At 27.9% G+C, this 72089-nt stretch overlaps 3 protein-coding genes across 4 annotated transcripts in view; all 3 read right to left on the reverse strand.

Moving 5' to 3' along the window:
- LOC113385457 (cyclin-J-like) overlaps positions 1 to 3681 on the reverse strand; it is a 3804-nt gene extending 123 nt beyond the window's left edge. The window contains exons 1-6 of one of the 2 annotated variants that reach the window (XM_026623309.1): positions 3484 to 3621; positions 3343 to 3418; positions 2322 to 2790; positions 1871 to 2030; positions 1092 to 1228; positions 1 to 25 (exon numbers count right to left, since the gene is read on the reverse strand). The exon at positions 1 to 25 is cut by the window's left edge and continues 123 nt beyond it. In XM_026623309.1, coding sequence (XP_026479094.1) covers positions 1 to 25; positions 1092 to 1228; positions 1871 to 2030; positions 2322 to 2790; positions 3343 to 3418; positions 3484 to 3491 — 875 coding nt within the window. In that variant the 5' untranslated portion in view covers positions 3492 to 3621. Of the gene's footprint in view, positions 26 to 1091; positions 1229 to 1870; positions 2031 to 2321; positions 2791 to 3310; positions 3419 to 3483 lie in introns of both variants that reach the window. The other variant, XM_026623308.1, reaches the window with a different exon arrangement.
- Positions 3682 to 24917: 21236 nt separating this feature from the next.
- LOC113385658 (protein PXR1-like) lies at positions 24918 to 25496 on the reverse strand. Its single transcript, XM_026623505.1, has 2 exons — positions 25474 to 25496; positions 24918 to 25344 (listed from the first exon to the last, which is right to left on the reverse strand). The coding sequence occupies exons 1-2, from the start codon at positions 25494 to 25496 to the stop codon at positions 24918 to 24920; spliced, it is 450 nt and encodes a 149-aa protein (XP_026479290.1).
- A 555-nt stretch (positions 25497 to 26051) lies between these two features.
- Positions 26052 to 52333, reverse strand: LOC113385659 (uncharacterized protein CG45076). Its single transcript, XM_026623506.1, has 10 exons — positions 52128 to 52333; positions 40851 to 40883; positions 38501 to 38617; positions 36313 to 36522; positions 34850 to 34954; positions 34158 to 34270; positions 33188 to 33276; positions 31189 to 31350; positions 27148 to 27352; positions 26052 to 26904 (listed from the first exon to the last, which is right to left on the reverse strand). Exons 1-10 carry the CDS (start codon positions 52200 to 52202, stop codon positions 26052 to 26054), a joined length of 1962 nt encoding a protein of 653 aa, XP_026479291.1. The 5' UTR covers positions 52203 to 52333.
- Between the last annotated feature and the right edge of the window lie 19756 nt (positions 52334 to 72089).

Here is a 72089-nt window from a genome sequence, read left to right on the forward strand (position 1 = left end):
ATATTTCGTGGTACAGCATCTGCCACTAAAAAATAAATAATTTCAGACACTATGACTAAGAACTAAAGGGAGAGACTATAATTTCCACATAGATATAATTATAAAAAATATTCTTCATAATAGGAAAACAAAATTAAATAAGCGCCTACAACATTATCTATGATGAAAATGCATACCAGTTCAAAATCCCAAAAGTTTCATAGTGCCTAAAAGTATGTCAATGATTAAACTAGAAAAAGCTCTATTTCATAAACATTCAAGCTTCTTAATTTGTTTAAATATTTCATATTTTATGATAATATATAATGCATTCAAATAATTATAATGATGAGAATTATTTTTAAATTTCAGATATGAACTTCAATTTGAACATGGAATCTGATTTTTTTAGTGCTGTTCACTCTGAAAACACGTACTTTGATCCCAATCCAACTTATCTACAGATTCCAGAAACGGAGAATGTTTTGTCTCTTTGATGTCAAATATTTTTGTGATATTTATATTACAATAGTTTTAAGCATCTATATCTAGTCATACTTTTTAATTAAATTTAATGTAATTAAGTAATCTGGTCATTTTTTAAATCTAGTTATATATTTATAGTACATTTCATGTGTGGTTGTATTCAATTTATGTTGATAATTTATTTATTTATGCCCAATATTGTATCAAAAATAATGTATTGATATATACAAAACTAAAAAAATATAGGATATCTAAACTCAAACTCTTCTAACATCTTTTTTGAAATCATTAAGTTGTAGTGGTATTCTACAAATAAAATATGCACTAATTCTATTAACATATTTTTCAATTTAAAACAATTGACAAAATTTTTTTGTATGTAGATATGTATATGTATATATATATATATATATATATATATATATATATATATATACATATACATATGCTAATTAAATTACAGCGATATTAGTTTTACACTAAATTATATTACAATCCTGCAGCATGTGCTGATTTGATAAATAAATATGCATTATCTAATGGCAGTTAATAAATTTTGTTGATAAAATGATACCAACAATATTGTACTAATGCTCTTGTTCAAAAAACCTATTTTTGTACATCACCTGGATTTATAATCGCAGCTCTTTCAGAACTTGATATCTTCATTCTTTTTGGTGTATACTCTGGATAGTTCACTAATTCATACACAGATTCTGGAGATGAACTGAGTTTTCGTTTCTTTTGATTAGCGTCTCTTAATCTGCATTTAAAAATCACATATTAATGCACAGTATATATTTTTTATCAGACTAATTTAAATCTATTTTTAAAGAAATTGATGCTACTGAATGCAGCATTTTGAAAATATGCTAATTTGTACTACTAACTAACTATTAAGAGGTTAATTGAGCTAAGCAGCTACATACAGAACATTGAGGTGTTTTATTTCATATAACATATATTTCAACCACAATTATATTGGTTGCCAATATCCCTATTTTAAATGAAATTATGCATCAACTAAGTAGTTGATAAATAAAAATCAATCTATTTATTAGTCTATAATTGGAGTTATTATGATCTACATCTACACTAGTCTAATATTTCAAAATTATCTTATTATAAAAAAAATATAAAAACACCTAGAATATTTGCTAAACTAAAAAGTAAAGTAATGAATTAAAAATAAATTCATTTGTTAATTGGTAAATTACCCATTTTTAATAAATAGGATAAGTAAATACATATTAAAATAAGTATTTGAATATATAATATTTTTTTATCTATTATAAATAATTTATGTAATATGTTTATATCCAGTAATCTTTAAAAGATCTGAATAAATTAATACTTAAATTGAAAATTTATCTAACTATAATAAGAAGATATATATTAAACTTACTGAATAATCTTTTCTGCACACGGCTGAACTTCATCTTCCATATATGCAGTCATATTTCTGATATCTGTTGTCCATACTGGAGAAATATTTAATACTCTTCTTGTTGCATAAATTATTGCAGAACCAATCAGCGAAGGTACTGAATGTACTATGCCTATATCTAAAACGATACGAGTATTAGAATTAAAAATTTATGATATGATCATTAAAAAATACTGGTATTTAGAATATGCAATATTGAAATACTTTAAAAGCTCATAATTTAGAATTATAATTAGAGAACTAAACTATACATTGTATCTCCTAATTTATAAGAAGCCACAAGTTTATTAACTTCAAGCAATAGTTTGTTCTAATACAATTCACTTGTGAGCAATTATTCTTATAAATTAGGAAAATCTAGTATGTACTATAAATGTTAATTAATAATTAAAGCACATAAATTAATTACCTTTCAAGCATAAATCCATAATTTCGAATACTGTTTCATGAGCCACAAATTTGAATTGTTTAAAATCATCATACTTATCAGAGTTCTTTTTAGCTAACTCAAAATCCGACTCACTAACAACAAGAAATATAAAATATTCCATGAAATGAGAATAAGTAATCATGGATATGTTGAATGAAAAGAATTCCATAATCATTACTTCAACAGAAATATAATCTTTTAATGGGTATTGATTGCTAATCATTGTGTTGAGTTCAGACATCTTGGGTACTTTATGTTCACTATCTTCCAATTTGGCACCAAGTAATAGACATACTAGAGCAACTAATTTCAATCGTTCCACTGCAATGTTATGGTTGTCCATGAAAATGTCTAGTATAAATACTGCCAAATGAACGCATGTGGTGTTCAGGCCTTTCTGTTCGGCCACCTCGCAGATCAAACTTACTAAAACATTTCTGAGATAAAGCTGAAAAAGAAAGAGTATAAATATTAGACAGAAGTATATCTAATAATGAGCAATATTAAATTAATCTATTTTTCTAAAATTGATACTAATGAAAGAGTGATATTTGAATCATATCATAAGAATCTTTCTTAATATGGTTCCATTGTTTTGAAGAAAAGTAATATTTAATAAAGAAAACCGATGGTCATCGATTTATGGTTAGATTTATCTGTAACAAAATAAATATTAAAAAGCAAACCGAATAAACAGTTATTTAAAACAAATATTTCTGTATACTTATACCATGATAAATAGAGAGATAAAAATAATAATCTTGTGTAACAAAAAGTGGGAATGTGTATACGATAAAAAGTATACAATGTATATAATATAATTTTCGAAATTATATTATGACAAATAGGTGAGAAGAATTGTCATACATATATATGTTTGACAAACTATATAATTTGTTTTAAATATTTCAACCTCTATGATTCCTATAAACATTTTTTTATTTCAATGAATTTCTATCAAATATAACCTGAGGAGACTGTGAATTAAACGTAGGCCTACATTTTTCCTTGTCATATAAATGTTCTGCAATATCAGAAGCATAATCTGTAAACCACCAATGTTGATAAATTGACATCTGCAAAAAAACACACATGATATTCATACAGCCACAAATTCCTTGTAAAAAAAGTGTCTACTTACAGAACCATACTGTGAAAATAACTCGGTTCCAGTGTAACTGATTATTTCATCACAATTTTCCTTGTAGATTCTAATAGTTTCTTCTTCGCCCATTTTAGTAAGAATACTAGAATTTGTAATTTTATAACCAAATCTTACTGGAAGTCACATTGATGGATACTGAGCCATTGCTAAGTACAAACTTCCCTTTGGATTGTGACAAATAGTAAATAATGTACGCGCGAGATGTAAACACTGAATTAAACTTCAGTTATGTTTATAATGATAAAATACATTATTTTAACTAAAGTTCAGTTTTGTTTACTAGAATTTATAATTCAATACTTGAAGCACTTTAAGTTAATGGCATTTTTTTATTAGAATCATGATTCAGAACTTGAAACAATCTAATTAAGCCTTAGACAATTTTTTTTAATAACAAATATTTTGTATGCAATAAAATTTTGATATATTAACATAATGATACATTTCTAATGACATTTGCAAAACTGACTAACTTTCTTAATAAACCGAATTAGACCAAATTTTAACAATTGCTTTATTCAAGTTTTTTTTCCATTTTGCGTCATTAAAAAATTCTTCTGGGGCTAACGTCAGGGCGTTCCGTTTTTGACCTCAAGATTGATTAACGCTATTTAATATATATCCTCGGATTGATTGAAGGATTTGTTAACAATTTGTATATTAATTCATCATTTATAAGTATATACATTAAATTAATTAAGTATTAATATTACGAAGAAACATCTTCGTCGACTTTTACCAAAAATTAACTTCGTAGCTGTAATCTCCAACTGATAGCTTTAGAATAAGCTTTGACTTGAGAAGGCATGAATAATCTTTTGCACAATTTTTGAATTCCCGAAATGGCTTTCAAATTTGTTGTAATAATGTTGGAGTAATAATATATCATTAACTAAAACGGTTATTTTACTTACAATTGTGTATAAGACTAATTTGCACGAATTCAAATAATTAAAATAAATTATGAAAACAAACTCCTTTTATATAAAACAATAATTATCCCAACTTGGACATACGGAAATGAGCTATGGGCGTGCTCATGCAACTAAAATATAAAAAAATACAAATAGCGCAATTGAAAATTTTAAGATGAATTGTGAACGCACCCTGGTATATTACAAATTACACTCTACATAAAGACCTAAAAATAAAAACTATTAATGAAATGATAAAAGAAAGGAACAAAAAAATACCACGAAAAATTACCTGGTCACCCAAACAAATATTAAAAGAGTTAAGCGAGGAATCTCATAAAAAAAATTAAAAAAAAGAGATTGTCTCATAGGAGATTGGTGTGGAGATTTGGTGTAAATCACCAAGCATATTGTCTTAAAAAAATTATATTATTTTGATTGGCAATAAATCTATGCAAATAAAAATTGTTTATAAATCATACTTATAATAATCAATAATATTTATTATTAAAACAAACTGTCCGTCTGTTGAAATATAGGCATGTTTAAATTTTGTCATAACTAGGGATTATGGCTTTAAAGAAAAATTATAATTAAAATAATAAATTAATGAATTTATATACTTAGAATTAATATTATAATTATTTTTATTTTACTAAAATATGCAATTTATATTTTTTAAATTCATTTAATAATATTGATAATTAAAGTAAATGATGGGTATGGTATTGCCCTAGGGCAGGTCCATGAACTGAAAATCAGGTAAGAATAGTGTGAGAGATTTTCCATTACTTTTAATTGGAAATATATTTTTAATCTGTATGTTTAGGTAAAAATTGACATCGCTGCTGCCCGATGTCAGATTGCTGGAACGTAAAACGGGGACTTGAACTTACGACCCCGTCGAAATAAGCAAAAAATGTGAAAAGTATGAAAAGAATATAATTCCAAATATTCCATTTTTTATGAAGAGATTGAAAAATGTGAAAATCATCAAAAATATGACAAATTTGAAAAAATTAATATCGTTGAAAATTTGTAAAAAAAATGATTTAAAATTTGTCCAATTTCAAAGAACTGATTTCTGTTATAAAAAAATTTAATATGGCAAAATTTTGTAGAAAAATATACATTTACATATCTCATACATATTTTTGGTCATATGTGTTCAACATTGCCAGTACAGAATACTATACCAAGTTAAATACATAAGTTTATTTTTTAAATTTTTCATTTAAAACTTAAAATATCATCGTCCAGTCATTTAAGCTTAAATTAGGTAAGAATTTTGGAATTCGAGACACCCAGCTGTAAGTCTGTATATACTTGTATATTGACACCTAAAAGTTGTCTCAAAACCTACGTATGGTAGAGTGTACACAAGATATGTAGGTTTTTGGTGTCAATATACAAGTATTTACAAACACACAGCTGGGTCTCTCGAATTCTGAGGTGAACTTTTACTATAATGGCTGGACTACCATGCTCAAAATGTTTTATTAAAATGATTCTTATTAGACCTTTAGCAAATTTTATGTATATTTTAAAAATATTTAGAGAATCTCCATATAATAGTACGCAAAACTCAATTTATTTTATGTGCATATGTAAAATATTAATTTTTCTTCTGAAAATAGACGTTTTTACTAATTTGTCTAATGTAACTCAAAAACAGCTGAACCTGTCTTCATCAAAACCAAGAAGCATAAACATTAAAAACAGAAATCTTATGTTTCCAATAAAGTAAGTCAGTTCAACCAATTCTCTAAAATATATACACACTCTTGCAATTTTTGAATTTGCTCCGAAATTAAACTAAAAAAAGAGCATAATTTAATTATTACGCACATTGTGAATAGTTAATTATGAATTTAGATATTTTATGAAAATACCATCCAATAAAAAACCTTTACTAATAATTAAAAAGGCACATTATTATGAATTTTTTACTATAGAAATGAATTTTTCAAAATGATTTTGTCAGAATATTTTTTTACCTGCACAAAATAGAAGCACATATTAGAACGGCAACTTCAATAAAAACGATTATAAAATAAATAATTAAACCCACAAATATGCAATCCATTTTGCAATTAATATGAAATTTTCAGTTTATATTTCAAGCTCTCCTATTACGTCATAGCATATTTTTCTGCAAACTGCACCAATATTATTTTGAATTATTTGAATACACTCTTGTTCCCGTTGAATATCTCTTTCTGTCTCATCCGAAGCCGAAAGTACTACTTTTTCAAAATTTTTCAAATCGAATTCGACATGGGATTCGACACCATCAATTAAAATATTTTTAGAGTTATAAGGTTGCGCCAATACCATGTAAATATTTTCGGTGGTTTTGTTTTTTTTATTTTTCACTGTATTACTTGCAGGATATTTATTATTTTGCAACATTTTTCTTCGCCTTTCTTCTGCCAGTGCTTTTATGTCTTCATTGATATAACCTGGACGCCAATCTCCTGGAAGCTGAAAATTTATTATTAGACTCTATTATATACAAAGGCAAACATTCATATTTTCCATCAAGGTAAAACATTAATTACATACTTACAAAATAAGATTAGTTATTACTAACAAGGTTTGAAATTTACCGTATACATTATAATTAACATTTTCTAATTTTTTGAAAATTGTATTTGCTATTAAATTTCTACTAAAATAATTACCAAATGATTAATAGCTTGATTTCCAAATACATTTTTATTTTAAGGTTGTTTAATAGTTCATACTTTTCCGACAAATAAAAATTCTAGAACTATTCACAAGAGAATTACTGAATTGATCGAATTACAATCATCTGGTTTTTGACGACCTACTCGTCTTTTATTGTTTTTACAGTTTCACACAAAAAGCAGATAAACTGTTCATTTTTGTTTTTTGTATACTTTTTTAGTCACTCTAATCAAATTATTATTTCTTATACCATATTTATCTCATACCATATTTATCGTATAAGCATAATTATAAATAATTTTCCAACCTTTTTGACGCCTGGCAAAGGTCTATGGGACCAAAGCCAACCCATATTAGGCGGTACTTTTTTGCCAGCGACATTTACGCCACAGTCCTGATGCCTGTCGCGTGCAGGAGGGTTGCGCTCCCCTGCAGAGTAAACGTAGGCGCTCTCTTCCGGGACAGGAATATTCACTTTCGGCCGTCGCAAAGGCATTTCTCGACCGGCACCAAATGGAACGCGAATGGGTCTAATGGTTTATTTTTTTTTTATTATTATTAATTGTGATTATAACTAAATAATCCAAAAAGCTTATAGTGAACGCTTCTAATAAGTGGCCTTTTAGAAGGCAACCCATGGCTAATCTCTATATTATAAATTTATTAATATTAGAATTTCTCTAATGCTGATGACTTATTTGATGCAGCACCTAAAAAGAACTATTTTCACATGGAAACATTCTATTTTTTCAACTAAAAATCGATGTCACTACTGCTTGATATTAAAATATTCTCTTAATAACATATCGAAACTGACGCACCACAGCTATAACCAAATTCCACGAGAAAGCCAATCTCATTTTTAAATAAATAATAATATAATAATAATCATTTTCTTGTTTAAATATACAGCTACTTGACAACGGCTTAAAAAACTTATTCTTGATTCAATCGTGATTCAATGAATCTGATATTCAAACTTTGATTAATTTATTAGTATGTAATATCGTAAATTAATAAACCAAACACAAAATTAAAAGTCTACTGCATTATTGCAAATTGTTGCTTTCCATAATAATAATTTATATTAGAAAAATTTTGCATACTGCTAAATTTTCTACTTTGATAATTTGTTAGGCATATGATATTTTGTGATAGCTATTTTTGCACCTATCAGTTGTTTACACCGAAAATACAAGTCCATGGTTTAATGATGGTTTTCAAATCCGTAATTGTTACTAGCAAATACAAAGGTAGGTATACAAAATCATGAAATAATAATCTTAAATCTTAATAATAAGCAGTATCTTTTCTAGTTACATAAATGGTTTACTTACCCTCGTAATATTTTTGGTTGCACCTTAGGCCCATCTTGTAAAATACAGGCACCACCACCATCATCTGGAACACCATGTGGATAACATGTGCCTGGATATGGTACTTTTTTGGACGTTATTGTGGAAGAAGGACAAACCTATTGTAGGTAATTTATTAGTAAAAATTCTATATATGAATTTATTTTGAAGATGAATTACCTTAAGACAATCATAGATTGTTTTCTGTTTCCTCTCCCTTTCTTTTGCTCGCTTTACAGATGGTGGATTCTTCTTTTTCCATACTTTTAAACTATGGCAAGTCCGCCCAGACGCTGAAAATCCACCGCAATCTTGACAAATTCTTCCTGTATTGAGATAGAAAAAGATTTATTATATTTTTTATTGTGCATCGTAAGTAATTTGATTTATAAATATACTTTATTCTAATTTAACAGATAAACAATATTAATCCAATATTGGTACTGCCTTTGAACGGTCGATAATTATCATCTTTCTCAAGGCATGATTGACAATATTTCTTTAAATTCATCTATTATTGAAGCGTCAACTAAGCCTGTTCATGATGATGCATTCTATATTGCATAATTAATTCGAAATTAATTTATAATGATACCTAAAATGGACAGTTAAAAGGTATCAATATAACCTGGTACTCTTGAATTGCTTAAAAAGTAAATGAGGACTATAAATTGAACTGCCACCTAACAACGTCTATTTACAAAATTCAAATGATTCAGAAAATTCAAATAATTCAAAAAAAATCTAAACCATTACTTCGAAATATATAATTTGTTATTTACCAAATTTGTTTATTTAAGTGCATTTGGGGCCTTTCAAGTATTACGTAAGCACTATAGGGGGGCGGGGGGTTGTTGATTTGCTTATTTTGGGTTGACATGGGGGGCAGGGGAGTCTGGATGATGATTACGTCATAGGCAGTATTTTTATTTTTTTACATTAATTGCAAAATGTTTTCGTAAGCATGGGGGTAGGGGGTAAGAGCTTTGCTTACTTTTGCTGACAAGGGGGATGGGGGGGGTAAATAATTGAAATAAATCTGCTTACGTAATACTTGAGCGATCCATTTGGTATAACGGATATTTCTGTTCGATCTCACCTGGTATGGGGCAACAGACTCCAGGTGGTCTTGTTTCAGGAATGCAAGGTCCACAGGTCGGCCTGGCCATGGGTTGACGTGCAAGACATGTCTTGTTCGTGCACGGCAATTTCACAGTAAATTCTTTCTTTTTAGATTTTCTACAAAACTTTGCTCGTGCTGAACCTGGGCCAAAGATTTCAGAGCAGGAATGCAAACCTGGAATAAAAATTAAATTAATCCAAGATACATGGCACCTAAACGTATCGAAAGATCGATTCTCTAAACAAATATTATGTGAATGAAATTTTAAAACTAGTGGAATGCATGACATCGTGCCTTAAGGTAAATTGCTGGAACTTCCCGTACCGTAATTAGAAATCTTGGTACGGAACCCCAAAAAAATTACAGAAAATGTGTACGCATTATTAAAATCTCTATAAAATATCTGATAATTTGATGTACATATGCCCAATAAACATTTTTGACCGCAAAATGACATTTTTTTAACTTATTTTTATTGAGAGTCCATAACCGTTGGACCTGCCTTCCCAAAAATTTAATCAGTTTTTCATCTTGTCAATTCAAGTAAAATCTTTATTGAACTGAGTTACGCTTTTGGCACTTTTTGCCCCGTATCTTCGGAACGGCAACACCTGCCTTCGCCAAAAACTAATCAGCACGTCTCCTTATCAATACGAATCAAATGTTTTTTGGATTATTCAAATCGGTTGATCGGTGTTCCAGAAATCGTCGACACACACACACGCACACACATACATCCATTTTTTCTAAGGTATGCCAAAATGTTCAAAAACCTTTGAAACGTAAAGATAAATAAAAATATTAATAAAACAACAATTATATCTGGTTCTATCAAGAACATGCTAATAGTGCACTAAAATGGTACTGTAAAACCTTCTAGCACTTTGATCCAACTCCAAGACGCAACTAAGATTATAATTTTATTATTATTGATACGAATTATTATATCTAAATAAATTTTGTCATTGGCAACAGTTTTTGATAAATATAAAATTTTGAACTGAACAGAAAACTCAAGTCCCAGTACAAAGAAATCACCTACCAACCCACAATTCGCTCCTTAAGGGACGCTGGCATTCTTATTTAACTTTCTGTAAGGTATGATTCATAATATATGAATTCTTCATAACGATTAATATTTTGAAACAAAAACATTTAAATTTATAATGAAATAAGTAATATAAATAATAATACCTGCATCATAGCGATCTCTGGGTGGATTAGGACAAGACTTGGTATCACAAACATTTACATTGAACCCTTCCACTACATTATGAGGAGTTTGATAGGCAAAAGTGTCAGCCTCATATTTCATCAGTCTCATTAAAATTTTTGATAGCGTGTCTTTCATATCTTTCTTTGAGTCAAAAATTGTAACTTTTTTCGTTGGTTTTTCGATAAAGACTTCTTTTTTAATTGTGGGGAACTTTGTAGCGACGGTTGTATGAGTATTCACTGAAGATTCATCATCTGTTCTAATAATAATAGAGGTTTCTTCTTCTCTTTGTGATAATACTATTAGATAAAAAATTTTTTTTACACTTTGCATAAAATTTAAATAATTCAATAATGTAAATATTTCTTATATTATTCAGTTGATTGAAGAATAGCATATTAAAATTAGATAAGTATGAAGTACTAAACTGTATTAAAAATATATAATGATGATTACCATTTTCATCTTCCGTTTGCGGTTCACTGATTATAGGACTCCTATCAGATTCGCTTGATTGTTGTTTGAACTTGTTCATTTTTTTAAGCCTATTCCAAATATTGGTTCCCATACAAGTCAATCGCAATCCCAAATCTATATACCCAACTTTTAACAATGTTTTGGTATTCGTCAGATTGTATGTTTTCCTAACATTCTCATAACCAGATGTATTTAAAGAAGGACTATGATGTCTGACCAATGCCTTTTCTTCGGGGATACTGACTTCCCATGGTACAGTGGTCGTGATATAAGCCACTCGTTCTGGTTTGACATCATCATTGGAAGAAGATAAACTAGGATCGTCTTCATCTTGATCGCCTTCTATAATTTCTATAGTAACAGGATCATCAGGAAATTGGCGCGTTGAACAGGGATTAATAGTCATTGGGAGAAGAATACATCGACCGGTATCGATGATAAGAGATCCATCATCTGAGCTTGGTAGTACTCCCTGAAATTGAAAGAAAAATGTATTAAAAGGCGAAACTTTTAAACTCAAAGTAAATTTTTGATTGTCATCATACATAAATCAAAGAATTTTTATGCGTGTTTTTTGCATACCGATTCTGTTGTTGATAGTGATTTAATAGATACCATATTCGTGAAACAATTACACACATATTTTTCTTTAATTTAAATTATTTAAATTAACATACCTTTTGATCAAGAGAAAATATAACATTTTCACCAATCCTGCATTTGACGGATACATCAACATATCTCTCATGCTGCAACCAGATTTTAAACAAATAAATGTCAACTAAGAAAAAGAATTCCATATTAAAATATGAACGACATTTAGTATATTTTTTGGATTTTTGAAATAATTTTTACTTAAATGGAACTAAAAATTTTGAAACTTAGTTTTCATTTTACTATTTAAGTGTCAATTAACTTGTTGAAACATGTTTAAATTTTGTTTTTTTTGACGTAAAATTAACATGAAGTGATGAACATATAAAAGTATATACAGAGTATCCCGGAACTCAACGTGAAGCCGAAATGGGGTGACAAGATTGATTGTAACCATCATGAAAAAAAAACAGAACTTAACTCATTACATACATTTGTATTAGGTAACACTGCACTGCACTAATAGTCTAATATTATAAGCTTTTAAGTACAGCCAAGAGCTTGAGTCAACCAATGATAATTTTTCAGTCATTGTATTTAATATTTATATTATTTTTGTTTATTCGAATTTATGATCTGTAACCTTGTGAAAAAGTTCTAGAACCATCGCCAAAAATAATAACCCTGAAAAAGATTAAAACTATTCAACTGATATGTATAGAAAAACAGTAAAAGTGGGGTATTACTTTAGGTTTTTAACTTCCCGTAAATTATAGTATATAATCGCAAAAAAATCAAAAATGAAAATTTTTATATATTTTTATGTTTCAAGAGTTACTGAATATATTGGCACACCTTAGAAAAGAATGGATGTATGTGTGTGTTTGTGGATACAAATTTTCAGGAACACCGATCAACCGATTTGAATAATTCAAAAAACATTCAATTGGTATTGCTAAAGAGACGTGCTAATTAGTTTTTAGCAGGTCTAGCCGTTCCGAAACTACGGGGCAAAAATGCCATAAACGGTAACTCAGTTTTTAAGAGAATGGAGCGTCCGATTTTAATAATTCAAAAAACATTTTACTTGTATTTTAAAGATAAAGAATTGATTAAATTTTTGGAAAGGCAGGTCCAGCGATTATGGACTCTCAATAAAAATGAGTTACAAAAAAAATGCCATTTGGCGGTCAAAAATGTTTATTGGATATATGTACATTAAATTATCATATATTATAGAGATTTTAATAATGCGTATCGTACACATTTTGTTTATTTTTTTTTTGGGTTCCGTACTAAGATTTTTAATTACGGTACGAAAAGTTTCAGAAATTTGCCTTAAGGCACGATGGCATGGACCCCACTAGTTATTTTTTTACTCGATTTTTCCCTTTTTCTCCAGTAAAATAATTATTACATTTGTATTAGGTAACACTGCACTGCACTGATAATCTAATATTAACTAATGAAAGTATAATAATTTTAAATGCATTTTATGTATATATATAAAAATAAGTCGGGTTTTCCTTCCTGACAAAATAACTCCATAACGCACGAACTGATTTCGACAATTTTGCATTCGTTGGAAAGATCTCGGGCTCCGCAAGGTTTATAGCTAAGAAAATAGTGGTGCATGGCATTGCAAATTAGTAGTGCCTTAATGCAAATTGCTGGAACTTCACGTGCCGTAATTAAAAATTCGAGTAAAGACATTAGTGAGAATTATCAGAATTATGCTTGGTTAAGTCAACGAGCAATTTTTGTCGCAAAGAATAATGATGATGTGCACGCACTGAATTTCACCATTCAATCAAAAATTGCTGGCGACTTGGTGACATACAAATCCATTGATTCCATAACAAATCCCGATGATATAGTAAATTATCCAACGGAGTATTTGAACTCTCTAGAGTTACCAGGATTTCCATCACATAACTTGCAACTCAGAGTTGGTACAGTTATTATGACATTGCGTAATTTGAATCCACAGCAACTTTGCAACGGAACTCGACTTTCGGTAAAAACACTTATGCCGAATTTGATTGAGGCAACCATTATTAACGGAAAGTACGCAGGTGAAAATGGATATATTCCTCGAATACCAATGATTCCGATTGGTCTTCTGTTTGACTTCCATCGATTGCAATTTCCAGTTCGCTTTGCGTTCGCAATGACAATTAACATGTCGCAAGGCCAATCGCTTAGTGTTTAAATAAAACTAGCTGTAAGTGGAATTCTGTCTTAAGGCAATTAAGGCATCGTGCCTTAAGGCAAATTGCTGGAACTTCCCGTACCAAAAATTATAATTTTTTTAAAAACGATTAACATTTTTGAAAAAAAAATTACTTTGAAAAAATAAGATTTTTGGGAAACTATAAATTGGACAAAAAATAACTTTTTTTTGAAAAAAAAAATTTTTTAAAAAAAAAATTTTTTTTAATTTTTTTTTTTTGAAAAAAAAAAAATTATTTATTTTGACATATTGTGGAAGATCTGAACTTTTTTTCAAAGCAATCGTACTGCTTTAACTGCATAGGCACAAAATATAAAGCGCGTAAGCGCCGCGTCGCTGTCTAACGCATAAGCATTGGTACGGAACCCATAGGAATGTTGACAAAATGTATACTTATTGTTAAAATCTCTATAAAATATCTGATAATTTGATGTGCATATTAGTTCAGTCATTTAGTAGTTTTACCTTAACAGTTTTCCGAGAGTTTTGAAAATTGGTGATTTTATAGATTTTGATGTGATCTTTACGAATTTCAACTTTGCCACCTCGAATTTTTGCCGCTGCCGCCGCTATATTGGAAAAATTGCGTCAAAAATCAGTTTTTCAACGATATCTCCTTTCTGACTCATGTTACATTAAAATATCTATATACAAAATTAAACTAGACAAAATTTTCTATAATTTATTCAATAACGTTTTTTTCTGTACCGTCAATAGTTTTAGCGTACGTGCGCCGCAAAGTTTCTGCTGCTCGCGCCACCATCGGATATTTAGCCGCTCTTTGCGCTTGAACGCATTCTCTCTAATAAATATATAATTTCAATAATGAATTAAGCTTTTCTGCTCAGGTCTGGCCTAGAAATAACATAAATTAATCATTTTTGTTTTTCATTTTTATTTTTGCTGATGATTGAACATTTTAAATCATACAATTTAATGCATTTTTTTCTTTTTTTTTTGGCAATATTTATATAAATTTGGGATTATTAAACTATGAAAATATTGAATGAACTCAAATTGGAACTGTATATAGGAATAATCTTTGGCGATAATCGTTCTAATAACTCGATTGCAACGGATAGATTACTGCGTATTGTATATAAGATTATATTATCTTCTAATAACAACACACAACGCCAATTATCTGTATTTCTACATCTAAATATGTATAATATGTTTAGAATAGGGTTTATACAAAAACCGACATTTCAGAAAACTGGTTTTCGAATTTTAATTTTACTAAAAAAAACGTTTTTAACCGGTTTTCGAATTTTATATAGAAAATAAATTTTTGCTCGAACATTCTGTAATTTATCCACAAATTTAATGTAATTTAGAGCAGTATTTGACTGAATTTATTTATTGTTCAATTTTATAGATAGTAAACAAATTCATTTTAATTTTAATTAGTAGAACTAAAAAATTATAGTTTATCTTGATTAAATAAATTTGAAAATAATTATTCGTATTTATCATTTTCACATATAAGAATGAAATTATTTTTATGGTAGTGAAAAGAAAGTTTTCAAATAAATAAAAATAATACATTTCTAAATAAAAAAAATCATTAAATTAAAAAAATATATATATATATATAGTAGATACATTTTGATACATACTTTTTAATATCAATTTTAGTTTTAAAAATGATTAAGCTAAACTCGGATATTGTCTGTTCCGAGTAATTTTAATTAACTAATTTTAAACATTCTAATTGTTTTTTTGTTTAATAAAATACGATTCCAAAAAACTGAGAACATTTATCGAATTTCTACATAGACGTGTCCTTTGTTTACGAATCAAAATTTCCTGGAATAGAAAATACTCTCATACTTGCGACCAAATTAATTGTTTTTAATGTCTGATATGATAATTCCAAATTTTTTGTTCTTTAATTTGTAGCTTCTAAGGTTTAAAACTCTTATTTTTTAAGTTTGAGTAGAGGAAGTTACTTCTTCAAGAAGAAGTCACACTGATTTAAATTAATATATACACTGGTATAAAAATCTAAATTAATATATACTATTTCTGGGAATCATTGCAGACTGATAAGATATCAAATGCTATAGAAATGATATGATTTCAAGAATCAAAATGCTTTTATCTATCTTTTATATTTGGCTATATTTGTCATTTCCATTTATACAGTGAAAACCGACTTTTTTCACTAAAAAACCGATTTTGAAAACCGACAAACCGTAGTTCAGAATCAATAGAAGTATTTTTTTCTAGACGTCAGTATATTTTTATCGTTCCGTATGCTAGTTTACTTGCATTTTTTGTAAATCAAGTGCTCAAAGAAAGAACAATAAAGGTAAACTTTTAGAAGGACTGAGGTCAATAGTCAAATCAATCAATCAAATCAATAGTCAAAACTATTCTTACAAACAATTTCATATTTGCATTAAATTACACATTTAATGGTTTAAAATGTTCAATCATCAGCAAAAATAAAAATGAAAAACAAAAATGATTAATTTATGTTATTTCTAGGCCAGACCTGAGCAGAAAAGCTTAATTCATTATTGAAATTATATATTTATTAGAGAGAATGCGTTCAAGCGCAAAGAGCGGCTAAATATCCGATGGTGGCGCGAGCAGCAGAAACTTTGCGGCGCACGTACGCTAAAACTATTGACGGTACAGAAAAAAACGTTATTGAATAAATTATAGAAAATTTTGTCTAGTTTAATTTTGTATATAGATATTTTAATGTAACATGAGTCAGAAAGGAGATATCGTTGAAAAACTGATTTTTGACGCAATTTTTCCAATATAGCGGCGGCAGCGGCAAAAATTCGAGGTGGCAAAGTTGAAATTCGTAAAGATCACATCAAAATCTATAAAATCACCAATTTTCAAAACTCTCGGAAAACTTTCTAGGCAACAGCATTTTTTTGTACCAAATGACTGGGCTATATGTCTAATGATCATTTTTGACCGCCAAATGGCTCATTTTTTAACTTTTTCCTCCATATCTCCGAAACCGCTAGACCTACCTTCATGAAAATTTCATCGATTTTTCATCTTGTCAATACAAGTGAAATGTTTTTTGAATTATTCAAATCGGGCGATCCGTTCTCTTAAAAACTGAGTTACCGTTTTCGGCACTTTTTGCCCCGTATCTTCGGAACGGCTAGACCTGCCTTCGCCAAAAACTAATCAGCACGTCTCCTTATCAATACGAATCGAATGTTTTTTGAATTATTCAAATCGGTTGATCCGTGTTCCTGAAATCGTCGACGAAAATTTGTATCCGCACATACATACACACACGTACATACATACACACACACATACACACACACATACACACACACATACACACACACACACACACACACACACACACACACACACACATACATCCATTTTTTCTAAGGTATGCCAAAATGTTCAGAAACCTTTGAAACGTAAAGATATATAAAAATTTTCATTTTCGATTTTTTTGCGATTACTATAACTTACCCTACGGGAAGTTAAAAATAATTTCGGATAAATTTAGAAAATAATTGTTTTTCACATGGGCAGTTATACTTTGCCTGTTTACGAGTTGGGAAACCATCCGCTTTGTTTGTGTTAACGTCAGACCAAAAAACAAAAAATGTGGTTTACCAAAGAGCACTTCAATGAAACGGATAATTTGCGGATTCACTTTCATTTACTTAGAGAAGTTCAATTAAAAAACACTTCATTTTTGTAATCGAAATAAATTCATTACTGTTGTGTAATAAAATCAAATTTTTCCTTTTCAAATATAAAACAAACAAAATATTTCTTCATCTTTCTCACGAAACCATCTGGTGGCGAAACGGAGTTCGTCGGGTTTGCTAGTATATATATATATTTATATATATATATATATATATATATATATATATATATATATTTGTGTGTAACACCAGTTCTAATAATTTCTTATTAAAATTTTGTTAAATTGCATAAGAAGCAATTAAAAAATGTCGTCAAAAAAATTAAACTCTAATACTATCAGCTCTACGTACATATTCTTAAACAATACCCAATTCACGGATTGTTAACTTTACAAATTCGAAGACGAGTGAGTTACCTAATTACCATCAATTTTCCTCGATTTTTCAACAATGAATATTATGCACCGCGTTTTTGATGACACTTTTACTTTTAAAATAATAACGTAAAACATCACTTTTGTTTTTATATAATTCCATTCAGAAGATGCCGTCTTGCGTACAAACATTGCAAACACGAGCATTGTAGTATTTTCTTGATTGTTTTGGTATTTAGAAAATTTTATTATGTCGTTTACCATTGTGCCGAATCACGCATCTGTGACAATAAAAAATGTGAGGTATATATATACGGATTAAAATATGATTTGTCAATCAGTCCTGATCTAAAAGTCAAAAAGGTAAAATATCAGAAATGTTCAAAGCAGTTTGTGTTTTAAGTGTCCTGGTTGCGGTGCAGGTGGTGACATGCACAGCAGTTCCAAAAAAATATGATGGGTGAGATAATAATAAATAAATATACTTGTTATAAATGATAATGTTATGAAAATCGCATTAGAATAATTAATATAATAAATAAATTATAATTAAATAAATTGTAATAAATTATAATTTATTATTTTCTATTTTTTCGTGACATTTTACTACCAATAACTTAATACTAGTTCTGAGAATGGTCTTTGTTTATAATATAAATTTTTGGCTATATAACATTATAAAAATGTGATTTAAAAGTTTTTCATTTGCAGAACCAAGTTTTAATGAAATAACTTTTTCAATACATACATAGAGTAGGACGGTGCACAATGGTCCAATTTGGCTTTGAGAAATTAAATTGTAAAAACCAAACTAATTATATCACAACAAATATCACATATCAAACAAACAACTATCAGTCTATGTTCTGTAAAACTGCCATCATTGTAGCATTATGTTTTTTGCATTTTTCAAGAACAGCCAGTTGGCAAACACATTCAATATCTTATTTTTAATTTTAATATGATTTTATGGAATAATTGCTACAATATTCAACCAATGCAAAAAATAAATTTTTATATATAGGGTCCGCCAAATAACTTTTTTTTTTGAAAATTATATAAAAAAAACTACTGATTTTTTTTAATTTGAAATAATAGTTTTGGTTTGTAAGAAAAATGCAAATGGCAGCCTAACTTTTAAATGGTTGCTAAAAAATCAAAATGGATGCCAAAAAATCAAAATGGATGCTAAAGATTCAAAATGGCTACAAAAGTTAGATGGTGGACCCTTTATAACCTTGATCTGGTATTTAGTTATTATAAAAATATTCAACAGCATAATAAGAATAACTATTATGATATGTTAATTGATTTCTTGTAAAATGTTGAGGTAAAGTTTAGTAGGTCCTTCTTACCCACACCCATGTAAGCTATTAAAGAGGACAATAAAAACTATTATTATGGTTTCTAACAAAAGAAGATTATTTATGAAAGTCCTCTTGAATTGTGAGTTTTATCCAATTTGGAATAAATATATTATTATTACTATTTTTGTTTAGGGAGTATCGGGATAGATGGCAAGGGTCATCCAGTAATCCGGCTGTAAGGAGAACTGCCCCCTCGGATATGCAGGTCACACCGACCCCAACTACAGAAATTTCACGGTCGGACCCACCCAAAGATGATAAAGATAGAGAACAAAGACTCGGATTCACAGGTTTTGGAACCACTGGAGTTCAGGTACTTCACTAATAATAATAAAAGAAAAATGTATTAAACTATAAGAAAAATGCAAAAGTCGAAAGGTGACATTTACTATTTCAAGAAAAAATAAAGTTTCTAATGTTGCTTTTTAAAGACAAAACTTGACATACTAGAAATAATTCTAAATACTGTTTTCTAGGGCTATCCTGGTTCCGCAGCAGGTATATATACACCCCTAAAATTGGATTTAGGAGGACTATTAGTTGGAACTTTGGTCAGTATTGGAGCAATTTTCATCTTGCCTAAAATCGTCAATATCGTTAGCGGCGGTTATGGATACGCTAGAAGTAAGTTAAAATTTAATAATCAACAAAAATAGTATTTTAACCAAGAAAGCAAATTTGAAACTTATTTAATATTCATTGATAGCGGACGATCTATTTGCCTAAGTAACTCAAAATTTATTAATATATTATAATAAAAAAAAATTCTTCATAAACTAGATTACATTATTCATTCAGACCAAGCTTCTGTCAACCAGTCGGTTAATTTATTTCCAGTGTGTTATTAAACTTATCAATAATGATTTATGGTTATTGTTTTATTCTAAAGGTGTAGAAGGTGAAGATGGTACTGGAGTGACTCAGATGTTGGCAAGATTAGATGATACTTTAAGCAAATTCAATATAGATTCTTCATCGTGTATGCAAAGGGCGGTTTGTTCGTACGTGAAAACTTCTGAAGGAAAAATATCTGAAGGAGCTGCTGACCAATTTGACCAACTGGTTCATGCTTTATCAGGGTAATATTCATATTAAATTTGTTAATATACTTCAAACATCATTGTCATAAAAACCTATATGTAAACTTCATTTACCTAATAACATGCGCAAAACTTAATAAAATATCTAACTAATCTAATAATCTTAATTGCGATTGCTGTAACTTGCTCTACGGGAAGTTAAAAAACAAATAAAAAATTCGTAATATCAACAACATAGTTCAAAAAATATTAATTATAATTATTTTTTTTCTTAAGAAATAGCATAGTTGAATACGCCCTGGAAGGAACAGCCATCAAAGAGGCAATAATCGCAGGACGTAAGCAGCTTAAAGAAAAAACTTGCGAAGAATTATATCCTGGTTGCAAATTAGACAAACAGAAAGGAATACAAATGATTTCAAAATTACTGCAAGCATAGAAAATTATTTAAAATAAATTAACACTTCTAGCCATGATTTAATGCTTTGGGAAAAATGTAACAAAAACCTTAAAAGATCTGCTCAATGAGTAGTTTGTGTATAAATAACATATGTATATTTATTGTAATAATATGGAAATATATTGCATAGTTAATTTTTATAAATGAATGTGCTGATAATGTTTTTAATTTATTAGATTTTGTTTTAACAGTTTTGTCATCACAGGCAGAACGTTTTCTAAATCATTCAAACCGAATGCTTAGAGTTCTCCCAAAAACAGGCATTTAGCTCCATATCTCCGAAACGGCTGTACCTGCCTTTGCGAAAAACTAATCAGCACATCTCCCTATCAATATAGGAATCGAATGTTCTTTTGAATCATTCCAACAGGTTGATTCGTGCGCCCAAAAACGTATTCATACATACATACGTATGTATATATACACACACACACATTAATTTTTTCTAAGCTATGCCAAAATGTTCAGAAACCTTCAAAACATGAAGAATGCAAAAATTTTCAACTTCGGTTTTGGAAAGTTTACAATCAAACCCTACAGAAAGTGAATAACCATAGACTTTTAATTAGGAAAAATACGCAAGTTTCCAAAGCAAATGCTTCATTTTTTTATATTTGTTAATTGTTTTATAAAGAAACACATACAACAATTAATTTATTACAATATTGTATGCTAGATAGATAATTTTATCTTATATAAAACAATTAAGAAATAATGCAGGGGTTGCAAAAAGATATCTTGAATTCTCTTCGCTTTAAGTTCAAACAGATTATTTAAAAATTTAATAGTTTTTTTGATGAGATCACTTTGCACAATTAAAAAAGGTCTAAATAAAAATATAACGAAAAAGTGTGAGTGTCATAGGTTATTGAAATACATGGTTGTGGAGAACTTATACCAGAAAACAACAAAAATTTGCATACAAACCACATCACCAAAATTTTATCATACAAATAAGGTATAAATTAATTTTAAACCAGAAAAATTTAAACAAATCGCTTTTTCGGCTTATAAAAAATAATTCTTAAATTAATTCTTTCTAAACAATTATTTAATGAATGATATTATATTTCAATTTTAATTTCAAACTACTAACAAATTCAAATAAAATTCATATCACCTTAAATCTTTTGATATCGGCATTTTCCACAATTGAAATAAAAGGTCTCAAATAATTAACATAAAAATAAATTATAACAAAAAAAAAGAATGTATAAAACAATGTCGAGCATTTCATGGGTCATTTATAAGACATATATATGAAAGATGTGAAGAACATGTTTCAAAAAACAATGAAATTTTAAAATTTTACATACAAATCACATCTCTAAAATCAGATCTTCAAGGCTAAAATTTGTAGCTAATGATGCTCCAGAATATTTTAAATAAATCACTACTTTGAATTTCAAAAAGCAAAACTTAAACTAACAATAATCTTTTAATGAAGGTTAAATACATAAATTAATATTTAAATATAATTGTTAAATAGTAAATAATATTTACTTTTTTACTTATTTATTCTCATAATTTAGGACTTGTTGCTTCAGACTAATTATTTTTATAATTTTTATATAATTTTTGAATCCAAACAATAACATTTGTTACAATTGATTTTACACACTAGTTACATTCACTTCATTAAAATGTCATTTTTAAAACAATTTAATATAATTGAAGTGAACATTGAATAATATATTATTGAAGTGAACACTGAATAATAATATATTATGAACACAGGGTATTCTAATATTATCTAGGAATATATTATTCAATGTTCACTTCAAATTGTCAGGCATTGTAAAAAAACAATTCAAGAAAATGTCATTTTTATAAAGTGAATCTAACTAGTATGTAAAACCAATTGTAACAAATGTTAATGTTTGGATTCAAAAATTATACAAAAATTATAAAAATAATTACAAACCGAAGCAGCAAGTCCTAAATTATGAAAATAAATAAGTAAAAAAGTAAATAGTATTTACTATTTATCAATTATATTTTAATTATATTGCATTTATATGTAACATTTTATAAAGTTTACCACAAAATAGCCATGATGAACATCTCATCTGTTGATTTGTAATCATAGATCTTATAATACATATATCTATTATAAGGTCTGTGTTTGTAATACATCTTGTAATTTACATATATAAAATATGTATTTACCCATTACATTTGCTGTTTGGAAAAATCATCATCCTTGTCCCTCAAAGATGCTGAATAATATAAATTTTCCGTGAATTGTCATCAATATTGTTGGCACTATAATTTTAAACACATGAAATCTATTCATTTTTTCACAACTTAGGCAAAAGTTATTGCGTCACTCGTTATCAAATGTTTGATTTTTCACCATTCAAAATAATTCAAATGTTTGTTGAGGTTATGATCCGCATTTTGACGTTTTACTAGTAAAAAAGATGCTATAATGGCTATAACTACGAATCGTTCAGAGCAATAACTGTGAAGTTGCACCAATAATTGGGCAATGCGCCATTTAATAACTATTTTGCATAAAAGTGCGCCATTTACGAATTTGAAATGGTCAAAGAAACAAATAAAATTAGATGCAAGTGCTGTTGGACTTATAGAAAGATGCATAAAAATTTCGATATGTGTGAATAATTGACTTTCAATAAAAATTGGAATTTAGCAACATTTAAAATTATTTCCATTATTTCAAACTATAATAATTTCTTACAATCAAACACTTTTCGTAAGTCTACAATATTTAATGATGTTCGTTAGAACCCTTCAATCTTCATATATATTTTCATTAAACTTATTAAATTGTTTTCTTAATATAATTACGAAGAAACGGCCTGGTAGATCTCAACAAAAAACTAATCAGCAAAATTTCTGACTGTTATCTCTCGACCAGATTTTAATTTTTAAAATTGGTTCAGGATTTTTTGTAAAAACATAAAATATTTGCACCTCTCTGATAATTTTAAAAAATAGCTCACAAAATCAATCTACCCGTTTCCTTATCGATGTATATCATATGGCTTCTACATTTTTAAAATTAGTGGAGTCATTTTTGAGAAAACTCGAGGAATAGCTAAATTTTGGCTAACATATACACGAACTTTTTCAAATTTAGTATCAAACAACTGAGAATGACTTGAAACTTTGCAAAACCATAGAATGTAAATTGGATTTTCTAATGAAAAGTAGCAAGTGTCTTGATATGTACATAAATATTACATTCATTTTCAATAACATTATCGCATTAAAGTATAAATATATATAAGTAGATTTTGATGCAGAAATTCTTACATAAATGCAAGTTATTTCTTCAAAAAGTATGTTAAGGTGGCTTGAGCAACTTGAATTGAATAACTTGAGCAAGTTTCTAAGGATTTTTGGCCCCCCTCCCCCTTGGTGATACATAGTTATATTCAAAAATAACCCCCTCCCCCCACCAAACATCACGTGTATTTTTAGTTACGTTAAAAAACTAAAAAAAAAAATTGAATATGTTTGAATTTTTTTAAAAACTTTAGTTAAAAAATAAATACACCTGATATCTTACTATATCCCTCCCTCCCCTACGTGATATTTCGTGATCTTTTTGTTAAGACCCCCCTCGCCCCTAAAAATCTCACGTAATTTATACCCGCCCCTGAATCAATTCTTCACCTAAAACGATTATTAACTTTAATCTCAATAAACGTATTTTTGCAAATTAATAAGATATGATACAAATAATGAACTATACCACTTAAAGATTTACTGCGTCCCTAATAATCATTATTGATATTATGCTATGAAAAATACGTTCATGGTAAGTTTATTTAGCAATAAACGGTAACATAAGCACAGGTTTTTCACATTTTTATAAAAGTAGTACGTGGTGGTATTATTATGAAAGCTAAATATTAAATTTTTTAAAGATATAATGCGTAGATTAATCAGAATCTGATGAACTGCTCGAAGATGAGCTGTCAGAACTCCATTCAGAACTACTATCACTACTTTCAGAACTAGAATCGCTTGTGAATGAACTATCATCACTTTTAGAAATCGATGATCTACTAGATTTTGAGAAAGCTTCGCTCTTATCGTCCTGCCACCAATAACGCTTTTTCTTTTGCTCAGCAGCGTCTTTCTGAGCCTTCTGCGCTTTCTCTCTTTCCTTTTTTTCTTGGTATTCTTTCATTTCTTTCCAATATTTTTCACGTTGCCGTCTTTGTTCTTCTTCTTCTTCCCTCTCCTGTCGTTTTCTTAAAGCTTCTTCGAAACGTCTGATTTCTTCCCGCTTTCTTTCTTCTTTGGTCTTAGAATCTTCATGTTTCTTTTGTTTATCTTGTTCTATGGAATCTTGTATAAAAAATCTAAAGCATAGTCAAATATTTTTAATGTCATTGTAATATAAATATTAATATTATTATTGGAATTAATAATAAAAATTATTTATTATGTCAAGGCAATGGTTTGAACAAAAATTTGTTCATTTTACGTACTTGAAATAATTTGGAAATGTCATAATCAAATAACGTAGAAATTCTGAAATTAGGTTCATATTTTTTTTTTTTATAAATTTTAATTTTATATTTTTTATTTATTTATGTCACGCATGATATTTTAAACTCAAAACTGACGTAATGAGAAGATATATTTTAAAACATATGAACGTTCTGAACCGATTTGTACAACAGTTAGTTAAAAACGCTAAAATTAAATATTTAAAAAATTATGTGCTAGTAAAGAAGTTACAATTGTGTAATAGCGTAGATTGAAAAATGCACCAATAATTAAAAATAAAACTTTATTAATAAAAACTTAGTTTTAACATTTATATTTGACGTTATCAAAATATCTGGTTAATTACATAGCAATCAAACAAATAGTTAACATTTAAATAAGTACACATTTAGCTCGATATGACGCCATATCAGCAAATATTAATTATTAAATAATATGATTGCAAATCAGATACACCAGATAACGCAAAGTTCCACAACCGATAACAAAGTTTAGAATAAATAAATTCAACAATAAATAACTTAATCTTAATGAATACTGGAAGTGATTGATTTTTTTATTCATCCTCTTCCTCACAACTTTCTTCCACTGTTGATTCTACTGGAGGTTCGGGCGACGTCGCGGTTTCAGGCTCGGCTACTGTTTGCTCTTCAGCTGGTTCTGGTGCACTTTCAACTGGTTTCTCTACTTCAGGCTCTTCGACATGTTCTTCGCTTTCAGCTGGAACTGACTCAGCAACTTCTTCCTGAGTAGTTTCTGGAGCATCGTTATGTGATTCTTCAACGGGTTCCTCAGCCGGTTGTTCTACTTCGCTTTCGTGTTGTTCTGATTCTTTTTTAGCTTGTTCTTCTTCTGCTTCTTTCTTAGCTTGGTCTGCTAGTTCTTGTTCAAGACGAGCAATTTCAGCTAATTCAGCTGCTTGACGTGCAAGTTCGGCTTCTTTTTCCTCTTCAGCTTGACGAGCGATTTCATCTAACCGTGCCATTTCTTCTTCGCGGATACGCTTTTCTTCTTCTTCCCTAGCCTTTTGTTCGGCTTCCTCCTTAGCTTTTTGCTCAGCTTCTTCTTTTGCTTTTCTTTCAGCTTCTTCTTTGGCCTTTTGTTCAGCTTCTTGCCTTGCCTTTTCTTCTGCTTCTTGCTTGGCCTTTTCTTCTGCCTCCTTCTTAGCCTTTTCTTCGGCCTCTTTCTTGGCCTTTTCTTCCGCTTCCTTCAAAGCTTTTTCTTCGGCTTCTTTTTTAGCTTTTTCTTCAGCTTCTTTCTTAGCCTGCTCTTCGGCTTGTTTGGCTGCTTCTTTCTCAGCCTTTTTACGTTCAGCTTCGGCCGCCTTTGCTAATTCTTCTTTCTTCGCTGCTTCTGCAGCCTTTGCTTCGGCATCGCGTTTCGCTTGTTCTTTGCGACGAGCTTCTTCCCTAAAATATTATTCAAACAATAATATTATTATAAAAATAATAATAATAATAAATTTAATAATAATTATACTTTTAAAAAAAAAATGTTAACTATTTATCATCAGGACCTTAATTTTTAGTAGAAAATGTTAAGCAAAATATTAAATACGTAAACCTTAAATTTATTTGATGAATACTCTGAAATATTATCATTTATTTTTATGAATTAGTGTACATGAGGACAAAAAATCGAGATTATCTCACTTTTCGTCAGCAAGACGAGCTTCAGCTTGTCGTTTCTTCTTCTCCTTATCCAGATCGTCGTCGTCGAGGAAACTTGGTTTGGCATTTGCGGCATTGAATCGCTCTAAACGAGCAGATTTGAATTCCTTCAACTCGGCCTTGGGGTCTTCCAACATTTTAGGCTGGGCAAATCTCCTTGATGGACGGAATGGGCACAAAATTTTTGCTACAAGATAAATATTTCTATATGCGTTAAATAAAAGGATCTATCGGAGCTTAATGTAATGAACATCACATCTTGGACTTTAATGAAATTTTTGAGCAACATCTATATTTACAAATCTTAATGCATGATTTTGTTTCATAAAAATTAATATTCGTATTCGAACATGATGTGAAATTATAATATTAATATATACATTACATGAGTAAGCCAAGATTTTCTTGGTTTATGATTTTAAGAATTATTAATTTAATTTAAGAGTATGTACTAAATAAAATGTTATATACATTAAGCAAATAATCTAGAACATATATTTACATTTAGTTGTTATTTACTGTTATTCACATATATGATAATATATTTTGAGAAAAGTCTATTATTCTCAAAATTATGTTAGTTATGTCATCAGACATCCAAAACGTAAAATAAGATACTTCGTGTTTAAAATTTAACTTCTGAAAATTTTCTCAGACTTTTACTTACAGGAGTATTAACAGGCATCCTGAAGAAAGCATGGATGGTCACACAATATTTTTATATAAATGTTTTAAAAATATAACAAAAATGTATTAAAAAAAATCGTTTCATTACCGAAAAATAGAAAAAATATTTTTTATGCAATATGGGTAGAACTTCATTCACCAAAAATCACTAAACATGCTGGATTCAATAAAATATCATTCAGAACAAAAATCACTTTGTTTATTATTCAAATGTTAATGGATAATACCAATTAAGATTAAAATTAAAAAGATTGTAGCTTTTATTCGTTATATTTTATTTATCAAAGTTTGTACCATAAATTATCATTCCAATAAAACTTATCAAAAATTGTTGTGAACTTATCAAAAATTTCTAAATTATTCAATATGAGAGTCACAAAAATTTCCCAATACAGAATTCAAGCGTAATCATTATTAAAGCCTAAATGTTCACAATGCAATTTCAAATGAAACAAACACCATGGTATTTTATTCATAAAATCTATCTTATTAATTATAAAAATAAATAAGTAATTGTTCGAAAAGGTCGTTCGCAAATACAAGACTTGTAGGCTCGTAGTTTATGTACATAATATATAAGTTCGTTTTATATTAATTGAAATATATAAAATATTCGAATTTAAAATTAATGAATAATTAAAATGTTCGTTTAAATTTTTTAAGCGTAATGGATTTAGTGGATTTGTTTGATTTTGATGCTCTACTCTGTAGTCGCGGCTGGTTCGGTCTTTTCGGTCTTTTCGATCTTATTGGTCTTATCTGTATTATCGGTCTTATCCACCACTGAAACCAAGAATATAGAAAAATAAAAGATAGGACAAAAATTATTCAAGAATGAAAAAGCGTTGATGAATGTTTAATTTGAAAAAAAAAATTTTTATGTGTAGTTTTGTGTCGTAATGAAGCCTTAATCGTTTATGTGAAAAATAGTTTAATTTTTATATATTTACAAGTTCAGTTATTTAATTTAGTATTTGATTATCCAAAACGTTTTGCTAAACGAATTTTGTTACTAGTTGGAATGTTGATTGTGTTAAATAGTGGGATGCCGGATGTAAGAGAATATATTTTAGGAATTAGTATTCCGTTACAAATTATTGTTTTAACACGGTCGAAGCATGTTTATAATGAAGTACTTGAAATAGCGTTTATCCTGGATTCTACTTCAGTAAGTTCCTGTTGTTCCATTCATATTGGTGGCCCTATTCATAAAATACTCTATATAAATGAAATTTCAAGTAAAAGTCTCGGACTTTTAAGTAAACGACTAATAAAACGAAAGTAAAACTAGTTAAAATCCTTACATGTTTTAAGTTTAGATATTATTTTACATTCATATAATACGGTTGAGCGGGGCTTGAAGGTTTGCTCCTAAAAAAGTCCACCACCCATATCTCAAAAACAAGTAAAGTTAGAAATTTTTTAACAACAATATTTGAAAGTAGAGAAAAAAAGATATGTAATAAGTTATAGCATTAGCAACGTCACTATCAGGAGATAAACTATAACAAAAGTATTTTCTTTCGTTGTTAGTTTCTTTTTATTTGGAACACTGTTCTTTAGTTTACGTGAGCTTAATATAATTGAAGTATACGATATTTAATTGTTTTATAAGTTATATTGTTAATTTTCAATTAGATGTTTTTATATAACCTTTATAATAGCCTACATGTGGGTCGGGTAAAAAGAGGCAACCGAACGTTTGCCCTGACAAAAGTGTGAACAATAAAAAATTAGTAAATAAAAATGTAAAATGAATTAATAAAAGCTTCTTTACAAAAAATTAATTAATAATAGATATTGCAATACTGCTTTTGAATATTTCTGACAAAATACTAGATCAAGGTGAACTGATAGCAAATCATAGAAAAAAAGTGTGAAAAAAGTAACACATTTCTGTTACTGGAAATTATCTGGAGTTTTACTGAGCATAGTATGATAGTTGTTTCTTTGAAACGTGTTATATGATGTAAATAATGTGGTGTATAGAGTATAATTACTTAATGTCAAATTGGACCTTTTTGCCCCGCCCTACCCTATGTATATGCCATAAAGTGTATCCTATAATTTCATCAATCTCAGAACTTAAAGTTTCTTGCAGAATTGTCATCAACACCTAGTAAGATTGTTTTTAGCTTAAACAGAAATCTTAAGCTCGTAAAAAATTGAACCAAACCACCTACTAATCAATTATTTTCTAAACATCCTAAAATATAAAATCAGTCAGAAACATATTCGTGAAAAAATTAAATTCGATTACAAATATTTGTTTGAGTTGTAAGTTTTATGAATAGGGCCGTTAATTGACTTGGTATTTTACTTCGGAGATTTATCTTTGAAAGCAAATATGATTATTTTGTGGTTGGTGGGTAACAAATCCAAAAACGTTTGTACACTAATAGCAATAATTAATTACAAAGAGTATTGCATATACATAGCATAGCAGAAAGTTGGCATTCAGTGATAAAAGCTAAATAACAAATTTATAATGTTACTGAAGAAAATATTTACAATGTTAAATTGACGTTATTAACATTTTAATTCAAGAAAGAAAAATATATATATTTGTTAGATTCATTTTGAGACGTCACACCAGGAGATCAGATTTTCCAAAAATATTTAAGGTAATTAGTGACGCGCTACGATGATCACTTTATTTAGAAGTAAAGCCAACTTTATAAAACGTTAGTCTTATAAAAATGAATATACACAGGGTAAATAATTATCCATTAAAAATTCTAATATATATTTGAATTCATAATAAAAAGCTCCGTTTCTTTGTAATAAATTATTGGTCGTTTAAATAATAGTAAAGGGTAAGTGTAACTTCTATAATAAAAATCAAAACTTGTCTAAAGATGCATGCAGGTGATATATACAAAGCACACATGTAAGTGAATAAGATTAATAATTTTGTACATATTTACAATTGTTATTTTAGCTTTTGAACATATTAAATGTAAGCTTACATAGCTTTGGAGCTTAAAATTACAACCCTCATAATAAAAGTAATAAAAGAGATAATGTATATTTTGATATCAAAGTTAAAAATAGTATTATTTTCGAATATATATATATATATATATATATATATATATATATATATATAGATATAACAATAAAAACTTTTAAATTAACTGACTTGAATCATTTTTACTTAAAGTTCAAATATAAAATTTCAAAGAAGATTAATTTCAAAGAAAATATTAATTAATCTATAAATAATAAAATATTAATTATTAATAAATAATAATTATCTTTTTAAAATTTTCATCCGTTGTTCGCAATGATCCGCACAAATACCCATGAGGAACAATTAGTTTTTAACTGACTTACCCGATTCGAGTTCAAGGGCTTTGAGTTGAAGTGGCCTTTTTTGGATGTAATAAGATAATAAATTTACATCATTACGGATTTTTCCACTTTCTGGGTAGTAAGATTTCCTCTTGTTGTAGGCCTTGTCGCCTGCGTATCTTACACATGCCAAATGACCAGGTCCTGGGATAGAAAGGACAATTAAATATCTTAAAATAACAGTTTAAGAATTACATTTGCATCAGAAATAATTATGAATGAATATTTCTTATAAATATAAATATATACATAATATAAAATTGATAATGGTCAATCAATAAACACACCAAAAAATATCAAAGGTTCATATATACATAAGCACTCTGTTAGTAAACTGTTCATTAGTAACGCAATGATTTTGATGTTAAATCTATCAATCTTCTTACTGATAGCTGTTTTTATTTCTGAAAATATGAAAAGTACGCTAATTAATTTTGTAATAAATTAATCGAGCAAAATGCAATAAATTTATTATTTATTAAATTATAGTGTATCTGAGTATCAATTCAAAATGCGAAATTAAAATGCAATTAGCGTATATACATAAGTAATTATTCTCAATCACTGTTTTGCCGATAAATATTATTTAATAAACACCTTCATATGTTAATTAAACAATTTTGTTCATAGGATACCACTAACTCAATTTGTTAACAATTCATCTTAGAAGTCTAAAAATCTATGTAAATATTGCAATATTAGAAAGTTTAGAATAATTTTGCAGTGGCATTTTCAAAAATTACATTAGAACCTATAATTGAAAGTGTCCTGTTTATGTTAAGTTATTTTATTAATCTAAAAATGCTGCAATAACTATTAAATGTTATTAATCTATCGTAAACATAATATAAGTATTGCGGTTAATTTTATATTTTAGGTAATTTTGAATAAAAAATAGAAAACAAATAAAAAAAGTATATCTAAATATCTATAAAAAATAAGGATTATATAGAAACAAGGGACTTGATCTCAAATCAGTAAAGGTAAATAAAAATGAAGTGGAAAATTGACATACATATATGTACAACGTTTGGATAAAAAACATATCTTTTCTGGGTTCAAAACAGGGTCAAAAATCTTTTATATATACCTCCGGTGGTTTCTTCAGAGTTTGTATCGAATTCACTGATTATAGAAGCATTTTCTCCTACACATTAATTTAAATCAATTATGAGTTATTAAAAATATTGTTAAAAGCTGAAAAAATAATTATGGTTCCATTTAACTTTACATTAATAAAAGCAATGTCATTGGTACATTATTAAAGCTAAACAAATAATATTAAAAGCATATTTGTTTACTGCCGATGATTCTGTAATAAAAAGGCGTTAAAGTAAAAAGCTCTAATGAACAACACAATAAATATTTAATCTTAGTTAAGAATATAATAATATATAAGCCATGAGGTTGGTAGTAATTTATCTTCCTTTACATATGCAAAAATATAAATTTGAATTTAAGCCTATTTATTTAAAAAATTATTATTAAGCCTATTCGATTTATGCATTTAAGATGCATATAATCTACTTATTTTAACGATTAAACCAGCATTATTATTGATAGTATTCGATAAATTCTTTAAGATCGACTATTATTTGCAATATGGAAGATTTGAACCAGAAAGAGTATTAACCAAAACAGAAATTGTATACTTTACTAATATTAATATTATCAAGCTTAATAGCACAAATATCATGATAATGTATAATTATTGGCAAATATATAAAATATCGCTTATTTTGCGCCAAAAAATATAATTAAACGTCTCTTAAATCAAATGATTTCAAATAAATTTCTCAATTATTGGTCATCATTGACTAAACCAAAATAAGGTCATAGTACACGTATGTCGATTAAGCTAATTTGCAAACAGAAACAAACATCAGATATTTATTTTGAGAAATGAAAATTTCTTTTGATATTCTTTATACATAAACGTTATTGCAATACAATGCTACTTTAATTTTTCTTTGTTTCTTACCGATATTTTTGCGGTAGTTGCTCAGAGGTTGGAAAATGTGGGATAATTCCTCCTCCAAATGAGGGTAAGAAGGAGTTATTGATCCGTATCTGAAAAGAAATGTACAGTGTTTATGTAATTAATGGGTTTTGTAAATTCTAGATCCATATGATAATTTATACATTATACTTTTGAGATAAATAAATAAATCCAATTCAAAGTTAATCAGTAAGTAATTGAAATTAACGCTACATCAAACTTATATGCTTGTGGTATCCTTAAAAACCATCATTGCTGTTTTTATGATATTACCAATATCTATACCGGTATTAAAGTATCATGTAAAACCATCTATTCTATTAACTTCTATCTACACTGGTTAAAATAGGTTATGTGAACTATTTCCCAATTATTGAAATAAAGTATTTTTTGCAAATTAGAGAAATAGCTGAGGAATCAACCATAATTGAAAAATCCAAAATCGTCGCAAAAATTTATTTATTTTATTTACATCAATCGAACATATACTATAATATATAGAATTTTATGAAGTCATTTAATCTTATTGAATAAAACGTAAGGTAAGGCATATGTGATCAAAATTTGACCAGCTACTTTTGTTCCTAGTACGAGATTCCTATATATAGAATTAATATAATACATGTTTGCATATAAATAACTGTAGATTATTTTTCAAAGTCTAGCAAAAAATATATAAAAGTAGAGTTGAATATGAATACATATCACAAACTAAATACTTGTTTTATTCTTTCCATCACCACTTTTTTGGTGACGACAAAATCAATTACTGTACTGTACTGTTTTATATAATCTAGAGTTATTTAGATAAATTATTCATTCTCTGAAAATTTAATTATTATTTTCCCATTCTGTGATGATTCCACTTTTATGTTTATTAATTACGAACAAATTCCTGATTATTACTATTAGTCAATAATTACAAATAAATTATAATTTATTAATTACTTACCCTCCAGCGGTACTGAAAAATATCGTTTTCAATGGTCTATGTACGGGAGTGTGTATTCTAGTCAAAAGTGAGTTTGCTTGTGATCGGATTTTTCTTGTTTCATCGTCAAAGTCCTAAAAATAAATTAAAATAAAATTAAATTTAAGTAATGAATATAGTAAAAATTATAGTAAATTAAAATATAGTTAAGGGAGAACTAACTAATATAGCCAAAGGAAAGAACATCCCTAATATAAAGTGCATGAAAATTGGCATAGAGCAAGTAAAGAAGAATTGTAAAGATTATTTTAAGAAATAAAAATATAATTATTACAATGATAATGTAAATTAATTAATAATAAAACATTAAAATTTTATTAATACAAAATAATAAAATATTGAGTTATTTTATGAGATTGATAGATGTGATTGAAACTGTGCTGAAAATTGCAGTGCAATAAAAATGCAGAAATTATATGTAGCCATAAAATCAAATTATATTTACATAATAACAAACTAATTAACAAATTGTTACAATTTTATATTTCATTTTTGAAAGTTAATTAGTGCAGGGATGTCGAGTAAGGTAACATTTCATTCGTTTCATTCAAGATCAATAAATAAGACGATTAGTCAAGAATTTATTAGATTTTATTAATTATTGGGTAAATTAGTTCTATTGAGAATATAAATCACTCAGAACCTAATCGTACCGATACAAACGGCTGTCGGGTTGTGGGGTACAAAGATATTGGTCTCGATACAATAAATTGTTTTTGAAGCACTTCATCATCGGATAATGGCCTCATTGATCTTATCTATATAAATAAATACTTTGGCTAAAATATTTTATTAGTTTCAGAAAAAACTAAATATTTTATTAGAATTTAAAAAATTATAATTAAAAACCGAAAATTATAAACAAAAAATATTATTTCATCTGAATAAATTAGTTGCAAAGTTGTATGACATCACCCACTCTTTTATACTAAAACGAACAAAATTTATTGAATTAACCCAATTAATTTAAGTTAGTATATACAATATTGTTTAATTTAACTATTTTATTTTTGTTCTTCCTGTTATCTTGTTTTTCGTAATTTCGTAATATTTATTATATGATCAAAAAAATGTTATAATTCCACTGGTGTAAGATCAACCATTTTATTAGGGTAGGCTTATAGAAATTCATTGTACTTTATCACTTCAATTACTCATTGTTTTTATAAGACAGCTTGTAATTTATATTAAAAAAAAAGACTTTCAAATAAACTAATTATTTATTCAGATATTATATAATAGTATATTAAAATATTTATGTTTTAAGTAATTAATATTTTTCATGGGATCTGCAGAATAATTAATAATATAATTTATATTTTTGATTAATTTACCTATTTTTTGTAAAGAGATTTATTTAATTAACATAATAACATTAAAGCCGTTTCTTAAACAACATTTATTTTTCCGCAAAATTGTGGTCTTTTCATATTTATAGGGTCAATGTATCATTCTCTTGTTAAGTTTTTGTCAAAGTCTTTAAAATATAATGCACAATATAAATTGAGTTAAGGGTGTCAACATTTACAAGATTTACAAGACAATGAGAAGTTCTTTTGGTATGCATAATAAATTTTAATTAAGCCAAGTTTTTCAAATTAAATGAAGTTATCATCAAAGACAACATTAGGCGTTGACGTCATCAAGGAGCCTCGAAAAATTTCTAATTATTCTAAAATTTGTGTAATTTTTATCATTTTATCATCACTCAAAGTTTCATTTACTCATACATCACTTTGACTACAATTCGGCTTATGCATTATATTTAGTTTTTTCGACTGCCGGAAAAGGCCTTGGAAACCCTAATTTGGCCGAAGCTCATACTTGGTCTATAACCATCATTGTTCTTCTTTAAATTTCTTTAAATAAATAATAATGTATATCGAATTATCATTAAGAAAAATGTAATTTTGATACTATTACTGAAAACAATTAATATATAGTACGGAATTAGAAAAATTATGGGCAACATTATTGAAGCAATTATTTTGATTGAAAAAATCCAATGTGATATTGCACCTCTACCGCGGATACTATCTTTACTTCAATTGACATCATTTGAATTCTGATTCTTTGACTTTTTATAATAATAAAAAATATCGATATTTTCGCTTACCAATGTGCTGCTGCTGTTTAAGAAATCTTCTACTGGTTTGTAGGTGGTGGGCCTGACGCGCCTTTGAATGCGGTCGAACTCGCGGTCCAGGACTGATGGCCTGGTGCGAATAACCACGGACATCGGGGATGGTGTGTACACCGACACCGGTCGTTGAACGATGACACTTCTGTGTACCAGGGGGGCTCCATAGAGAGGCACTGAGTGAACCTAAGAAGATAATAAGAACATAATTTAATATATGATAAACTTATTGTTAGTGAACAGAGTAAGGAAAATATGCAGTATCATTCGATGAGTTTAATTTGGTTTTAGCTCAGTAACTTTTAGGGGAAAGTCACGTAAGGCACCAAGCACCGGACACTCTATTTAACACACATTATTTAAGCGAGTATAAATCTTTTCATTTCAAAATACAAGTGAAAGGAGCATGGGGGGGGCACAAAAATCACGACGCCACCTAAATATCAATGGAAGTAATTTAATTTAGTGCATATTTATGCATTTACATTTGAGGGGTATGCAAAGATAATTAAAAGTTGTACTTGATTGTTATCCGTAAAATAGTAGAATATTATTAGATCTTTTAACCAATTTTAGTAGGTGCCACCAAATAAACGAAAATGTCTGTTTCTTAGAACTGGACACAAAGTCGTCCCTTAGTGCCGGACAGTAAACATATTAATATTTCTTGTGCGAATTTACGTAATTTATTCCAATTATTCAATTTTGTTCTGCATGAGTGCTAACTGTCACTACATACCCCCATTTTTCGTATTTCCTAGTCAAATAATGAAAAGCTTATGGTGAATGCACCAGCTGAGAGCATCGGTGTGGCCCAGCCAAAAGGGTGGATATAGTTACTTTTTTGCAATATTTAAGAGTATTCGTCAAAGACACATGCGCAGACATTCCAGATTGTGGAAATGGCTACAAATGTGATCAATGTAGGTTATTTTGAAATGTCCGGTACTAGGTGCCACTGTTTAAAATCATATTTTTTGATACCAAAGTTTGATTGATAGTATTAATTATTTTTTAGCAAAGATTGCGGTTTTGTTAATTTAGTTTGATTTCTAACTTTGGTATCTAACATAAATCATAATTTAATAAACATTTCGTAAAATATTTTTTGATTTATTTATAAATAACCTTAGGCGTCCGCCACTAGGAGACTTCCCCCTATTTACCTCAACTAATAATAATGAAACGATAGTTATCAATGAATAATGATAAATTGATAACTAACATACATGCCACAAAAATATATAAGATTTGCAGAATTATGTTCCAAATCATCAAAAAATGGTTTCCATTTGAATTTAGGATGAGATCCTAAGATTGTTTCTTTAATATGTAATTAATTAAATAGATAAATTAATCAAATTATCATTTATATCACGTGCAAGCAACATTGTTTTTCAATTCATCTTTAAAAAGTACAGTAAAAATTTAATTAAATTAGGTTACAGATATTCAAATCAATTGAATATGAAAATTTGAAAAAGTATTCTGATCTTAAATAGAAACGTAAGGCAAACAAGAATGATGTATACAATTAAAAAAAAAAAAAATTTTATTTCTATCCAGAGTAATTAAACTTAAATCATGCTTTTCATTTTTCAAGCTGAAAAAAAAACAAAATTATTTTAAATGAAACTTTTTAGTAGTTAGCTATCATTCCCAAGAAAAAAGTAATACTTGGAATACTGAATTTTGCATTTTATGGGTTATTGCGTGAATTAACGATCAATGATTTATTATTGAAATTGCATGTAGTTGCTTAATTATTTAATGTTATTTTCATCAATTGCAAATAATTTTTCTTCATATGCATAAATCAAAAGTTATATAGGTGCTCATTGATATTTGTCTATCAAAATGCAGTAATATTGATAAATTTTGATAAATATACTGAATTTTGTCTCATTTTACAAAACGGAAAATTATTTATTTATTATTAGCATTTACAGCAAAATGAAACATTTTCCGAACTTTAGTAGGTACCAATAGTATCAATTACAAATTGATTGTAAACATGCATGTGCATGTTGATGCATGCCAAACATGAAAGTGCAGTGATTGAATATTAGAAAATCAATTAATTTTGATGATGGATGCTCATATGGAGATAATTAGAGAAAATAATTAGACAGAGATGATTATCAGTGCTTGCAGATCATCATACCGTAGAGTAGGTGAGAGGTAGGTCTGAAGAATAATCTGAAGAATACAATGAAAGTGGTCTCGATACTATTATTCGACTATATGGAGATCCGCCGTAATAAAACGGCACTGAATGCACCTACAGGTAAAATATTCGAATAATCACTTTGTGTTAATCGCAGACTTATTTATTTATTTATAATAATTATTTATTTAAAAATAAATATGCCTGGGCTCCGTAATTAATCATACCAAGATACTGGTATACATGGTTAGTCTAAGATGAAATTAAGCCTAAAAACAAAAAACTCTAATTTTTCAAAAAAGTTTTTTTTTCAAAAATTTCGAATTTCTCAAAATCTCAATTTTATAGTAGTTATATAAAATGAAAAATCAAACAAAATTAACAAAATAACATCTTATAAATACTTAAAAATTATATTAAGGTCTTGTGATCTAAACAACAGTGCTCATAACCTACAAAACTAACAACAGAAGAAAACACTACTTTTGTTATGAATTTTCAAACATTGCCGTTTATCTAGAAGAGACAGAGACGTCGTTGAAATAAAGTTGATGGCTGGTTATACATCTTATTCCCTCTACTTTGAAATATTGATGTCAAATTCTTTAACTTTACTGTTTTTTGTTATATCAATGGTGGTAATTTTGCCTGGGGACCTTTAAGCCCCACTCTATTCTATACGTTAAAATTAATTTTTTTTCTAGAATATAACATTGCAGTCTTGGTTAGTTGAATCAGAAAGAGTTTAAATATATTATTTTGTGTAATTATTAATTAATTATTTATTTATCCAATTACTGTTGATTTATAAAATAATATGATTAGTTTATTAACTTCCCGTAGGAAAAGTTATTGTAATGGGCCGAAAATCGAAAATTAAAATTTTTGCACATCTTCACGTTCTAGAGTTTTCTGAACATTTTGACATACCTCAGACAAAATGAAGGCATTTTTAATTTCACATTAATCTGCGTGTGTACGTTTTCGGACGCACGGATCAACCGATTTGAATGGTTCAAAAAGCATTCGATTTCTATTGATAGGGAGATGTGCCGATTAGTTTTTGGCAAAGGCAAGTCCAGTCGTTACGGAGATACGGACCAAAGAATGCAAAAAATAGAAATCGAGTTTTGGAGAGAACGGAGTATCCGATTTGAATGATTCATAAAATATCCAATTTGTAATGATTGGGAGAAGTGGTGATTAGTTTTTGGCAAAGACAAATCCAGCCATTTAAAAGATACAAAGCTAAATGTACAAAAATGGAAGTTTTTGAGAGAACTAAGCATCCGATTTGAATGATTCAAAAAACTTCTGCTTGTGTTGACAAAACAATTGCTTTTGAAAAAACAAATAATAATTTATATATCGAAAATAATTCAGATTTTAATTTTAATTCCGGCTAAAGATCTAAAGTTCACTTATATACTTTAAGTAAATAAATAATTATAATTTTGTAAATTAGTTTATATAATTCTTATAAATATTAAACAATGTTACAGTATTTATAATAATCTTTTTGAAAACATTTAAAATTCCTCGAACATTCTGTTTCGGTACAAGAAGTTCCAGCAATTTGCCTTAAAGCAAGATACCATACACCACTAGTTTATTTAATTAATTAGCTGTATGTACTAAAGAAAAATGTCTAAAATTATAACTCTTGCATTTAGATATACTATATCGCAAACGAATTAAGATTTATTTTTAACTTTACTGCATTGAACTATTGGAATATAATAACAATAACGTTTACACAACCCAAGTTTTCTTGGGTTTTTATAAATAATAAACGTATCATACTATTACTATTAGGGGAGTAAAAATGCACAACTGTTTTGTCAATTAGCACACCATTTCAAAGCTTTCAAAATCGTGTCGTAAATTCTAAGAACTAGTCTTACACAATTGCTCTCCTTGCCAAAATAATATTCATATGTCGGAATGCTCGTGGTGGTATAAATGAATTATTTTATTCTGACATATAACAACGCGAGCAATTGATATGCATCCAAATATATATCTAGGTGAAAAGACACTAAGATGATTTGTTTTATTACATACTCATATTACATATAAATATTGTATTTAAAACATTTTTAATCGGTGTTGTAGCTTCGGAATGCAAATTCATTTTTAACCAAATATAACTTACTAGAAAAAATACAGTTAACCAACGATCAAATTGATAAACTAAACTTTTCACCATTTCTCTAGTAAAAAATGTAAGACCAAGATGCTTTTTATTTTTTGATCTCCATAATAAAAAAATGTTAATATTTATGCTTATTGATAGAAGATAATTTTAAATAACTTATGTTTAGCAAAATAATTTTACAAAACTTACCCTTGCAATTCCTGGAATTATCCTGATTGGACTCTGTACGGTTCACATTGGTGTCAGGTCATCAGATCATCAAAGACGAAACGGAAAAATAAAATAATATTAGTATAAAATTAAAATCAATATTAAATTTAAATATTAGTTCATTTCTCATTTATAAGCAGAATATCAACCATATCCAAATAAAATGTTCTTTCAAAGCACTGATAAGTAATAAAAAATTTGATTAATTTTTTGATTTGATATATATCAAATAAATTAAATAAATTGAATATCAGATCAACTGATTTATCTTCAACACTACTCTCTTTAAAATACCTGAATTTGTTATAAACATTTAAAAATAATAACATTAGCACTAATTTCATGTATATACAAAAATAATTATAAATTTTAAAAAATATAAATAAAACACTGGCATTAAAGTTTAATATTGCATGTTTATTCATTAAAAAGCACAGCATTACAGGTGCAAAATTTAACACAGATTATAAAAATATGTTTATCAAAATTGAAGAAGACTCATCTATTAGTCCTAACTCTTACAACATCACTATTAGTATCCTTATAATAATTAATTGCAATACCATTACGTATTTTGTTTCAACAAAAATTAAAACAAATTGTAAACTTATATCACAAGAAAATTTGTACAGTATCAAAAATATGCCTAATCTTTGGTTTTCATGGTAATATATCTAGGTGAAAATTAAAAGCAACTTTTAGACAATTTTTAATTGACATTGCTAATTAATTAAATAAATAAAAATGACTTAAAGTTATATTAATAATTAATAATTACACAAAATAGCGTATTGAGTCTTCTTCTGATATAACTTTCCAAGGACTACAATATTACATCCTAGGATATGATAAAAATCAGTGATGATAAAATGGTTGTTTGATCAGGAATCATAGTTTTGTTTTACATTTTCAAGACATTAAGGTGGGTGCTAGAATAGTAATAATAATCCATAGCAGAAAATAAAAATTATACAAATTTCTTTTAGTTCTTCTTATGAGTCTTCAAATAGAAACCAATTTATCAAAACCAAATTTTTCAATTTTCGTGTTTACACACGGTATGAGAAGTGACGGTAAGTGGTTCCTCCAGGAAGACGTCCAGAAGTAGTGGAGCTGTAGCTGGATCTGTAGCTACCTGGTCCATCTCCAGTTCTGGATGAGCGTTCGCTCGTGTAAGAATAGTCAGATCCTGGATAACCGCCTGCACGTCTTGTGCTTTCGGTGGTGGAAGTTGTCGAATAGTTCCTTCCGTAGGGATCTGCAGAAGATCTTTCCTGCTGGCTGCGGTAGGAGTAAGAATATTGCTCTTCCGCTACCCTTGGTCTGGATGGAGTGTCTGTCACCACGTAATGACGGGACGGCGTCTGGTGAACGGGCAATGTGAAACTTGGTATTAGATATTGTCCAGATAGTAAACTTTGTTGCACTTTTGAATGAATAGAACACTTTTGGTTGGTGACACAGTAATAATCACGGAAATTGTATGAGTATAAACCGATTGGTACAAGCTTGGCACATATTATAAACGAGAGAATTTTCTTATAATAAATATCGTTTCAGATTATTTATCTAACGCATGTTGGTATAAATTCTTAAAATTTTTGCGATGTGTTACAAATATCGCATTAGCCGAGGAACGTTTATTTTCTCATATATCCTAAAAATTTATTAGCAGATTAGTGTTTACACAATTTTTATTTTTACATGAGCTGTTACGTCGCATAACAATACTGAAAAAGTTTGAATACGTATATCAACCGACCTTGAAGATGTCAGAGAGAGCCTGAAATCATTTGAATCTATTTTGGGAACATCTACAGGAAACCGTATTTAGAGGACCGCAATTAATAGCACGTTATTCAATTCCAGAAACCCATATCACATTACTTAAGAAATGCAAATAATCAAGAAATTTTGAAGGATGCTGAGATTGATTTAGCATTGCAGTAATATAATCAAAATTAAATGTTATTATTAGTGCGAGGTCACTTTGTCTTGATTTACAACGCTTTTAATTGTTAACTGCAGAAACGTTAGTAAAATCGAAAACAAAACTTCTACAACATAACAAAATATCAAATTACAAGGTACATCATATGGAAATTTTTGTACAACGAGGGTAATAATTAGTAAGTGGGTATACAGTTTAGATACAATGTACAATATAAAAATAAGCTATAATACAGCGCTTATCAAATTATGAACAGTACAAAGACTTGCCAACGGCTTCTTACTCAGAATGATTTCGTCATTAGAAAACATTTTCTGAATACTTTTATTTAACGAAGTTTCTTTGTGTCACCCAAAGTTATATTCATTCGAACTTGCAACGACTTTATAATAGATATTATCAATGCACGATATAAATTAAATTTAATATAAACAATATTTAAAAGTGTTGGTAGTTTAATTTTAAATGTTGCTGTAAATTGTATATAAGTACATGTTTCAATGTGTTGGAAGTTTTAACATATATATTTTACAAAATACAAATAAATGAGAAAAATCACACATAATGAGTTTAATAAAAAGCAAAATTATATTCTAACACTATTATTTAAAACAGCACGAGCACTACCTAATTTACTAAAAAGGCATTACCAACACATCAAAACAATATTTTGATTTCAAAAAAAGCTTCATATGAAAAAATAATTTAAAAATTTCAATTGCAAACATTTTTCTAATATAATGCATTTTATATAATTATAAATAATACTAGCACATTGATAATACAATTATAAATAATATTGTTAATTTATACAACCATCTATATGTCGTGCCAACTACTGCAAAGCTAATTTTATTAGATCATGCAAATTTGGTTTCAACTTATGTCTTAACATAATCTTAAATTTCTTAAAGATTTGAAAGATACCGTATAAAAAAAATTTGTACTAAATCACGGTTTCCATTAGATTTTCCCAAAATACTGCGTCTTTAAAGGTTTTGGCAAATTATGTTTATATTAGATGATTAATGAATAAAATAATCTTATTATTTATGTACTTATTGATCGTCTTAAAATGGATGAAAGAACTATTGATCGTCTTAAAATGGATGAAAAAACTCAGTTGATTCTTTTGTATTTGGTGAGGAATTTGTAAGCGGGATAAAAAACATTGTTCGGAGTAAAGTTGTTAAAATATTGCGATGTGAACAAAAACACTATGGTTTTCACAAAGTACGTGTATTAGTAATACCAAGTACACCACCTACAATACAATATGAATATATAATAGATAAATAAATAATCAAAACAAGCAATGCATTTGTTAACACTACGCTTGTTTCCACACTTTTAACAAGATAATCATCAGAAAGCGTTTGCCTTGAAAATGAATGTTATGCTTGCAAACGCATATTTTGTCAAAATTAACCAGAAAAAGTTATCGAAAGTTATCGTATCGTTCGTTAGGAATATCGATTAATAAAGAATGTATAAAAAACACCACATGACTTCAACAAATTTCTTAACTTTCATTTTTAATCAGTATCTTCTGTGAAAAGTGGTCAACAAAACTTTCCTATCCGCAGAAGGTGTTGTGTGTGAACTGTGGAGACGGGGTAGAAGTCTATCCATGTCATCATTTCTGGTGGTCAATGGACAAATTCCTCCTTGGTTCAGAAAAGCTTCTTGTCTTCTGACGCTTTCCAAAACTTTACGCCTGGTCTGGTCCCTTGGGGATTCGTATTCTCTTATTGGAGCCGATAAAACTCTCTGGCTGGGTTTAATTCCTGCAGAATTGATCCTTCGAACAATGGACTCTTTTTGAACAACTTCTTCTCGGCGAGGTTTTCGCTTGCAAAATGCTGTTATGGGATCTGCTACCAAACTTGGACGGGGGACGAACGGCAATTTGTCCCAAGGAACCGGCTCTGGACGTGCCTGGTTTGTTTTTGAGTGTTTTGTGAATGTTCTTATATAAATTGTAATTTGTTTTTGATAAAAAATGATGGACGATTTGTTAAGAAATGAGATAAAATTTTTGTAGTAATCGTAAATCGTAAAAATGGTTTAAACGACGGAATGGTGCCATGAGCGATTTCATATAAAATCTAATGTCATTTTGTGATAACATTTTACAATATACTAAATAGAGATAAATTTCTGAATGTTTGTTCAAGATATATTTGATTAAAATATATGTCTGAATTATATCTAATGCCAAATATCATAAATATATTGTCGCAAATAGAATTTTCATTCAAATCCAATCGGTCAGTCGTGATTTAAACGCGTGGGGAAAAATGCGCGAAAAATAAATTCTAAATGTTCGTTATATTGAGCGTGCATTTATAGCTTGTGTATAATTTTAGCAACCATCTAAAAATAGTTCACAGAGTGTGCAAAATTGTAATACATGTTTATATTACTACATTTTGAAAATTTAGATACAGTTATGGTTTCTGAATCTTTCTCGTACTTCAAGAGCATATTAATTCAGAACCAATATATAAATGTGAAAACGCCAAGCAAATTCAAATCCAGCTAATTTATAAATCGAGATATATAATTTGAAAACATGATATTTATTTTTGAACACAGATTTCCCACCTGTTCTTAGAACGTCGTGAATCTATGCAAGAATTTATGTTCGCATTTCTAAATATGTTAAAAGGAACTGTTGGCGAATTAGTTCGAAGTGATATTTGATTGAATTTCAAATATTTACGATATTTCTATTTTTATAAACGTAGGAATGCAAGACTCAACAAAACGCCAATAAAAATAAATACCTATTCAATTTTATAATAATAATATTCTTTGATTTATGCAGACGATTTTTTATAATAATAGATACCTAATATAAATATATAACATAAATATTTATATATATTGAATATATAGTTTGGAAAAACTAATGCAAATTAAACTAAAAGATTCTTAGCATAGGTAAATAAGAACAAATTATAAAAACTTAGTGTTAACGATTATAGTTGGCAATGCAGTATAAGATGAATGACGAGATTTTTAATTTAATTCTGTTTATTATAGTAAACATGGTTATGATAGAAACTTATGTTTTTCCGTGAATTCGGTTTCTCTCTATTTTCATAAAGCTAATCTGTGTCCGAAAGCGCGATTTTCCGAAGCGCATTTTCGTGCAGCTATATTTGGCCAGCACGCTCTACGTTTATTCTCGACCGAGTATCGCTCGCGTAATTCTACACCGCGCAGGGGCAAACTTATGTTTTAAATAAATAATTATTTATTGATAATTAATTAAATTTAATCATTCTAATTTTTGACTTCATTAGTCACATCACTTATGCCGTTCAATTTGTCATAATAAAATTAAAGTAAGGTGACCATACGTCCCAGATTGGCCGGGAAAGTCTTGGATTTCCACCTTGTGTCCCGGGTTTTTCTCAAAGCAATATTTGTGCCGGATTTGAATCTTTTATCCCGGATTTTCGGAAAGTATAAATTTAAATTAGAAAGTATAAAGTAATTAGCAATTACTAGCTAATATAATTACAACTTTTCATCAAATATATGAAAATGATACAAATTACAAAGTGTATGTTTATATGAAACAGTGCGTTATGTATGAGAAAATTGCCGAATGCAAAATTCCAAACGTGAATTAAAATAGCCTCTCACGTTAATAATTTCGAACTTATTTCACGTTAATTTTTACGTTAATAGTTTCAATTTCACGAAAATTAGTAAAAATTATGAGGACGACCTTTTGGACGGCCTTGTATAAATGCTAATTTCGACTAAGTTAATTATGAAGAGAATTAAACTGAATTTTATACAAGACTTAAAAATATAAATTAAATAATAGGAAAGGAAGCTTATTTTATACAAAAAAATTGATGTACCCAAACTTATATAAAATTATTTATTATTTCTTAAACAAAATTTTGAATATAATAGTTTAAAGGAACCGTCCATTAATCACCTGACCGTTTTAAGGCATTTTATCACTACCCTCCCTCTTTCATACATGGTAAAATATAAAACTACCCTCCGACGCTCACTCAACATCACGTGTATTTTTAGTACCTACAAAAATGTTATTATTTGGAAATCTAGATAAAAAATAAATACACTTGATATTTTACTGGATCCTCTCACCCAATGTCAGATTTTGTGATTTCTTTGTCAAACATCTCCCCCGTTTGAAACCTCGCTTGATTAATTTAGATAATGAAATAACTTAAAATTAATTTAAGTAGTTTACTTTTAAATACAAATGATTGATTTATAGATAATAGTAAAAATAAAACATATAATTTGTTGTATATCATGTAAATGACTAATTTGTAAACAGGATGCCAATTAAAAATAACTATCGACTTGTTTCTATAATTATTTTTCTGCATCATTTAAATAGATATGAAATGAGATAGTAGCAAAAAAATAGTTTCTATATAATTTCTCTAGATCTATTTAATTTCCAGCGGTCGGGCAACTTTTTAAATCTTTAACCCAAAATATATAAGTTGATATTACCCCATAGAAAAAAACTAAAAAACGCATGTTTTAACATCTTTCATTTTATAAACCCTCCCCCTCCATGATCATTTCGAAAAGAAAACAATAACTAAAAATTTCATTTAAAGAAAATTAGTTTAAATTTTACTGAAACTGACTTAGTGTAAAAGCTACTGAGTAGCAAATACAGTAAATATCCATTAAAAATATATACTTTACATTTCATTTTTACTTTTTATTCTCATTGAAACTAATTAGACAAGTGACAAAAATTACAATATTTTAAGTGTGAATAAGGCAATATTAGAACAAAAAGTTTAACTTACTATAAAAAAAATTTCAAAAGAAAGTTCTTTGCATTTTAATTTTGAAATATTATCTCAAGATATATATCACAATATAGCTATTAGGAAAATAGTTTTAATTAGCTAAAAAAATGTGTTTGAATAAGTTTCTGCTTTATAAAAAAAAGGCTTTCCTAACAAACTCTGTGATGAGCAAAGTCGTTTACAATACCGCCAATGTTACAAAAATAACGCTCTTCGATTTCGCAACGCGAGCTGCCAAAAGATCATGGAACGAACATTTCTCTTGCCAATCTATGAATGTTTTGAGTTTAAACTAATTATAATTATAATTTAAATCAATTTTGGACACCTTTATATACTTAAAAAAAAAGCTATAGTTAATCAAGAACGAAAATACAAATGGAAAACATTATTACTTGTTTATATAAACAAAAATTAAAAATTATTACTAATTTCACAAATTAATTTTTGAAATTAGTAATAATTTTTTATTTTTACTAATTTATGATTTTCAACGTATTCTAAAAATTACCAAATAAATTCTAGAGCAACATAATGTAATTCCACATCCAATTTGTATTTAATAAATTAATTTTCACTTACAAAAGTAAAGATTCTGATAAGTGTTACGTTTCAAATATGAATATGATTTTTCCATACAATAATAAAATAAATTAACCAAATTACGAAAAACTTTCTGCAAGAAAAGGTTGATAATATATCAGTCTATATTACTATATTTATATAATTCAAATTCACGGCGATGATTCAATTTGTGAGAATTTTGTCTAATATTTCAAGTTTAGGTACATTTATTCAAAACTAAAATGAAATAAACAAAAGTGGCCTAATTTTAGTTTATATTTATAATTCATTATTAATAAAAAATCAATTCTGAAAGCCATAATTTTTATCTGTTTTGAATCTGCCAAAACTAATTAAAATTCGATAACGAACGAAATCATAAAATTGGCTTAAAAATACTGTAAACACTTCTAATGTTGCCAAGACTCTATAAAACGTCGAGACTTTCTAATTAAAAATAATTCAAATTTATTTAAAGAATAGCTTCAACGGATGTTATCCGGCAAAATAAAAAATACTGATGAAATAATTTTAGTGCTAGATGCAATAATATTCACAACTATGCATTATTCAATGAACGTTGACGAATAATGACTATTTTATAGCTATTTGTAATATTTACTGAACCGTAACATAAAATCTAAATTTATTTTATATTACTGTAATGGAAACGTGCCAAAAGAAATTTAAATTCAGAAGGTTATAAAATAAGTTAAAGATTTATAATTGCATATAAAAAGCACAAGCTAAAAGGTATAAAACATTTAAATTACTTTAAAGCTTTATGTAAATCCGATTTGTTGTTGGGTCTGAACTTTTCAACATTTATAATTTTAATAGATCCTAAATTTATTGACGTCAAATTTAATTTAAATAAATTAATTAAATGGTATTATATAATTACATTATTATATTGCACATTACAATAAGTCCTGTATTTATTAGTAGACATGTCTAAAACGATTAGAAGATTTTTTAAATTCTGTATTTTTGAAAATCTCTATTAATAAATGTAATGCGTACTTTGAATAAGCAACTCATATTACTTCGTATGTTTCAATATATTTTGTAGTAACTAATATTTGGTCAATGTAAATATATTTTTGTATATTGTAATAAATATATTGTTAATTGAACATCCGATTAATGGACATCTAATTTAGATTCAGAAACTTTCTCATTATAATATTCTTAATTTCATAATTCTTAATAATATTTTTCTTTTCCTATAATGCAGTATAACCATAATTGATTTTGATTCAGGTTTCACCGTTTGAAATAATATTTGTCAATAATTTTAATATAAAAAAGAAAAAAATCGGTCAAAAAGTTAATATAATAAACATGGTTGTATATACCAACTAATGAAAGCTTCAAAATATGTTTTTAGCATTTTAAACTCATGAAAAAGTGACAAATATCTAACGATTGATTTCTTACGTCAATTTACGGCGCCATCGTTAACCGAGATTTTATTTAGAAACCAAAATATCGTTTTGGTGATGTCAGTCAACACAAACTAGTAATTTCATTCATAGTAAATAGAGCAAGGTCTTGCGATCCTTTAAATAAACATTATATATATATATATATATATATATATATAAACACAAGCAATTTACTTCTAACGATTTAACATTATCTAAGTCATTAATTGTTAAATAAGTAAAACATGGCCAATATTTTAGTATTAAATTCTAAATCTATATATATAAAGATCGAATGGCACCGGTTTCTGCTGATTTGGTGAAGATATTCAACAACCTCCTTAAGTAACAATTAAAAATTATTTTTGAACTATTTTAAAAATTATAAAAATATTATCCACCTTGCTAGCAAACGCTGGTGTCACGTGACCTTCAGGTTGAAATTTTTTTGTCATTCAAGTTTCCCAGCATATGCAATTTTAAAAGTTTGTTTAAGAAATTTATCCCAGAAAAATGTTTTTAATTTCAACAAATAAGTTTTTTGGACAATTAACTAAAGAAATTTAAAATAAATCAAAACATGAAAATAATATGAGAAACAAATATAAATTGAAGATGCGTTTGCATTCAAATCTTATTGTATAGAAGTTTGAGCTTTGGATCATTTGAATTAAACTTTAAACAAATACTGTTTGGAATTTCAAGCAGAATAATTAACAACTCAATTGTGTAATATAAAAAGCAAATTCCTCATGGTTCTCAACTTGTTTCAAATAAATTTTGACAAACAGGTGCCAAAGAAAACAAGAACTAATAGTCCATGTCACAAAGAAAAACATGCGTGTACCAGATTTTAGAAACTTCAGAATTACTTAGTATTATCAAGTTTATCACTTGTAATTGTCAAAGTGCCAAGCTTTTGTAGCTGTACCAATGGAACGATTTATTGTTTGGTGAACTCGACGGTGATATTATTTAGATTAACAAATATTTACTGCGTCTGGTCTAAGATTCTCAAATGAAAATTTCAGGATATATTTTTTTTTAAAATCGCACTACCAACCATAATAAAAAAGATATTTGACACCAGTTTTATATGTTAAAACAGGCATCAAAATTTATAACCCTGGTGTGGAAAAACAAATATGCTAAATTCATTTGCACAAATAAAAATATATATGATTAACTGCATTACATTTTACTCTAATTATTCGCGTATAATAATTTTTTGAAACATTTGACTTTTACTAAATAAAGGCAACAGCCCCTGCAATACAAGCCAACACGTATATGTACAAAAAATGTTCGATAAAATCCAATTTATTATAGTAATAAAGTGAAATTGTAATGTTAATTTCAATCCTCCATTAAATTATATTGTTTTAAAATAAAATGATTATTTGTATACAAAACTGATTGATATTTATATACTTAATCGGTATTGGATAAAATAAGTATGAGTAACAAAATTTAAAGTATTATTATTAAGATAGATACTTAATCAGTATTGGATAAAAGAAGTATGAGTAACAAAATTTAAAATATTATTATTAAAATATTTTTAAAATATAAACGCACGTCATAAAAAATCCAATTGACACAGATTATGTTCAGAATCTTTGTCAAAATCCAAAATAAAATTTTATTCATTAAGGTGTAAAATCAATGCAAAAAGATAGTCAAGAAATTTTCAAAACTACATATTTACAATAACTTCGTAAAAAATACGAATGTGTAATTACTTGCAATACAAAGTAGTTACTTTCAAAAGTAACATATATATATATATATATATATATATATATATATATATATAATAAACTAATTACCAACAAATCAAAAGATTTTATTATCATATCGAATTATGTAACAAAATCTGCTAGTTATATTTGGCAAGTATTCATGGCTTGCCAAAATATACCAAAAGATATTTTCTATAAAGTTCATGAAGGCTATGAGAGATAGCATTAGCCTTTACATGCATATTTTAACTACAGCAAAATATATTTATGAGATCAATATTAGGATTTTTTCATATAAATGGCCACTGATAATAAATAGAATTAGATTTAGAAAAACGAGTAAACTATGTAAAAGTACTTTTGATCGTAATTGATATTGCCAGGTATTTTAAACGTCTTTTGACAAAGTTTAAAATTAGGTATAATATAATAATTATAGTATAAAATTTTCAGTTGGAGTTTCAATATAAAATCAAAACATAAGTTATATTTACTATTAAAATACTCAACGCAAGAAATGTAACCTATGGTAATAAATGCAAAAGCTTTTGAATCTTTGTAAACGTTAAGTTGAGCTTAAGATGTTATCACGTCAAAACTATCAATTACCATTTCGATTAAAATTTTATCACAATACGTTAATGTTGCATTTTACCACAGTATCACTTATCAATGTCCAAATATAGCCATGAACGTAAAAAGCAAAAACCAATATTATTTTCTTCCAAAAAAATAACACATCTTACCGTTACGGAGTATGAAGACAAAGCCGGACGACTGTAGGGCCGACGGGTCGTGTAAAAGTCACTTTCGTAAACCATTTTTATTTAATGAAATCTCCTTTTCGAATAAATTAATAAATTTCAAAATACTTCAACAATATTTTACACTCCGTACACTATGATAGGAGATTTCGGTTGTGTTTATATGTCGACGGTCTGTGATGTTCTGAGGTGACTGGATTTTCTCAAAACGGATGCGCGGTTTTTCTTTCTCGGACGCCAAACGACGACAGTGTGGGGGAGGTTGGCCAGTTGGGAAACGTAGCACACGTGCACATTTGGCGGGCCAGGGGCCAAATTTTAATTTTATATCGGGGATTATAGTCATAGTAAAAGGTAATTAAAAGTACTAAAGTTCACACAATAAATAATAACTGCATAATCTATAATTAATTAAATATTAATATATTAACATGCATTGAGACCAATTGAAGGTGAGGTCTCAATTTTTAAGATTTCGAATCATTTATTATCAGAAAAAAAGTTGAAGTATATTATATATTCGAATATTAACTTCCAGAATATTTATTATACGTTTTTAACTGTAAAAGCAAGTTATATATCGTTAATTGTTTGTATATTAGCAATTCAAACTAAAAATTTTATACTATAGTACTAATTTCGCCAATCAAAGATATAACTAGTTATTATTGGAATTTTGCCTTGAGGCAAGTTACATGAACTTTCCGATATGTGTAAATAATCGACCTAATCAATAATAAATAAATTAATTTATGAGTGATTAAAAGTATTCCGAGTGGATTTATTATTACACATAATTACACATAAACGAACGATTCGGAGTATTTTCTAAACGCAAATTTTCAAAAATCAATAATTTTTATAATTGAATCAGTTTCCGTAGGACTTTAATGGATTAGTATGTTCATTAAGACCAAGTACTCTATCGTTATACCAAGAAAATCGTCTAATTTCAATTTTAACAAACGTCAAAAAAAACTACTCATTTTCTCAAACTTTGATGATTTTTTAAAATTAAACTACTTGCCGTAAGGCCGTAATATTTCAGTAAGTTCTATAAGACCATGATATATATCGCCAAAAAAAGTTCCATAAAAATCGGCTAAATTTTAGTTAATTTCAAGAAAACGGCTCGGTAAATTTTCACCTAAAACTAATCAGTATCATTCCAAATTAATATATTTCGAACAGTTTTTGATTTTTCAAAGTCGATTCGGTAGACTGAGCTTAAATGTGGACGAAAAGTTTAATACTTTTTTCCAAATTACAAGAAACGGCTCGGCAGAACTGAGAAACAATAATCCTCATCGAGATACATCGTGTATTCGTGTATTTAAAATGACTTTTAAATTTATGAAATAGATTGAGTCGTTTTTGAGCAAACGTCGATTTACGGCAAAAAATCTGTTCACACACACGCACACACACATACTTTTTCCAAATTTGGTCTCATTCGATTCAGAATGGCTTGAAACGTCGAGAAAACTAAAATTAGCGAATCGGATTTTTTGATGAAAACATAAACTTCTCCTTCGGGAAGTTTAATATAAAAATTATACCAAATGCAAAGAGTAGATAATAAAAGCCAAGACAAAAAATTAAAGGATTGACTTACCACTATTTTTCTGGTAATTAAAATGGCTCCTTCCGCATGGTCTTAATTAGATAATCTATCCTGCACAGTAAGAAAGCTAGAATTATTATTTAAATTAAATTTGATAAGAAAACTAGACATAGTAAGAAACATCTTGGAACTTATAATAATATTATTATAATAATAGTATTTTAATTTACTTCAAAATGAAAACAAATATGCTACAATATTTAATTATCGGTTGAAAGAAAAAAACATTCAGGTAATATAAAGCTTAAAAGTAAAACAATTGTGTAATGAACTAATAATTAAAACTAGTGGTGTATGGCATCGTGCCTTAAGGCAAATTGCTAAAACTTCCCGTACCGTAATGAAATATTCGAGAAATTTTAAACGTTTTCCAATATATTATTACAAATACTGTAACTTTTATAATTTTTGCTATCTTGTTATATCTGAGCAAATCAAATGTAAATCTTAAATCAATTTATCTCCAGAACATTAACAATCGTCATTTCATTTCGAATTCAATTTAAAAAAAAAGTTGCCCGCATTTGCAAATAATTCTGTGCGACATTTTCACTTAGACTGTGCAATAATTCCCAATGCCATGCATCACAATTTTATAAAAGCTTTTCGCACGTCTCTTATAAAAAAAGATAAAACCTTAATAAACCAACTAGTTGGTTTGGTATTTAGCCTTGAGGCAAGTTACATGAACTTCCCGAAATGTGTAAATAATCGACTTAATCAAAAAAAAATGTGTAAATAATATACTTCATTAATCCTACTTTAAAAAAAAACGATAATAATTTTAGCAAACTTTGACGAATTTTTAAAATTAAACTACTTGTCGTTAGGCCGTAATATTACAGTAAGTTCTATAAGACCATGATGTATATCGCCAAAAAAAATTCCATGAAAATCGGCTTAAATTTTTTTTTCAACAGTTAATTACAAGAAAACGGCTCGGTAGATTTTCACCTAAAATTAATCAGTACCATTCCCAACTAATATCTTTCGAACAGTTTTTGATATTTTAAAATCGGTTCGGTAGGATGAGCTTAAATGTCGACGAAAATTTAACACTTTTTTTCAACAGTTAATTACAAGAAAACGGCTCGGTAGATTTTCACCTAAAATTAATCAGTACCATTCCCAACTAATATCTTTCGAACAGTTTTTGATTTTTTAAAATCGTTCGGTAGGATGAGCTTAAATGTGGATGAAAAGTTTTTTTCAAATTACAAAGAAACGGCTTGGCAGATCGTTGCACAAAACTGACAAACGATAGTCCTCACCGAAATACATCAAATGGCTTTTAAATTTCTTAAATCGGTTCAGGCGTTTTTGAGAAAACGTCGATCAAAAGTCTAATTTTGACAAATGCCAAAAAGACCATACTGACTTTGACGAATTTTTAAAGCTGAACCAGTTGTCGTAGGGCCGTAATATTTTAGTATGATCTAGAAGACTATGGTATCTATCGTCAAAAAAATAATCATAAAAATCGTCGAATTTTTTTTTTTTAAAACTTTATTACAAGAAAACGGCCCGGCCGATCTCTACCAAAAACTAATCAGCACGATTCCCAACCAATATCTTTCGAACGGTTTTTGAATTTTCAAAATCGATTCAGAATTGCGGGCTAAAACGTAGACGAAAAATTTTTCACTTTTCTGCCATTTATGAAGAAACGGCTTGGCCGATCGTCGCACAAAACTGACAAACAATAGTTCTCGTTGAGATACATCGAATGGCTTTTAAATTTTTGAAATCGGTCCAGCCGTTTTCGAGAAAACGTCGATTTACGGCAAAAAATCTGTTCACATACACACACACACACACACACATACTTTTTCCAAATTTGGTCTCATTCGATTCAGAATGGCTTGAAACGTCGAGAAAACATAAAATTAGCGAATCGGGTTTTTTGATGAAAACATAAACTTCTCCTTCGGGAAGTTAAAAATCAACAACACTCCATAAATAATATTTTTACTTTATAATTCGAACAGAAGATATTCAAAGTACTTGAGTAAATAGTTTAGCAGAATAAATAAAAGAAATGATCTAAACTCAAATATTTTAGATGTGATTTAAGTTCATTTATTTTTAATTTATAGTAAAAGTATGGAAAAACTATTAAATAGATATATTGCAAGACCCAGTTGTAAATGGTTCACCATGGTTCGTTATCTCAATTGTTAACAACATTAATTATTATCTGCCGGATGTCACGAATTTCTTTGTAAATTCACTCGTAGGATAATAGAAAATAAGACATTGTTCTTGACATTGAATACTAATAAAACTTACATTATATGGTTTTAGTAACTTTCTTGCCAATAATACCAATCCAAAACATTGCAAGAAAATATACAATGGAGCGCAAAGTGTTTTCATTAATTTATAATTAGCGATTAGATAAATGTCAACATTATAATTTATTCTCATATTTTCAGTTTAAGGAAATAATATGTAGTAACAAAGTTAATTATTCGTACCCTATAAATCATAATTTTGCCAAAACCCAACTTACAGTACCGGTTGTTATGAACAAATAATTTAAAACATTTATAATAATTGTTAGACTTGAACATTGAAAAATTTGAATGTGGCTCAAAACATTATCATCCTGAGTGTCAATACGCAAGAAACTTACCAGATTTGTGTGTGCAGATTTTAGGGAGGGAGATGATCCAGAAGATGTAAGATGAAAAATAATCCTTTGCGTATGCAGCAAGGCAGGAAAGCGTGGGTCACAACAAAAACAATATTGTGTTGTTTTCAAATTACTAAACGATCTCTTGTTCATATAAATAATGAGAAAAAAATCTACAGGAATTATAATAAACTATTTGTAATTTATTTAACAAATCTGATTTTTGTAGGTTTTGTTTCAAACGACAAATAAACAAAACTTTTTGAAATATAAAGGTATTTTTTAATGAAACAAACGAAAACAAAGATTTTTCAAAAGAAAAAAAAAAGAATCAAGTGCAGCATGTCTGAAATAATTTAATACATTCATCGACGCTTCTTTTGTGATTATCATGTTATTTATACATTTCTTTAGAACAATTTCCAATAAGCTTAATAATCCTGCAAATATACCTTATGCAATAATGATAGAAAAATGGGAGGAAAATACAGTTTTCTTTTATTTATTTCCATAAAAATATTTAAAATCGACTGTGTAAATGCAAAGGACTCAGTAACAGCCCGAATTGGAAAGTAACGTTCATCTGATCAAAAGAGAGGGTAATAAGCGTATGAGGAACAATTTCATCTCAAGTACCTAACCAAAGACACAATATTGATACAAACTTTAGGGAATTTTAGACCTTCCTTATATGAGGGTAGAGCGGAGCTAAAAGGTCGCGGATCGAAAGTAAAGTTAAAAATTTATTTTATAACAATATTTGAAAGTAGAAGAAAAAAGATATATAACCAGCCATCACCTTGGGGCAATTGGTATAACCATCCATTCTTAGGACGTTGCTACCGGGAGATAAACGGCAATTTTTGTAAATCCATAACAAAAGTACTTTCTTTCGTTATAATTTTTTTGGGTAGTGAGCACTGTTGTTTAGTTTATGAGACCTTAAAATAATTTTTAAGTAAACGTTATTTAATTGTTTTATGAGATATAATATTTAACAGTTCTTTTATATAATCTTTATGAAAGCTCACACGTGGGTAAGGTAAAAAGGACCAATTAAACCTTTATCCAGGCAAAGATGTAAACAATAGTAAAAAAAAATTAAATTAAGTTACAAAAAACTATTTTACGTAAATTAAATAAATAGTTATTCCAAATCTGCGAATGAATATTTCTGACAAAATATCAGATAAAGGTTATATAGGAGAGTGTTATCTCTGTGAAAAATGTACTCATGTAATTCATATTTTGTTGTAGTTGAATAATGTAGCTATCATTTTGTAAAATACCTTTTTGAAATATGACATTGGACGTCTATGGGCTAAAAACGACCAGGTAATAAATTTTTAAATAACAAAAAAAACACATTTCCACAATGAGGAATTTTACTGAACATAGTCAGATATTTGTTTGTTTGGTAGGTGCTATTTGTTGAATATAGAATTGTTTTGTTTTTCACAATATAATTGCTCAAACGCGAATTGTACTCTTGTGTCCAGTCCCACCCTCCATAAAATAAATATTTGCTTATTTTGCTATGAACATTAGACTTAATTAGAAATATCACTGGAGGGTTTTGAATGCATTTTGAAGAGCAATTTTAACTTCATTTTATTCATCAAAATTAATATATGCATTTAATTTCTCGCCAAGTGAAAGATCTATTATAAAATAATTACTCATTATCTTACAAAACATTACAAAAATATAACATAAGTGTGCATCATCAGATGAAGTTTTTATTTCGTTTTCAGACGGTTCAAAATATTAGTGCCAAAACAATTAACGTCATCAATGTTACCAAATTATGCGTAACTCTAGCAAACAATATCAAATCAAATGACGACATGAATAGTTTGTTTAGTTAATAACTACGTCAGGTATCGGCTGAAGGTATTATAAATTTAGAAATGAAAATCATTACAGATTTCTGTATATTTAGAATGTACACGAACTCTCTTAATTTAAACATATAGGCTATTTTTAACAGGCGTGCACTAGTTAAGAAAGAATGCAGTATCCCTGAGAAAATGTACACAATCATGGTTATTTTAAATTTGTGAACAAGGTAAAAAATATGTCAGCTTTCTGGATGTGCATTTATAAGTGATATATCTGACCTGATTTAATTATAACTTTAAAATTTAAATTTTTACGTTGAATCTCATTGTTCAATTATGAATTACACAAGTATAAATTCAAAATATCTAAAATCATGCTTTTACTAATAAATTTATATGTTCAAAATAGAACTATTACCTGACCTGAAGCTTTATTAATCTGTTTTAATTTGTAGGATATAAATTAGTGAGGAATTCTAAATAGAATAAATAAAGATTTATATAAACTATTAATATATCTCAATGAAGTTCGAATTAAAATATTGGTACAAGGTGAATCTTGAAGTGTTCAATGTAAATCTGTTTTTGTTATTATTTTCAAGATAAACCCAACATTTGTAGTAAAAATATAGGCATGTTATTAATGTATATACCAAAACTCTGATCAGCTCATAGAGTCATAGACTAATAAAATATTCCTATTGATCGATTAATTATAAAATGATAATTGAAAAAACTGATAATTTTATGGCTCCTGTATAACTACAAATAGTTTAATACATATTTGCCAGGGCTTTTTTTGTGGTAGAAATGCGAATATGAATTGTACGTGTACTGTAAATGTGATTTTTACTCATTTTATTCCAAATATACATCTTGATTCATTTGTGTATTGTTATTTAAAATTATTTAGTATTTTAGCCCTATATTATTTTATATTTCATAATCTAAGCACTTCTTTTCTACTTAATAGCACCTTCATAATCGAAAAACCGCATTTTAAAGAGGTTTTGCGAAATATTAGCTACGTTATTCAACCAATGCAAAATATAAATCTTATGGGTACATTTTTCACCAAGACAATATGTGATCTGGTATTTTATCAGAAATCTTCATCAGCAGAATTGTATTAACTATTAATTCAATTTATCTTGTAAAATTGCTTTTTTAACTTAGTTTATTTTTTATTCACTATTTTTATTACTTCAGTTGGTTTTTTTTATCGATGGTATCGATGATGATGACCTTTTTACCCGTAGCTCTTTAAGTCACTCTCTGCCCTATATGAAAAACCAAAATATAATTCCAGCTCATACAATCCAAAATTAATTTTCTATTATATTTTCTATTATAAATGCAACGATCTAACGACATTTTAGCATATATGTTATATGTATTGGCAACATTCACATGAGGATCTATTTTTACAGAATGTTTATGATTCTCATTGTAGAGTTGTGCTCTTGGACATGATGAACTTATTTCTAATTATAAATGTAGTTTTTATTACCGACGCCACTTGTGTCATATTGCAAAATTAAATGTTCAATGATATTTTAAAATTCTGTTTACAATGTTTATATGATGATGATAAATTTCGTTTTATATCAGTTTTTATGTGTCATGGTAATTTGAAGTTAATTCTGAATACAAATCTAAATAAAATACCACAGACAATAATTATCCAATTTTATTGAGAATTATCGGATAAAAGAAATAAAATAAAAGAAATAAAATAAAAGTTCTATTAAAATCTTTACATTTTTAACTGATGAGCAATATTTATACATCTTTTTTTTTGATATTTTTTTCTGGCTACAATATTATTAAAATTTGTATTTATTTTTGGTACAAGAAAAATCTTACACTGATCTTGAACAATTCCAAAACTAGCAAATATTTTTTTTCCAGAAAACCTACTTCAAAAGAACAAATGTCCAATATTTCGAATTATCCTTAAAGGATTTTTTTAATTTTTTTCATATATTCGACGAAAAATTAATTTGCATGTCACAGATTATTTAGCCATTACACCTTGCTTAATAAATCAAATTTTTTAAATTAAATTAAATGTTGATAAAATTTTGCGAATCCATTAGGTAACATTTTCTAATAATGAGAATAAAAACAAACTATGTTTTAAGGAAAAATGATTATAAAGTATTTATGAAATAACGTTGATCTAATAAAAAGTAATACGATCAAATATTCTTCATATTTCTGACTATTTGTCTCATATATTTATTAACATTAATAAGACTACATCTGTTTGATCAAGAAGAAATCCTGTGAGCAATAATCAAAGAATTCAGTATATAATTTTAATCAGCCTACGGTTTTCCATTATTGGTATTGTTCTTATTGTTTTATAAAATCCTAACATAATTTCATCTTTTTTTATATAAATTGAAAATCAGGTTTAAAATCAACGTGAAAATTTGAATGAAAACCTCGGATAAGTAGTTCAAGAATTGACCTTTCAAATTTTAAATTATATTCGTCAAAGAAAAATGTATTGGATATCGGGCCAAGGAAAAGAAGGGATTCTCAGTCACACAAATAGATATTGTGAATTATAAAAGATTCCCGTAATATTAAAAATATATTGGAATGTTTCCGAATAAAATTTATGGAATTTTTAATAGTTCATGAATATTTCAATAATTATAAAATAAATATTATTTTTGTGTCAATGATAATTAATAATTGTATATGTGCATATACACATTTATATATAATGTAAATTTGGCGTTGGTATATACATTTTTATTCTAGATTGCTGATTTTCAGCCAATCGTCGAAATAAAAGAGAACAAATAATAATAAAATATTTATTTTAAATATTAATACATATTTTATTATTAGTTAGAGAACTAATTAAAATAAATATTTTGTTATTATTTGTTTTCTTTTATTTCGACGATTGGCTGAAAATCAACATTCAACAATATGTCTCAATGTTGAACAAAAAAATCTAAATCTTTTACATTTTTATATAATAATTCATTCGGGCTTACGAGTAATAGCAAGAAAATTTTGAAATAATTAAAAGTTACAATTGAATCAATACATTTCGTCTACATAAGACGAAGTAAAAAAAAAATCATTCGAAACATAATTCAAAACATATACAAATTTGTAAAATTGAAAAAAGAATGAAGAACTGTGTGCGCAGTTGTACAATAATTATTTCAATCAATTAATTATCTCCATCTCTTATCTAATTACTCAAATAAAAGTCGACTAGAATGATTCTTTAGAATTTATTTTGCATTCAATTTAATTAAAAATTATTCAAATTAAAAAAAACTGTTAAACTGTTTAAAAAATATCTGTTAAACGAATACCTTTAAACTACATGTTCCATCTATCTTTACTACGAGTAAAATTAAAAAGCAGCGAGAGGTGGCAGGACCCATATTCAAATTACTGTAAGAATTGTCAATTTGAAATAAACTTAAAAGCCTTTCGTTTAACTGATTTTTATTTGAAGTCTAATTCTAATCTAGAAAAAAGGAAATTAGAGGAAATGTCATATGGAGCGCAAGTAAAATTTATAATGAACTTCCGAACGAAATCAAGAAGACAAGTGATGAATATTTCAAAAGAAAAATAAAGAAATATTAGAAAGAAATTGAAGATGAAGGAGATTGAAGGGATAAAAAATAGCTGACTAAACATAAGACCTATGAATTTAAAATGAAATATATATGTATGTTATATTTAAAAATATAACTAATAAATAAATCTAATAAAATAATGTATATCTTAGAAGAGTACTATGCCTTGGCCAATGCCCCGTATATTTTTTTTTTTTTGTAGTCCTTACGAAGGATAAAAATTATTCGTAAAATAAATAAACAATTTAAGCCTCGGGCCGCGGGCTCCATATAATTCATACACCAAATACGGTATTTGCTACGCCTCTGTTTGGATTAATATTTTTGTTTTGTCTGAAATCGATATAAATTTAATATTATATTTTCTTGTTTTATAATAAAAATGAACTTGAATTACGCAAATGATACGCATAATAAGGAGTGTTTTTTATCTTAATCGTCATCCTTTCAGTTTCTTAAAATTTTGTATATTTCTTATATTTATAAACTTGAAGAAAATTATAAAAGATTAAAAATAATATTTACTAAAAAAATAAAAAGAGTTCATTTTTCTTAATTTACAAAAACTGAGATTTTATTTTATTAAAAATGTTTATATATATATATATATATATATATATAATATAATTATTTATTTACAAAACTAACTAACAACTAAAGACTAAAGAAAATAAAACTAAGTTTTAGTATCTGATTGTTAGAATCTAGAGAAAATCCATTTTATTATATAGACTATTCGAAAGATGCGTTGAAAATAAATTTTTGACTCATCTCGCAAACAACATACAACTAGAACATTGACTTCTATTTTTACCATGGCGACCGTCAGAGCACAACAATTAAATTCCCAGAACTATAGTTTCTAAAAAAATCTAATATTATTCTCAAAAAGTTAGATTGGCAAATGATTCATACACCAAAGGCATGCGCAGAAAATGTGCGGAAAGCGATGGAAAATACAATATATTCTATTGGAAGGAAAATTCCTAGCAAGGACGCCTAAAGAATGCTCCTTTGTTGACGCGGAATGAATCACGAATATATAATCAACCTGGCTGCTGACTCATAAGAAGTGACGTAATTACCAAAATATATGAAGACGAATAGTTATTATAATAGTCTAACCATATTTTCTTCTAAGATAAATGGTCTAATAATGTAGAATTGAATGCCTATAAAATTAGAAAAAGATTTTTTTTTCATATATATGTTTGAAGTTCTCTATTATATATTTGAATTTTAGGAGTAGAACAACGAATTTTTTTCATTTTAGTTCATGTTGTATTTAAGTTTCAATTTATATATACTTGAAAAGCAAGCAAACAATTATGGGTATAATTTTGTTCAAAATATATAGGTAAATTATTATTTCACTATTATTAACAAAAGCTAAAGCTAAAAATTTATTAGTTTATGCATTAATAAAAGTTAACTTTATGTAGACAAATTTTCTTTCAAACAAACTTTCCAAAACATTTTTTCTTGAATATAAGTGAAATATTAAGTTTATTTCTTAGACAATCATTGGATAAATAAACTTAATATTTCACTTATATTCAAGAAAAAATGTTTTGGAAAGTTTGATTTTTATTTTAATTCAAATTGTTTAGAAATGTTAAAAATTCTCTAAGATTTTGAATTTTCTAAATGCAGATAAGTTGGCAAATGATTCGGTTCGTTAATAATTTTGCGAGAACTAAACAAGCCTAATAAAAACTCTCGTATTCAAAAGTAAATTTTTAATATAGCTTAAAATAATATAATAATATAATTTTATTTTGCACCCTGGAATACCTAAATTTGTTAGAATAATGATAAAAAGAATTTGATATATCTTTGGGAAATTAGAAATCAGAACTATTTTCATATGTTTTTTGACTTGTCGCTAATTTACTTTATAATGAGTGTATACACAGAGTATCCCAGAACTCAACATCAAGCCGAAATAGGGTGATAGTATTAACCATAACTATAATGAAAAAAATAGCGAAAAATATACTCTGTGTATTTTTCTAGGAGGCGAAAAATATACTCTAGTTTTTTTTAAAGGACGGCCACACAAAGCAAAGCATTTTTGAAAATTTTAAAAATGTCTGGTTATGCAAAGCGGAAATTGAATCTGAAACTTTGTGATTGCAAGGCCCAAGCATTTACCAATCAGCCCACAAGCAAGCCCACTATTGTATTATAATTATGTTTCGATAATATTTAAAATATTTCATTTTTGACCTTTTTAACACCAACTTATATTCTTCAAGGGTCTATAACTCTATTCATACGGAAACAACAACAAAACGGAAGCAATGACATCATATTTTAAATCATGATGTCAGCAATTATTATAAAAAATAAATATAAACTAACAAATGGAATGAACTCAGGTGTGTTTTCACCAAAAATATAAAAAAATCATATAGAATTGTATTCAAAAACGTTGTGACAATGATTTTAAGATCCGACAATAAACGTGCTAATTGGCTTTTACCACAAAGGGAATTCAAATAAAAAATATTTACATAATTATATTTTTTGAGCACACGGTGATCTCAACATGACTGAATGACAATTGCCTAGAAAAATTAGCAGGTTGTTATAAGAAAATAACCATATTAGCAATGTAAGGTGAAACTGTTCAGAGTACCTTCGCAGGTGTGATAACAAATTGCCATCTTTTAACCATGAACGCGTGCTGACCTTAAAGTCGCATTCATCGTATTGTGAAGAGAGCTTTTGTATTTATAATGATTTGAGTTATGGGATGAAAGTTATACATTCAGGCACAAAGGTATCGGAATCATTAAATGAAACATGAAATAAGAAATAAGTTCATAAAAAATCAACCAAATTTTTGTTCCAATGAGAGCATTAAGAGAGTCTGCAAATGTTGCAACGATTTCTTGAAAAAAACAATTATATTTTCATTTTCTAAAATAAATATTATCTTCTTTAACGTTATTAAAGCTCCATACAGATCTACGATAGTCAATAACTTAATACAAAAATAAACCACATCATCTACAAATTTTCTGCAGAAAATTTTATTCATTGGAAATCTAACTATTACTATACTAACTATTACGACCATGAATTTGAAATTATAATATATATTATAAAGTAACAATATTCTTTATTAAAAATGGTAGGAATATTGGAACCCTATAATTGTTCAAGTATATTCAATATTCAATAGGTATTCATATTTAAAATCAGATCAAATTAATACATAAAATTTAATATTGTCCCAATTTATATTGAAAGTTTTATTTGTTTAAAAAAATTGATATATATGTGAACTTAAATAACTTTCAATCAAACCATATAAAATATTTGATTTAAAACTAAATTATATCATGTGATGCAGGAACTCCTTCAAACTTCCAACATATTCATTAATAATTTTATTAGTGGAATCTTATAGCAATTAGTATTTACCATTGATTCTTGATTATCTTAAATCTTTGGGTATTTATATGAAGCTATAATTTTCAATTTTTATAAATGAAAAAACATAACAATTCCATAAAGCTAATGAATTCTGAAAAATGATATAACAATACTAAAAATCAATCCCAGTTGTGTCTAGAGTCTGCACATAGCATGAAAAATAAATTTAAATTAAATATTATTAGAATATTTTAATAATATATTTTGGAGAAGTTGAAAAGAACAAATAAGATAATAAATGAAGAAGTGCTAAAAAGTGTGGGAGAAATAAGAACCCTACTGAGCACGATCATGAAAAGAAAAGAAAACTGGAACGGACCCATATTGCAAAAAGTCTGTTGCACGAGATCGTCGAAGATAAAATAGAGGGACTGATAGAACCCAAAAGCAAAAATGCCGATAATAGAGAAAATACAGGAAACTGAAAGCCGAAGCACAAGGCCAGGAAGAACTGAATCAGAAGTTTGGAAAGGCAAATCGATAATATTGTATAAAATCGCAAAGAATTGTAATGGTAATAATAAACAAGAGAAAATAAGGAAATAATTGATTGTGATGCTATCACGCCATGGACCTGCCTTCGGGCAGACGACCATTTGTTATTATTAAAATATGTTTTATGATTATCTATCGCATAAAACGAGACCTTTAAAAGCGACCTTAAGTATAAGTTCTTCTAGAACACGCCTGTGAAATCAACACCTACACGCCGAGATTAAAAGAATACGTAGTAAATATTATTTTCAAGAGCAACGTCGTCATCGTGTTGTTAGAGATTATTTCCTTATTTGATATCAGGTGAAACAAAAGACATTTAAAATAAAATCATTTATACATAATTAATATCAAAATAATAGAAAGAGCATTGAAAATTAAAATTGATTGCGTCTACATACATTTTTTTTGGTATTTGTTATGAAATGTTATATAAAATTAAATTATCTTAATACATATGAACGATACTCCAACAGTAATAAAAATATACGGTTTCCTATTGCCATTTCACTGGAATGTGAAGGCAACGAATTTAAAATGCTCATCGATTTACCCATTGTTTATTGAACTGATCCACTAATTTGCCTTTTACTCCACTTACCCTTTATAAGTTAATTTGTACCATATTACTGTTCGAAGATTATTTTGTTTTACTTAATTTTTTTGCAAGTGCTATTATTAATCCACATACTAATTTATAGTTATCATTCATTCAGAACTTGAAACAATGAGTCTAAATTTAAATCTATTTTTTAGTATATTTTTTCCATAGCAATCAAAATAAACAATATTCTCTGAGCTATTTGAGTTTAAATGAAATCTAAACCTTTCTTTGACGATTAAAAAATAATAAAAATGTAATTTCCTAAATGTTCATTCTTTTCTATTCTTGAACCTTTATTTACGAATTCTGTCTTACATTTATTCAAAAGTTGTAATAAATGATCAGAAAAATATCTTTGTGCCAAAATTTGTATTGATTCTCAGTTTCCGTTTATTGTGGTTCAAGAAGTGTCTGAAGAAACAGTAAAACACATAAGAAAAAATGCTTTATGAAACAGTAAAACACATAGGATAAAATGCTTTAGGGCTTATAAACAAAAGAAAATAAGAATAGCACCCATGTGTAAAAATCAAGATATATAACGGATGTAAATATGTTACGCAGTGTGACCATCACAAAAAATAAACATGTATGCATAGAACCTATATACAATAAAGATGCATAAAAAGAAGAGTCCAATGCAGACTAAAATGAAAGCCTGCTTGAATATTTTTTTAAATTTTTCTCTAATTGGGTTAGCAGACTGTTAATTCAATACAAATATTACTTGGCTTCACTGACCTATGGTATGACATTGAATGTCGAAGTACAAATCTTGAGCCAAATATTTCTGCATTTTTTGTTCGCATTGTTTTGTTTTTAATTTTATATATTTACCTTTCAAGTTAACATGGATTTGGATGGTCAAAGTATGTATCTGATGTAGACGAAATAAAGAAATTAATAGAACTAAAGTCGTGATTTATGTGGTGATATCACTCCCTGGTATTATATACTATTAGAGCATCTAGAATAATGCAATTGATTTGATTAATATTCTTTTAACACCACCACATTTTTGAGCTAAAAATAAAGGCAATGTAAAAAATTTACCAAACATAATTTTGTGAATTATAAGCCCCATATCAAGTTTTTACGTTGTAAATATCAATACTGGTTGTGCAAAATAATAATTTTGAGAACATAACATGAATATGGGCTGCACACTTTGGTCAACTTCTAAACTATTTGTAATTGATTCTTATCACATTTACTAAACTAATAATTCTATATGGAGTTTTCTCATTGCCTCTATTATTCATTCATTATTCGAATCATGATCTGTTTCAGGTTTTCTTTGATTCGAATCAGAAAAATTTCGAGAATCTTAATCTTGAATTAAAGATGAATATCGTTTATACCTAATGCAGATTGAAAATTTATTTATTAATAATTTATGCTAAAAACAGTATCAGAAGAATCTTGATAGTAATCTTGTATTATTTCGTTTCGAGATGACTAATGCAAGGTGCACCGCAAATAGCAGTCCGCCCACGTCGCGGCAACTGGTTAAAATGTTGATGTATGATGTCCTTAAAGAACTCAATGACGTTGAAAATTAAGCAGTTTTGCTATATTTGTTAAGGAATAATTAACGAATCTATTAATAAATTAATTCGGCATAGTTTATTTTGAATTTGATGAATACTTCAAAACAAATCTTTTTTTTTACAAATAATACAAACTTCTTTGCTTTATTGCTTTTGTTGTTTCTAGCCATGTAATTGTTTCAGAAAAACATAAAAATTATAATAACTCATGTTACTAATAATATAAAAAGATTGAAATCGTAGAATAATGAAGGTTTGCTTAAATTTGCAAAGATAAAAAATTGTTTACTACTACAAGTAGTGTTCGAATATGTAAATTGAATTGTGGAATGTAGAAATAATAAATGACCAACAATATACGATATTTATTCATATCCTTCAAAATTTAAAACTACCCTTAGTTATTTATGACCCATCGTCAGCCGGTCAAACAAATTACTTTATTGATAATTGTACTTAATTGAACAGACATGCATTATTAATTTGCTATGTCTTTTAAACCAGTAGCTTCTGATAAGTATAAATTCCAACTGTAAACCATTTACAATCGAGACAATCACAGATATTCAAACAAATCCAAACAAATGATAGTCTAGAAAATTTTCATACATCGAAAGTTCTTTATTAATTTATTATGACGTTTCTCACACGGTTCTGGAACTAGTCCGTGACATCACGGCCGGTTTCCATATCCAGCCCTCGCACATTCTCTTCAAAACCATAAATGGTATTCGTAGCCCACGTGTGTTTTACCTGGTCATATTACGTTTAATAATGGGAAGTATTGGAAATATATCGAAAATAATAATGAGTTCTGGATTAATCGGATGATAAACGACCGAAAAAATTACGAATTTGGAAGTCAAAACAATTTGCCCTTAATCGCAACGCAATAACTACTACATTTACTTACATTTTTAAATCAAGATGCAATAACTACTACATGTACTTACATTTTTAAATCAAGATGCATTTAGAATCTAAATTTTAGGTATATATTCATACATAAAATTAATTTTAATGCAATTGAATCTATGTCATCTTGAGTCTGTCTTTCTGATGAGTAAATTAATATGTTGCACTAGACAAATTACTAGACAAGAAACTAGAAATGTTAAACTAATAATGAGGGTAAATATAAGGGAGTTTGTAACCAGAGTAATTCATCCCAAATATACCTGTTATAGTAATTCTATGGTAATGCTATATTAGGAGTTAGTATTCGTATGAGTTGGTAATCACAAACTGTATTTATATGATGCATTTTCTAAGCGTTCAGGAGATTTACACATGAAACCTAACCTTCAAAACGCACAATTGTCAAACAACAATTGTATCATAAGTGCAACTTTCTGATGTCTCTTTGATAACCAATACTTAAAGTTCTATTTTAGGTGCAAAATACCTGATAGCACAGCATAGCAAATACATGGCTTTTCGAAAGTTTGTTTCGACCAGCTCATACGAATATAACACCCGTAATATAACATTAACATAAAATTTGTATTTTATCCTAGAATTGGCCAATGAACTTTGGTGAAACGTAGAACAACTGTAAAGGCAGAAATGCAAATCATTAACAATGTTAATTAAACGAGCAGATTTGACAAGAAATAGCCAAAGGACATAGAAGTATAAATCTTATACAGATATCTGGAGATTAATTCTACCAAGAAATCTTCACAACGGATCAGCAGATTTTTTGCTGCCATTTTACAGCAGTTACAAACATTATGTTTATACCAGTTTAGCAACATTATTTAGTGAAAAACTCATCATATTGGATCTCGGTTTGCACTCTCAAGATCTCGGTTTGCCCTCTCAGGATCTCGGTTTGCCCTCTCAGGATCTCGGTTTGCCCTCTCAGGATCTCGGTTTGCCCTCTCAGGATCTCGGTTTGCCCTCTCAGGATCTCGATTTGCCCTCTCAGGATCTCGGTTTACCCTGATGTGTGGGGTGGGGCAACATATCATATAATTTTGTCATCGAGTAGCTGATTCAGACATTCTTTTATAAGATTAGTATCGTTAGTGGTTAATATTTTAATAATAAATGATAGTCTAAATTAATGTTAGCTGGCGGGTCCATGGTGTGAGAGCACCACAAATCAATGATTTCCTTTCCCTCTCTTGTTCATTTTTTCCGTCAATCACTTTTTTTCACTTTTATGGAATTTCCTTTCAAAATTTCTGTTTCAATGCTTCCTAGTCTTGTGCTTCGGTTTTCCGATCCCTGTATTTTCTCTTCAATTATAAAATATAATTGAACCATTTTAAAACTCTCTACATTAACATATTATGCTCAATAAAAATCTGTTATTTGTTTAACTACTCTATATTTAATAAATAAAATATGATCTTTATATAAATATATTCCCATATATCAATCTTAATTTTGTTCGTATATCTTTGATTTTTATCTGCAATATCGATGCTAAATTCAGTGATACGGTACATTTCTTGATCACGAACAGTCACTTCGTATTAACGAGCAAACCAAATAACGCGAGATACGCGTGGGATGAAAAATTTCTCATGTTTTCGAAAGTTGTAATGCAAAACCGTCGAATTTATGAACCTTATATAAAAACGGTCTGAGAACGAAGTACAATACAACATAAACTTTGTGATATAATCAGCAAAAATCAATTGTGATATAATCACCAAAATGCAATTATTGGAATACCTATATTCGTATCAAAATACCTACGTATTTTAAAATTTTCAGTTTTTTACTACATTTCATAAATTATATCAATTAAATTATCAACATATTATCAAAGGTGTGAGTCAAATTTATGTTACCAATCGTAAAGCTACTTTATTAGCTTTAGGTGCCCTACGTTTAGGGTAGGCTCTTAACTTTTATCAATCATTTTTGTAGTTACACATTTTATATACCTCATTTATAATATGTACATATAAGATTATTAGATAATGCATCATATGAGATTAAAATCTTCACGTAGGTTCTAGTTCTATTGTCAAAAAGGTCTGCATGAGGTTAAAATATTAGATGCATCATTCAAAATTAATAAACGAATAGTGACAAGCATGATATTTCAAATTATATGTATGTTGGTTTATTTAAATAGATCAAATGGACCGCAATTAAAATTCATGTCATACAATAATCAAATATGAATTCTCTTAAGTCCGTTATTTAAATATGTAATAATTCCAAATGCCAAACATCACGTCCATTAATGCTATAATTATTACATCGTTAGTCTTTTATCATTTCTTCCTAATAGTAAGTTCATATGACTCTAAGAAGTTTTCTGTTAAGAATAAAAAAATTTTGGCAAACTCAAATAAATTTTATAAAAGTTTTCAAAGTAAGAATTTGTCCTGTAATAATATAAGGATCTTTAACTGGTCGACCTCCAATTCATATTAATAGAATTAAAATACAGAAAAAAAATCAAAATAAGATATTATTTAAAAAATAAAATGATATCTTAAAAATCATTAAAAATATTTTATTATTAATAGGTAAAGTAATAATTATTTTCGATCTATATTTTCATGTAAAAACAGACATCGCCACTGCAGGATGCAGGTTGTCCAGAGAGATTTAAACTCACTATCCCATCCATACGAGTCTGTGATCCCGTGTGATTTCGGATAATGAATATACATTTTAAAAATTAATTAACTTAAAATATCAAAACCATTAAATTTTAGCTATATAAGGATATGTTGTTCGCAGTTAATTTCGCGGCGAAACTAATAAGTATTGCAAGATTAATCAAATGCGTTATTGAAAAGATTATTCGAACGTGCTCGAGCAACTTTACGGCCGTTTATAAAGGTTTATGTTGATTGCTGAAGATTTTCAAAAGGTTAGTAGGTAAAGAAATATATTATTGATCTATTTGCCAGTTTTTATTCTCATCATAAAATGAGAAACGTAACAAAGATGAGGGTTTTGAGTTTCCAGAATCATATTATTCATTCAAACTTTAACTCAAACTCAAACAAATATTAATAAAATAATGATAATGATTGTAATAAATCATATTATACACACACTATCAGTTTAGATTAATTCTTTAAAAGCAATAAAAAAATCAATATTTGAAAATTGATTTTTTAAACTGACGACCTGTTGTATAGACCACCTTTCTGC

This window comes from Ctenocephalides felis, unplaced genomic scaffold (genome assembly GCF_003426905.1).
Source record: "Ctenocephalides felis isolate EL2017-DRISC unplaced genomic scaffold, ASM342690v1 CF-g0.4_SCAFFOLD_03571, whole genome shotgun sequence".
Taxonomy (NCBI): domain Eukaryota; kingdom Metazoa; phylum Arthropoda; class Insecta; order Siphonaptera; family Pulicidae; genus Ctenocephalides; species Ctenocephalides felis.

Coding starts and splice junctions, on each gene's coding strand:
- LOC113385658 (XM_026623505.1), bottom strand. CDS start 25,496: ATGACATTTCCAAATTATTTCAA. Junction 25,345..25,473: donor ACATTTCCAAATTATTTCAA/GTACGTAAAATG, acceptor ACTATGCTTTAG/ATTTTTTATACAAGATTCCA.
- LOC113385659 (XM_026623506.1), bottom strand. CDS start 52,202: ATGGTTTACGAAAGTGACTTTTACACGACCCGTCGGCCCTACAGTCGT. Junction 36,523..38,500: donor TACCTCTCACCTACTCTACG/GTATGATGATCT, acceptor TTATCTTCTTAG/GTTCACTCAGTGCCTCTCTA. Junction 34,271..34,849: donor CCCGACAGCCGTTTGTATCG/GTACGATTAGGT, acceptor ATTTATTTTTAG/GACTTTGACGATGAAACAAG.